This window comes from Microcaecilia unicolor, chromosome 5 (assembly GCF_901765095.1).
Source record: "Microcaecilia unicolor chromosome 5, aMicUni1.1, whole genome shotgun sequence".
NCBI lineage: Eukaryota > Metazoa > Chordata > Amphibia > Gymnophiona > Siphonopidae > Microcaecilia > Microcaecilia unicolor.
The window spans coordinates 222,714,373-222,775,320 of record NC_044035.1 but is presented as its reverse complement, the minus strand read 5'-3'; the positions used below and the strand labels follow the sequence as shown (position 1 = coordinate 222,775,320).

At 43.8% G+C, this 60,948-nt stretch overlaps 1 protein-coding gene across 1 annotated transcript; it reads left to right on the top strand.

The window, feature by feature from the left end:
- Positions 1 to 879: 879 nt before the first annotated feature.
- Positions 880 to 49,443, top strand: LOC115470553 (putative gastrointestinal growth factor xP4). Its single transcript, XM_030203811.1, has 6 exons — positions 880 to 999; positions 17,654 to 17,794; positions 23,079 to 23,225; positions 35,790 to 35,939; positions 47,434 to 47,580; positions 49,098 to 49,443. Exons 1-6 carry the CDS (start codon positions 915 to 917, stop codon positions 49,115 to 49,117), a joined length of 690 nt encoding a protein of 229 aa, XP_030059671.1. The 5' UTR covers positions 880 to 914; the 3' UTR covers positions 49,118 to 49,443.
- The last annotated feature ends 11,505 nt before the right edge of the window (positions 49,444 to 60,948 follow it).

The window sequence follows — 60,948 nt, the reverse complement described above, 5'->3', positions numbered from 1 at the left end:
ATCCTTTTTCTTTTAATCTTGTTCTTTTCCTCCCTCCTTGCACAATTCTGTTTCTTCCTAATCTGTTATTTCTTAATCAGTTATCTACCACTCTTGTACTTTCCCACTTTCTTGAGGCACTAATTTGCACCACTCTCCTATTATTATCTCTCTCCCACTGAGGGGAAGACTACTAACTGTAGAAATGATTTTTTTTTTAATTTCATAAACTATTTAACTCATTAAGGGGGTCTTGTACTAAGCTATGGTAGCTTTTTTAGGTTGCAGTAGAAATCAGCTGGCGGTAAATGCCAAGATGCCCATAGGAATATAATGGGCTTCTCGGCATTTACCGCCAGCTGATTTGTACCATGAGCTAAAAACGCTACCATGGCTTAGTAAAAGACCTCCTAAGAAAAACACCTATTATTTTGAAAGATTAATTTGTTTAACATAGTGATTTTATTTAACTTGCCTTGTTCATCGATACTCTTGCTAATTTGTTTGCCAAAACAAATCATTCTGTAAGACCTTTGTAAGCAAACTGGTGTTGGCCAACTTGTGCAGCATGCATTATATTATTTTAATACAGGATGAGGATCTTGAACTTGGCAGAATAATTGAAGGCTAAAGTTAATTTATTTGCTAGTAAGATTTAGGTAACACGTCACCCTTTCCACATAACAAACACTTATGTTCATGCTATCATATTTCTCCCTGCCCCACTGAGTGTCCAGATCAACCTCTGAGTCTTTACTTTGATTGCAATCTGGAATGTGTGTACAATACATGAGGCAAACATTGGAAAAAATCCCCATCCTTTGATAAATATTATCAAAACATTCAATAAACATGATGGAAGATATAAAGTGGGCCTCATGCGCTCAGTTCTCTAGCTGCAATACATCTTGCAGACAAGAGGCAAAGAACATTAGATGACACTCAAGATGTTCTGGATACTGGCAATAGCCATTATACAGGGGCTCATCCATTTCAATGTACGAGCCACAGCAGTAGAATGTAAGAACTTTTTCTTCTATCTTTGCAAAATATGTTCTAGAAGTATTGGTGCCTTATTTAAAAAAAATCAAATATTGTTTCTTTTTATCAAAATCTTGTCCATGCTCTCACAAATACTTTCCTGTGGCTATTATCAAGGTTTTAGCCAGTGATTTTTCTGTCAAAGTTTTTGTATGAATCTGTATGTGACCATTCAGTTTTATATCTCAGATTATATCGTAATGAATGATGAGGAAAATTCAAAGCAAGTTAAAAATTAGAATATCAAGGAAGAATACAGAGTTCTACAATTTGCATTGGTCTTGGAAAAAAAATAGAGCACGTTGTGATACTTTTATTGGACTAATATAAGCATTATCTAAAGATGTAATTTAATTGAATTAAAAAAACATAGTTCATTTCATTATTGATTTTGGAGGTAATTCTATAAGTAGGTTCATCCATTCAGATGCCCCGTTGCTGTGGGGTGAGAGCCTATTCTATAGTGGCATCTCAGCACCCAGATGCTGTTATAAAATATTAGTGTAACCCATTATCAGGGGTGGGGTGCCTAAACCTGAGATGAATGCAGTTATACCATTCATAGACCTCATATAACTGTGGGTGCCAAAATGTGGAAAAAGAGCACCAGGGCCAGCTCAAGAGACAGTGGCATGCTGACGCAACTTTTGTTTTGGCGCCTCCACTCCCCCTACACATTCTTAATTTGCTATCTCTCCCTCTACTCTGCCCCCTCCCCCAATCATGTGATCCAGTATCTTCCCCTCTGTCTCAAGTCCTCCCTCTAGGAGTTTGAAGATAAACCAGACTGGGATTTTGGCACCCTTTAAAACTGGTGCCCTGGGCCAGAGCCTCACCTGGTCCATAGGTTGAGCTGGCCCTGAGGCGCAAATAACTTACAGTATTTTATAAGGTGCATGAGATGTGGCAGCCTCGCCCTTGCTCTGCCCCCATGTATGCCCCTTGCATTTAGGTGCTGTGCCACATAGGCATGCCCTTATACAATAGCGTGTAGGGGAATATTGACATTTGCATGCATATGTGTACATATGCGCTTGTCAGTGTCATTATTCTGTACAGTTGTGCACATAGGAGTGAATTCTATATATGGTACAAAAAAGTGCTATTCTATAAGCCATGCTTAAAGCTAGGTGCTCTTTATAGAATAGCGCTTACACCCTGGAATCACGCTTAATTTTAGGCACAGCCATTTGCAACAACTGAAACATGGTGTAAATCTTTGCACCTAAATTAGGTGTGTATCCCCCTTTATTCTATAACTACCTATGGAAATTTTAGGAATGCCCCTTTTTCGCCCATGATTCTCCCATTTCTGCGCCCCCTTTTTGAACTCACAAGTAAAATTTAGGCACGGATCTTGTGCCTAAATTTATGTGCATATATTTTAATATTAAATCTAAATAGAGTCAATAATTGCTTGTTAACAAGCCAATTATTGGCACTAATTAGCTCATTATTCAATTAACTTTGCGTGTAAATTGGATGCACATGACAGCCTTTTACGGCCCGTTTCATTGTTGAGGAAACGGGCATGGTTCCACTAGTTTTATAGAATAACTTAAATTTCTGCACAATTTATAGAATACACTGAGCACCCATTGACGTGGCTAAATTTAGTCGCAGCCATTTATGCCACATTTTACTTGGTGTAAATGCTGATGACTAAATTATGCGTGGACCTGGTGTATTCTATAACAAAGCACATAGATTTTAGAAATGCCCATGACCCACCCATTCCATGCCCATGGACAAACCCCCTTTTCAACTATGCGACTTAGAATTTATGCACATCAAGTTTATAGAATACGCTTAGTCAGTTGTGTGCGTAAATTCTAATTATTGCCAATTAGTGTCAATAATTGATTAATTGGCACTTATCAGCGCCGATTGGCTTGTTAACTAATTAAATTGTGCACACAAATAAAGAATACGACTGTATTTGCATGTGCAACTTAAGCCACACTATATAAAATCCAGCTGTGGTAAAACTGGCCTCAGCACACAGAAAAGACCCATGTAAGGGCACACTAAGGCCATATTTTACCACAGCTTAGTAAAGGACCCCAAAGTGTCTCCCAAAATGTCTAATACAATGGCAAGAGCAATTATCATGGTGATAACCTTTTTAAAAAGAGATCAGTCACTTTTAGAAACTTCAAATAAATTAAAAACTGTATAAACCAGTGGTTCCCAAATCTGGTCTTAGAGGCACCCCATCCAGTCAGGTTTTCAGGATATCCACAATGAATATTCATGAGATAGATTTGTATGCAGAGGAGGCAGTGCATGCATATCTCTATCAGGAATATTCATTGTGAGTACCCTGAAAACATGACTGGCTGGGGTGCCTTCAGGGCCAGGTTTGGGAACCACTGGTATAAACCATCACCTGGAATATTTTGTCTTTTTAATAAAAACATATCAACATAATAAGTGTCATACTAGATCAAACCAATGGTCCATCAAGCCCAGGAGATTCAAAAGGGGAGATTTATTCCATGCTGTTCATGCCCAGAAAAGAGTGCCCTTTAAAAAACTTAGCTATGCATTTTCTTTTTAAACTAGCCATGTCCACATTTCCCGGGAATAAATTCCACAACTTTACTGTCTACTGACTTTTTAAAAAATCAGCCCGATGTGGAGATGTGGCTAAATAAAGCAGCAATTATTCAGGGAGGAAATAATCAAGCTGCTTTAAGGCATTAATCTGCGTTATTTGTCCCTTCATGTGTGTTAAAGGCAGTGCATTTTTTCTAGCGATAAAGGTGCTGATACCCAAATGCCAGGCCACCCTTCAGGGGTGGGGTGTGTAGGGGTATATATTCAGGAGGATAACTCCTAATATATATCCAGAGGTACTTAGCTGACAGAACACTACTAAATAGCAATTATTCTGGACTTGTGTCTAGGGGAAGCGTACCTCTTTGGCCCTATGGCTAGCTAGCTGTGTGGAAATAGGAACAATGCCACAGATGGAATATATATTATTTATTAGGTAAAGAAATATATATATATAAATAGTTCTGAAGCAAAATGCAAAGCAAAATACAAAATAACTTGCTATAAAAATAGATTATCACCAAAATATAGATAATGATATACGGTTATCCTAATGAACTAACTAAATGAGTGATTACACAACCAATCACAATACTGATATCCTAATGATTATTATGAGAACTTACACCACATGTCTTATGAAAAATACAGTTAGCAGCTAAATTCACAGACCATAAGTCATGACATAAAACCCATCTGTCTCAGACAAAAGCCAAGGACTAATTATCCCCTAACTATTAGGTAGTAAATCCTGTTATCTCACCCTGGAGTCTGTGGCAAACTTCCAATGGTAAAGATGCGGATTTCTCCTCTGAGACTCAAGCTGAAGCCTCAGTGAGTCTCTCAGTCTAGGAATAAAGTCCGAGATCTGTATTCTGGATGCAGATGCCACAGTCTTTAGGTAAGGCCGTATATTGTAGCTGAGCTAACCTTGTGAGTTTGTTACAAGGTATGCTTTTCACTGGTCTTGAGGAAATCAGTCTCTTGCTCTCTTTCTCAGAGCCTTCTATCTTTCTGCAAGTCTTGTCTTCCCTCTTCTTTTCACATTGGCATCCAAGGGTCAGATGATCCCTGTGAACCAATCACAGCAGGTGTAATAATGTCCAGCCAGCTTCATGGTCATGAAGAGAGGCCTTTGTTATAGCAAAGAAACTGTTATCAATGGAATGCAAACCTCCCTGTCGGATCCCATACTCCTGGAGCCATCTGTGTTGCTCTCCTCCATTCTTTCCAGGAGATAACTGGGCTAGTTTGCAACAAATAATATGTCGTTGGATGAAGTCATTATGGTATGCTCAGCAGTAATTTTCCTTTTGTAGCAAAGCTGGTTTCTGGAGGTTACAGATGCATGCAGGCCACAGGCAGAAGTATCCATATTGTTATAACAGAATGGTTTGACTTGTATAGGCCAAGACCAGCAAAGGTGAGATCGCAGGTAAATACTCCTACAGGTGATCACTGAGAGACCCACCCTACAATAGCTAGGCCCCTTGCAACCAATTTCAGAATCTATGACAAGGCAGAATTTGTATGTAAAGCATGAGCTCTTTCATTAAAATATGAGGCCCCGGGTCAATTTTAGCAGACAATGGAAAAGGTGCCGGTACTCAGTACCCCCAAGTACCCCTAAAAAAAAGCCCTGGTTAAAGGGCTCTAACGTTGGCTGTGGTGCCTTAAAAGCAGTGATAATTTGAGCATCCCATGTTACATAGTAATGAAATGCAAAAATGCAATTGGTTTATGGTTTGATGTATTTGATATACTGCTCTCTGTAGAAATATAGCAAAGCAGTTTACAATAACATGCATGTAAAGCAGCTGATTATTATGCAAGTACTATACTGTGGCTTACAGTGTGTGCTGGATACACCCTGCAAGTCATGGTATAGCCAGCAAAATAATTCCATCTAAAAGTTATTTTACTGCCTGGCAGCATCGGACTGCCAAGCTGTGGCCTGATGCTCCTGGGCTGCATGTAAAAAGAGCCAGCACATGTCTGGCTTAGTAGTGGCCAGAGGGTAACCCTTGACAAAAAGCCCCTTTCTATAGCTGGTCCCAATTTTATAACTGGCCACCTGCACATAAGTGACACTTGCATACGTAAATGTACAGAATACCAGAACGTTCGCAGACCGTTATTAAATGGACTTGGGGAAAATCCACTATTTCTGGGATAAGCAGTATAAAATGTTTTGTACATTTTTGGGATCTTGCCGGGTATTTGTGACCTGGATTGGCCACTGTTGGAAACAGAATGCTGGGCTTGATGGACCTTTGGTTTTTCCCAGTATGGCAATACTTATGTACTTACGTACTTATAAGTGTACACTTGAATGTACGAGTGGCAGCAATGCGACTAAGCACTGTTCTATAAAGGTGTGTATATGTGACATACCCCCTAATTCTATAAGTCACCAAATATTGTGTGCACAAATTTAGGCATGAGCCCAACTTGCACACACAATTTAATTGAACAAGCTAATTAGCACCAATAATTGGCTTTTTAACAAGATATTACTGGCACTAATTAAATTTAATTGGCAGTTATGCATGATCTGAAAAAAGGGGAACAGAAATGGGACGGTCATGGGCACAACGGAGGCGTTTCTAAAATGAATGCATGCTTTTATAGGATAACGGGGATATACGCCTAGTTTAAGCATGTACATTTGCAGCACATTTTAGTTGGTGCAAATGGCTGTGCGTAAAGTTAGGTGCGAGTCCCGGGCGTAAGTGATATTCTATAAAACATGTCTGACTTTAAGCACTGATCTTCTGGCACCATATATTTGTACCCCCAAATTAACCCCTCCGCAAACACACACACCCCACTAGAAAACCAGGAATTTCTTCAAAGGTAGGCCCAGAGGGGCCTTCAGGAGGGGGGAGGGGTTACTGGCATGGAGGGCTTGGGTAACATTTTATTTTGAGAGATTCTGGCAATGGTGGTGGTGGTGGGGGAGGGGGGAATTTGAGATTGTAGGATGAATCTGCTTTTGGGCATTCTGGCTACTATGTGAGGGCAAGGGGTCATTTGGGTTAGGGGCATCAGGAGATGTGGTCCAATGGCTGTCCTAAATTGCCTGGATAGCTTATCTGGATAGCAGACTGAATAGCACTGCTATTCAGGTAAGTCCAGAGACCACCCATACTGTGCCTGCACTCTGCCACAGTGCTATCAGGGCAATTCTATAACAAGAAGAGCTGCCATTAGACATTCAGGAGCCCAAGGTAGAAACTGTGGAGGGGGGCCCAAAGCAAGGCTTCAGCGTATGCCTCCTTCATCATGAGGCAGGCTCAGGAGCCCCTAGTAGTATGGGGGCTCAGGGCAATTGCCCTGTTTGCCACCCCCTAATGTTAACCCTGATAAGAAGTCACATACATTTACATACCAACTGTACATCTAAATGTACAGAATGCTAACATTTAGGCATAAATGTACATTTTAACATCAACATTTGCATATATTCCGCCATATACCTCTCGGTTCAATGCGGATTACATTAGAAAAGAAGCTGGACCTTTCAGGAGGTACAAAAATTAATCAATATAAAATAATGGCCTATATACTGATAAAAAGAATAAACTTACTAACCATTATCATCCAAAACAAATTTCCTAAATAAATAGGTTTTTATATGCTTACTAAAATGATTATAATTGCTTACAAAAAGCAGCAGATCCTGAACATGCTTACCCAAATGAGCTGCTTGAAACGAGAAAAGATTATCTAATAATTTAGTTCTTTTAAAATTCTTTAGGGGGTCTTTTACAAAGTGTCGGTAAGCCCAATGGGGGCTTACTGAGCGCTAAATTGGGAATACCGCCGGCAATGCACCGCCGGTGGTAGTTTCACTCCGAGGGTGCACCATTTCCAGGAGAAAAAGAAAACCCTCAGAAATGACTTGCGCAGTGGTAACCTGGCAGTAATCAGGCATCGCAGCGCACTGACCAGTTACCGCCGGGTTACTGCGGAAGCCCTTATCGCCACCTCAATAGGTGGCAGTAAGGGCTCCCCACCGCATGGCCATGCGAAAATAGTTCTTTTATCGCAAGGCCATGTTTGTCTGGGGGCTTTTTACCTGCTGCGGCAAAAAGGACCCCAATGTGTATGAAAAACAGCCCCCGCCATTAGCATAGGGCCCTTTTTCCTACAGTTTGGTAAAAGACCACCCAAAGACAGAAAAGTGAAGATACACTGTTCTTGTAGTTCTGGGCTTTTGTTGGAACACAAAATGATCCAACAAATAAGGAGGAACAAGGCCGTGCGATACCTTAAAAATGAGACAAAAAAATTTGAACAGCACCCTGGCATGTACTGGACACCAATTAAGCTTTATATATAACATAGATATACTATCAAAGTTTTTCAATGAATAGATCAAACGCAAAGCTACATTTTGAATCATATGCAACTTTTTCAACATTTGTTTAGGGACTCCCAAATAGATTACATTACAATAGACCAGTAGACTCAAGATTAAAGAATGCACCACAAGGCGAAAGCAATCCTGATCAAAATACATCCGTACGTATCATAAATTGTGAATCATTAGAAAAGAATTTTGAGTAAGCTTATTATCTAGCAGAACTCCATGTATGAAAAAAAGGAGGAAGAAGGCCAAATGACAGCCGGCATGGCATCAGAGCTAAAAGAAAATCCTTCAGAAAATGGAAGAAGGATCCAACTGAAAATAATAAGACTCAGCATAAGGAATGGCAAGCCAAATGCAAAGCACTGATAAGAAAGGTAAAGAGGGAGTTTGAAAAAAAGATTGCATTGGAGGCAAAAACACATACAAAAATTTTAAAGGTATATTAAAAGCAAACAGCCAGCAAAAGAATCAGTTGGACCGCTAGATGACCGAGGGTTAAAAGAGGCACTCAGGGAAGGCAAAGCCATAGCAGACAGATTAAGGACCTCTTTTACAAAGCCGTGCTACCAATACGTGTGACAAATGAGAGGAAGCCCACTGAATTCCTATACAGGCTCATTTTCAAAAGAGATAGACATCCAAAAAGTGACATAAGTCAGCATTTGGACTTTTATCACACAGAAATGTCCAAATCAGTATTATCGAAACCTCTTTTTGGACGTCTTTCTCTGAAGTCCGTCAGAAGCAGGGCCGTGCCGATGCGGTAAGCGGGGTAAGCGCCGCATGGGGGCGCCCACCTCTGGAGGGCGCCGCCGCGGTGCTTACTCTCGCCCCGCGCCGCTGAGGCCTTTAAATCTTTTACCTGGTCGCCGCAGCAGCGTCAGTGAAAGCGCTGCCGACTTCTCCCTTCCCTTGCACTCATTGGTTCCCTCAGTGTCCCGCCTTCTTCTGACGTCAGAAGAAGGCGGACACTGAGGGAACCAAGAGCGCGAAGGGAAGGTAGACGTCGGCAGCGCTCCGCTTTCACTGACGCTGCTGCGACCTCTTCGTTGCCGTCGCGTCGTCCCACCCTCCCACTTCACGCGATTCGCGAACCTCGCTGCCGCTTAGCACTGTTTAAAAAAAAAATTTACACGTCAGCAGGAACAGGCTGCTTCAGCCAATCCCAAGAGCCTTCCTTCAGCCCTCAGGGGCGGAACACGCTGAAGGAAGGCCCCTGGGATTGGCTGAAGCAGCCTGTTCCTGCTGACGTGTAATTTTTTTTTTTTAAGCAGTGCTAAGCGGTTCGCGAATCGCGTGAAGGGAGAAGACAATTTGCTGGAAATGGAGGGGAGGGGAGAGAGAGGAGGATTGCTGGCTATGGATGGAGGAGGGAAGGGCAGAGAGGGACAAGGATGGATATGGGGGCCCAGGGAGAGGACAATTTGCTGGAAATGGAGGGGAGGGGAGAGAGAGGAGGATTGCTGGCTATGGATGGAGGAGGGAAGGGCAGAGAGGGACAAGGATGGACATGGGGGCCCAGGGAGAGGACAATTTGCTGGAAATGGAGGGGAGGGGAGAGAGGAGGATTGCTGGCTATGGATGGAGGAGGGAAGGGCAGAGAGGGACAAGGATGGACATGGGGGCCCAGGGAGAGGACAAATTGCTGGAAATGGAGGGGAGGGGAGGAGGATTGCTGGCTATGGATGGAGGAGGAGGGAAGGGCAGAGAGGGACAAGGATGGACATGGGGGCCCAGGGAGAGGACAAATTGCTGGAAATGGAGGGGAGGGGAGGAGGATTGCTGGCTATGGATGGAGGAGGAGGGAAGGGCAGAGAGGGACAAGGATGGACATGGGGGCCCAGGGAGAGGACAATTTGCTAGAAATGGAGGGGAGGGGAGGAGGATTGCTGGCTATGGATGGAGGAGGAGGGAAGGGCAGAGAGGGACAAGGATGGACATGGGGGCCCAGGGAGAGGACAATTTGCTGGAAATGGAGGGGAGGGGAGAGAGAGGAGGATTGCTGGCTATGGATGGAGGAGGGAAGGGCAGAGAGGGACAAGGATGGACGTGAATGGGAGGACAGGACCCAGGGAGAGAGAAGAAATTGCTGGAAATGGATATAGAGCAAGAAATGAAGAAGAAAGGAGGAAAGTAAAGAAATAAATGGAAAGGAAGCCCTGGAAATGGAGTTAAGAGGACAGATAGCAGCAGACTCAGATACTGGCCAGCATGATCGGAAAAAGAAAGTCACCAGACAACAAAGGTAGAAAAAAATCATTTTATTTTCATTTTAGCGTTTGGAATATGTCTACTTTGAGAATTTACATCTGCTATCTTATTTTGCAATGTATAGCAATTTGTTTCTAAGAATATTGCTGACAATTCCTGTCAGTGTAGCAAGTGGTGAGTGATCATTTCACCGGGGGGGGGGGGGGCGTGATCATTTTCACCGGGGGGGGGGGGGCGCCAACTGATAGTCTGCAGGGGGGCGCCAGAGACCCTAGGCACGGCCCTGGTCAGAAGGATGTCCAAATCTCAAGGGAGCGTGCCAGGGGCGTGTTCAAGGTGGGACTTGGGCGTTCCTAAGACTTGGATGTCTTTCAGCCATAATGGAACAAAATGGGACATCCAAATTTTAGACCTTTTGAGCTAGACCTCTTTTTATAGCGAATAGCTGCAGTGGAAATTGAACCCACTTCCTCAGGATCAAAGTCTGCTGCACTAACCACTAGGCTACTCCTCTACTCCACACAAAAGGTGTCCCAGATTATCACCTCCCCTTACTCCCCCAGTGGTCACTATTCCCCTCCCACCCCAAAAATGTGATTCAAAATATTACTTGCCAGCCTCAGATGTTATACTCAGGTCAATTAGAATAGCATGCAGGTCCCTGGAGTAGTCTAGTAGTGATGCAGTGCACTGCAGACAGGTGGACCCAGGTTTCTACTTCCCCCTACTTGTAACACTTGTGGAGGAAACTGTGAGCCCTCTAAAACCCACCAGAAACCCACTGTACCCACATATTGGTGCTCCCTTCACCTGTAAGGGCTATGGTAGTGGCGTACAGTTAGGGATAGTGGGTTTTGGGGGGCTCAGCAGACAAGGTAAGGGAGCAATGGTGAATTGTGTACCTGGGAGCATTTTATAAAGTCCACTGCAGTGCCCCCAAGGAGGCCCTATTGCTTTCCTGGGATGTCACTTTTCCACTATTCTACCTGATGCCAAGTTTTCTATTTTTTTTATAACATCTGAGCCTTGTGTCTATTGTTTATCATTAGATTTGGGCTTTGAATTCAGATCTATAGATGAAAAGGAGGTCTCATTACAAATATCTAAATACCAGAGTGCTATTTTTCCATACTTCATAGCAAGAGTGTACATTCCCTAATTACCTGTCCCAATTACATTCCCTAATTACATGCACTGAAGAAGGTTTTACCTCCTCAGTGCATGTAAATGGTTTCATCATTGTGTGGATTCTCTGATGCCATGTGCGGCTTTCTTTCCAACCAAAGCTTTTACCACACTCAGGACATGTAAATGGTTTCACTACTGAGTGTATTCTCTGGTGCATTGTGAGGTTTACCTTGTGACCAAAGCTTTTACCAGACTCTATACATGTAAATGGTTTCTCTTCCGTGTGGATTTTCTGATGCACTTTGACATTTACATTACAACCAAAGCTTTTACCACACTTAGAACATGTAAATGGTTTTACTTTATTGTGTATTTTCTTGTGTATTTTGTACGTTTTGCATTTGGATGTATTTGTTTAAAAATGGACCAAAAAATAAAACATCCAAATCACAAAACATTTTTCCAAACAGCATTTTCAAAAGGAAAAGAGACTTTTTTTTTTTTGCAGCAAGTGACCTTTCCTGTTCTGATTTTGGCCGTTTTACAAAAAACGTCCAAATTCAGACTTAGATGTCATATCCAAAAATGCCCCTTGTGCATTTGACTTGCCCAGAGTCACAAGGAGAAGCAGTAGGAGTTGAACCCATGTTGTAAGGATCAAAGCCCGCTGCACTAACCATTAAGCCACTTCTCCTCGGTTTTGGACATCTTGCATTTGGATGTCTTTTGTTGGAAAATGGCCCAAAAAAAGGATGCCCAAATCACAGGACGTCCACAGTATTTTCAAACAAAATAGATAGACGTCCATCTTTTTCGAAAATGACCTTCTTTTCTGTTTGGAATTTGGACGTCAGGATTGCTTTTGCCTTGTGGTGCATTCTTTAATCTTGAGTCTACTAGCAGTAAGGTCTCATGTGGTAACCAGGTGGTAATGGTGTGCGCACGTCAAATGCTACTTGATGCACATAGCTACCATGTGCCAGAAAATAAAAAATATTTTTCGGGCGCACGTAGTGGATGCACACAAAAATTGAAATTACTGCATGGGCCACACGGTAACCGGGTAGTAACTCCAATTTGGCATGCATTGGCATGCGAAGGCGCCTATGCGGCTTAGTAAAAGGGCCCCTAAAAAACCTGGAGGATATATCTGAAGAAGTCCAAAAAGAGGACATGTCCTCTTAAAAGAGGACATGTGGAGGGGCATAATCGAATGGGGCCAGCCATCTATATGGGCGGCCATCTCTAAGGCCAGCCCCAGAAAGCGGCAGACCCAACCGTATTATCGAAACAAGATGGCCGGCCATATTTCATTTCGATAATACGGTCGGGGCCGGCCAAATCTCAACATTTGGGCCAGTGTTAGAAATGGCCGGCGTTAGAGATGGCCGCCACTGGTTTCCCGCCGATAATGAAAACTAATGGCGGCCATCTCAAACCCGGCCAAATCCAAGGCATTTGGTCATGGGAGGAGCCAGCATTTGTAGTGCACTGGCCCCCCTTACATGCCAGGACACCAACCGGGCACCCTAGGGGGCACTGCAGTGGACTTCATAAATTGCTCCCAGATCCATAGCTCCCTTACCTTGGGTGCTGAGCACCCCCAAACCCACTCCCCACAACTGTAGAACCTTATGGGTGAAGGGGGGCACCTACATGTGGGTACAGTGGGTTTCAGGTGGGTTTTGGAGGGCTCCCATTTATCACCACAAGTGTAACAGGTGGGGGGGGGGGTGGGCCTGGGTCCGCCTGCCTGAAGTCCTCTGCAGCACCCACTAAAACTGCTCCAGGGACCTGCATACTGCTGTCATGGAGCTGGGTATGACATTTGAGGCTGGCATAGAAGCTGGCACAAAAATGTTCAATTTTGTTTTTGATGGGAGGGGTTGGTCACCACTGGAGGAGTAAGGGGAGGTGATCCCCGATTCCCTCCGGTGGTCATCTGGTCAGTTGGGGCACTTTTTTGAGGCTTGGTCCTAAAAATAAATGGACCAAGTGAAGCCGGCCAAGTGCTTGTTAGAGCTGGCCTTCTTTTTTCCATTATCGGCCAAAGCCGGCCATCTTGTAACCCCGCCCCCGTCACACCTTCCGTACCTTGCCGAAACGCCCCCTTTAACTTTGGCTGGCCCTGCAATGGAAAGCAGTTGAAGCCGGCCAAATTGGCTTTCGATTATACCGATTTGGCCGGGTTTAGGAGATGGCCGGCCATCTCCCGATTTGTGTTGGAAGATGGCCGGCCTTCTCGGTCGAAAATAAGCAGGATGGTAACCCTATTAATGTAGTATACTGTATTGATGATAAGTTTCTAATGAAGTGAGGATTAAAAAGGGCATGTGCTGGTATCTAAAACTATGGCATTTTTTTTAATCAGCCGCTTGACTCGCAGCCAGAACCGGAAAACTAGAAGTACGTTTAAAACTTTTTCTGGACAGTAAAGCCATCATTTAAACTTAAGATATCGAAGTACAATTTGGTTTTAATTTATCCTTCACGGAGTTAGTGCTCGTTGTTTAAACACCCATAGACCCTGAAGAAGCTTTTGCGAAACGGATCCTGTAGGCATGGATGATGCAGTATCTCCGAGTCAGTAAACAGTGAAGCAGAAATCTGCCATTAAGTAGCATTTCATGGCACTTGAAACTGTACTTCCCGCTGTTGTACACTAGATTACTGAAGTTGCATTCATTTTCTGGATGGCTGATTAAGTTTTAAACTCTCTTTTCAGACTGTGGCCTTTCAAGCTATATTTTCAATCATAAGCAAAATAAGTCACAGAGTGAGAATGTCTGTCTACAATGAAATGCCACTGTTGGAGGAATACAATGCATTATAGCAGATACAAGAAAGTTCTGTTTTAAAAGTTGCAAGGCATGAATATCGCTAAGAAGATGTTAAAAGTAGTAAAACATTAATACTGTAATGAAGATGAGGTTGTTGAATACAAAGGAAGCTTTATTGAGACTTTTTTGGGATCTTGCCAGGTATTTGTGACCTGGATTGGCCACTGTTGAAAACAGGATGCTGGGCTTGATAGACCTTTGGTCTGTCCCAATGTGGCAATACTTATGTACTTATGATGCTCCTTTTCCTCCACCTGAATCTAATCCCTATTTTTATATGCCATTTTTCATTTTTTTTCATTTTTGTTTTTGTTTACCATACTGTAGCAGTTACTACATGTGTCCCTTGCCTCTCTCCCCTTTACTTTTATTCCCTCATACCCTAGTGAGGATGGTTCATGAATTGTAACCCAGTTGTTCCTCTAACTGCTCCCACTTGGTACACCACTGAATCATTCCCCCAATCCCCACTTGTTCCTTCTCCCTAAACTTGGTCCCCGAGTCCCTATACATCTCTTCCTCACTCCCATCCCATCCCATCCCAAATCCTCATTTGCTTCAGCTCCCCAAATCTATTCCCGCTCATGTACTTACTCCCAATCGCTGTTTGCTTGCCAACCAATCCTTCAGTTCTTGACTTCCCAATCTCTCATCTCCAGCCTGGCTTCTTTTTCTCCAGTGAATCCTGATTCTTCTCTCCCCACCAGGGGCTGATCACTCCCTTCAGTCCACCAGTTCGTTTTAATGTTCTTCATAATTTCCATTCAGTGCGCAAATGTCTGGATACTTATTTTGTTGTATGCTACAGTTATCTTATGGCTCAATTAAGGTAACATTATCTACGCTGGAATTAATGCCAGCCTTATTAATTATTTGTAATCAGTTTGGAACACAGCCAACTGTATTCTTTCACCAAAAAATTGGCTTCCGATTCCATTTAGAATTCAATTCAAGTTTTTGTCTCTGACCTATAAGAAGCTCTTCTTACAGGCTCCTACTTACCTTTCCTTTCTTATCATTCTTTACAACCTAGTGCACACACACTGTTCTGCTTATGAATTATGCCTCACAATACCCTCAGGCCCAGATGTACTAAACCTAATGAGCCAGCAAAGTGGTTTTTAAACTAGTTCTAGCCAGTTTAGTGAGCAAGTAGTAAAACAAGACATGCACAAAAGGGTTCTCCGAGCCATTGTCCTGTCATGTTAGCAGATAATGAAAACAGAATGCAAAGCTATTATAATGAGCTAATTACTATTATAATGTGCATGCAAGGTGATGCACAGCCATATTCTGACCCCATGCACAAAAGCAGTCCCTACCTTCGCCATGGAAAATCTAACGGGAGGTCTGCAGCTCTTGTTAATGGGCTGCTGTGAGCTGTAGACCATCTACTGCTGGTGCAAGGAAGCTGATCTTCCGGGTTTTGCTCGAAAGAGCAGATTTATTTTTAGGCAAAAGATGTGGGGGAAAGAACAACACAACTGAGGAAATTTCAGCCAACTCTCTAGAGATTCCTGGCTGCTCCGGCCTCTTTCTCAGCTCTCTCTCCCCTCCTGTGTAAGAGAAGCTGTGTCAGCTGGAGCTGACATTCAGAACAAGCAAAAATGGATCTGCAGCTCAGAGCCAGCCACCCCCCCGGAGGTCCCTGCTCCAGCCATTCCTGCTGGTCTCGCTCAGCTAATCACAGTGTCAGCTAAATGCGCTGTAATTGGCAGACAGGCAGGCACTTCAAGGCAGGCAGGATCAAGGTAAACAAAAAAAGGCTGTAGACGGCTATTATACATGCAGCTTGCCTACATTTATAATAGCCGTCTGTGGCATGCGCAGAGCAGCCACACTTAACACTTGGCTGCTCTGAGCATGCTCAGCTGACTGATGGCTGGAAGGAAATTGCATGTAAATGAGTTAACAGCCAGCAGCTCATTTGCATGCGATTTCCTTCATGCAGGCCCGTTGTTTTCAAAATCGGTAACCAGCAACTGGGGATCAGTAAGGGAAGGACTTTTAGTGTAGAGTTAGTGCATCTGGGCCTCACTACATTATTCCACTGTTGATCTTTCCAAGTTATGAAAATATTGTGCAGATGCAAGATGTGCTGATTCTACACCTTCCATAACATCTATTAGGTTTAAGAAAAAATTTCAGTCTTGTTTTTCCTTTTTTGGAATCAAATCTTGGACTTATCTGCTCGCTAGAATAAGACATATTATTCAGCTTTTCCTATTTCAGAGATTGTTAAAAACATGGCTGGCTGAGAAATTTTTGTCTTAATTTTTTAAACCTATTTTTATAGTTTTCTGACGATAGGATTGTGTTTTAGAAAACTCTTTTATCTTTTGTAATTCCCAGGAATGCCTGGCTTCTTTTTATGTAATCTGCACTGAGCTAACAAAGGTGATTGTGGAATATAAATATTAGATTAGATTAGATAAATCTTGGTGTATAAGAATTTGTGCTACAAAATTTATCCCTTGAGCTGCATGGAAAATTTACAGCACAGCATTTGTGCATCCAGCACCCAATGTTGACCACGTAACTGTTTTTGGGCCCTGTTTACTAAGCTCAGTTATAGGCACGTTGACATTTTTGACGCGCGTTAACAATGTATGCACGATAACCTACAATATCCCTATAGGTGCCTATACAGTTAGCGTGTGCGCTAATTGTAGGTGCATTAAAAATGCTAGCTTGCCTTAGTAAACAGGGCCATTTATGTTTGAACAATTTTTTAATGGAACAAACAAATATGGTATCAATCAAAATATAAAACTGGTAGTTGTTCATTATTTAACAATATAATCCAACCCCCTTCCCCTTCTCTCTCCTCTCAAATGCATAAGTATTTTTAATATTGACCCAAAAAATCTGTTGATGAAATGGAGTCCTTTGATTCGTGCCTTTATTTTATTTATTTTTTTAATTACATTTGTATCCCATTTTTTCCCACCTATTAGTAGGCTCAAAGTGGCTTACATAGTTCCGGAGAGGTGGTTACAGACTCTGGTGTGAACAAATACAGTATGGGAGTACAGTTAACTAGATTTGGTGTGGTTCATCCCAAGCAAATTGCAAGGGTGGGATCATGTGCCAGGGGGTTGAGTACTGTCCGTTTCCCCAGTTTAATTGTGTTTCTTATTCAGTGTTTATGTCTGATCTGTGGGGTATGCTTTTCTGGAAAGGTTCTATAGTATGTTCCCTGGTTGAAGATTTTACAGATGTCTTATAGTGGTATAGAGTATACCTCTGCATCTGAAAGCTGTGTAAGAGAAAAATCTGTGGAAAAATGGAGGAGGTGTCACAGTTTTAACGTTAATCACTGAAAGGTAAAGTTTCAGAGGAAGAAAGTTGAAGAAAGTTGCCTTTTTGTCCAAAAATGACGAACTTTTCCTTTTATAGCAGGCAAAATTAACCAGTAACTTTGTAATGCAAGGGCTTTTTGCTTATTTCCAATTCATCTATTTTGTATCTGTGAGCTAATTGTAGATGTTGATTGTAACCTGTTTTTGCTCTGAAACAGATAAATGTGGAGTGGCACCACAAGCCAGAACAAACTGCGGCTTTCCTGACATCAGTGCACAGGAGTGCACCTCCAAAGGATGCTGCTATGACTCCAGCAATCCCAACAGCATCTGGTGCTTCAATGCTCTTCCGATTGAAAGTAAGACATCCGGTGTTGTTCAAAGTAATTAAGTAAAAGTAAAATTAAATGTATATTTTAATACTTAAGTAAAAGTAAAATGAAGAATACATTAAAAAATTTACTTAAGTGAAAGTAAAAAAGTTATTGCCTAATATAATAATTTTTGAGTCAAAAGTAAAAGGACTGCAACTACAATGAATGCAACTATTGTTAATGTTTTTATCCCGACAACTTTATAGCTCTACAGTTCAATCTACTTTGCTTTTAGTAAAACAAAAGTTTTGAAAATGACTGTCACTCTTGTGAGTGTGCTTGTGAGTCATTAATCCAGCAAAGTTAAAAAGGTTCAACAACTGCACTAGCAGGAAGTGGGTTGTTCAGTCTGATAAAACTTTCCTTCAAATCAGGCCCGGTTGCAATATTACTGATGTCTTCTCATTGGGTCTGCAGGGAATCTCTGAAACACTTGACTTCCATATAGCAAAGAGCACTTTATCATCATTATTGTTATCATCTGCATGAAAAGTAGTGCTGTCTAATTCATCATTTTTTTTGTTACATTTGTACCCCGTGCTTTCCCACTCATGGCAGGCTCAATGCAGCTTACATGGGGCAATGGAGGGTTAAGTGACTTGCCCAGAGTCACAAGGAGCTGCCTGTGCCAGGAATTGAACTCAGTTCCTTAGTTCCCCAGGACCAACGTCCACCACCCTAACCACTAGGCCACTCCTCCACTCATCATCATTTGCACCTTCATCTTTATCTTCATTCGGAAAGGCGAAATACTATAGTGCTAAACTTTACCCTTAGAGAAAAATTACACTAGCTTCCACTAAAGGATCAAGTTACATTCAAAATATGCACCTTAGTTCATAAAATTGTTTATGGAGATGCCCCATCTTACATGTCAGACCTTATAGATCTACCAGAGAGAAACAACAAAAGTTCATCACGTACTTTCTTAAACCTCCATTATCCCAATTGCCGAGGACTTAAATACAAATCAATACATACATCTAGCTTTTCATACATCTGTACACAACAATGGAATGAATTACCAACCACTGTAAGAAAAACACGCGACTTGATGACCTTCCGGAAACTGCTGAAGACTTACTTGTTCAAAAAAGCATACAAAATGGATCCCTCATAACGATCTGACTCCTAAACTACACCAGACACAATTTTATATTAGAACTCTTATTTTGCCTATTTTTTTACACCCTAATTACTGACAATTATACCTTGTCCTGATATCATTATATTATGTTGTTATCCACTTACCCACTTCTTAATCAACATAATTTTCGTATGAACCTTAATAGCAATAATTCTGAAATTCTTCTCGGTTAATATGATTGCCATAATATTCCTATGCACCTTATCTGTTATATATACTCTGATTCTCTATTCCATCAATGTGATTGTAGTTGTATTGTATTGTAAGCCACATTGAGCCAATAGGTGGGAAAATGTGGGATATAAATGCAGCAAAATAAATAAAATAAATTATCATTGCCATGATGTCCAATTACAATAAAAGCTTTCACAAAGTTGGAATGGCAAACTCTGTTTGAATAACTCTGGGGCCCTTTTACTAAGTCGCGGTAGGCTCTACGTATGTGCAGCGTGTGCCCAAATGAGACTACTGTCAGGCCAGCGCGCCATCTGGTGGTAATTTCAGATTTAGCATGCGCCCATAATTCCTGGATGAATGATTTATTTATTTTCTCCCACACACGCCGTTTCCAGTGGTAATAGGCAGTTGGCGCGCACCGACCGGTCACCACTTTTGTAGTGCATGAGCCCTTACTATGTCTAGTAGTGCTATAGAAATGATAAGTAGTAGTAGATCAATGGGTGGAGTTAATGGCTCTGGCCAGTTTTAGATGCGCGTTGGTTTCAGTTTTACCACATGCCCTTTTCCCATCACATTAAAAAAAAACCTTTTTTTTGCACATGCGGTAAAAACTAGCCCAGCAGATGCCTAATACATGCACCTACACTGCCACAGGCCACTTTTTACTGCGGCTTAGTAAAAGGGCCCCTCTGAGAATTGATGCAAGAATGTCAGATGTGTGAGAACTCTTCAGTCTTAAGGCCAAAAAAGCAGACTTCCTCCCTAAAGACTCATCAATCCAGAGGACAGTTACCCCAATGTAAAATTTCCCACAGGATGACGAGCAGTCTGTTGTGGTAGAGACATATATAAGTTCACCAAGAATTGCTACCAGATTTAGCTCCATCTCCACATTTAAAGTGACCCTACTCATCACTGTTCTGTTTGGCTGGAGGCCAGTAACCAGTTCAGAAAACATGATAATTTCACTGTTCTTATAGGTTATATTCACTGTATAGCATAATTTAAGATGAGATGATCCACTGTTTGCGTGACAAGGTTTGCAATAGCAAAATGCTGTTCCTGGTTTTGCTGTGTCATTTGGTTTATTGAGGAATCGTCATATATATCTCCCTTCTGCTCTTACTTTTTGCTTTTAACTGCAAGCATCAGATGCAACTGAGGAAAAGTAGTGTAAGTTGGTGAAATTATTACTTCAGTAAAAGTAACAAATGTTTCCTATACTTCTTTACAGGTATAAGTGACAAAACATTTAAGTACAGTAACTAGTTAAATTTCCTTAGTTACTATACAACACTGAAAACATTTCATCCTGATACATTCTGTAGACACAAGAACACTTCTAATAAATCTTAATTTCAGTAGGGACTATACAGTATCATAATTCCATACAGGTCCAGCAACTAACTGCTTTTTAAGGACCCTAAGAGGGGCATAATCGAACAGCGCTGGCCAAATAGATGGCCGGCCATCTATTTGGCTGGCGCTGCAAAGAGCAGTCCCGAACCGTATTATCGAAAAAGATGGCCGGCCATCTTTCGTTTCAATAATACGGTTGGGGCCTGCCAAATGTCAGAAATCGCCAGGTTTGAGATGGCCGGCATCAGTTTTCGCCGATAATGGAAACCGAGGCCGGCCATCTCAAACCCGGCCAAATCCAAGGCATTTGGTCGTGGGAGGGGCCAGCATTTGTAGTGCACTGGTACCCCTCACTTGCCAGGACACCAACTGGGCACCCTAGGGGGCACGGCAGTGGACTTCAAAAATTGCTTCCAGATGCATACCTCCCTTACCTTGGGTGCTAAGCCCCCCAAATCCCCCCCAAACCCACTCCCCACAATTGTACACCATTACCATAGCTCTTAGGGGTGAAGGGTGTACCTACATGTGGGTACAGTGTGTTTTGGGGGGTTTTGGAAGACTTAACATTTACCACCACAAGTGTAACAGGTAGGGGGGGATGGGCCTGGGTCCACCTGCCTGAAGTGCACTGCACCCACTAAATACTGGCTGGCAAAAAAATATTAAAAAATTTTTTGGGGGGTGGGAGGGGGTTGGTGACCAATGGGGGAGTAAGGGAAGGTCATCCCCGATGCCCTCCGGTGGTCATTTGGTCAGTTGGGGCACCTTTTTGAAGTTTGGTCGTGGAAAAAAAAGGGACCAAGTGAAGCCGGCGAAATGCTTGTCAAGGCCAGCTTTTTCTTTTCCATTATCAGGCCAAGCCAGCCATCTCAAAGCACGCCCCCGTCCCGCCTTCGCTACCCTACCAAAACGCCCCCTTGAAGTTTGGCCGGCTCCACAACAGAAAGCAGTTGGCGCCGGCCAAAATCGGCTTTCGATTATACTGATTTGGCCGGCTTTAGGAGATCGCCGGCCATCTCCCGATTTGTGTCTGAAGATGGCCAGCGATCTCCTTCAAAAATAAGCTGGATAAGCAGTATGAGCAGTTGCTTCTGGCTCCAGATTTTGCATCCCTATTCCTGGGAACTGCCATTTATTTCTGCAGCTGTGCCCCTTCAGGCAGGCCATAGGGAACCAGAGGAGAAGGGCTGGAAAAAGGAGCAGAGCAACTGTTTTCTGTTGTGCAGTTTGTGTACAAACTTCATCCTTCTTTTCCCCAAAGGATGGAAGTGGGTGAGGCTGGAGTAAATGTTCCAGGCAGCATCTGAGGAAAAACTAGATATTTAGAGCAATTGTGTTCTTGCCTGATGTATTTGCTCTAGCCTCACCCTCTCCTTTTGGTCATAGGAAGCCAAACATAATACATATTGGACTAGATTCTATACATCATGCCTAAAAAATTGTCACTAAAATGAAATATGCCTAAGCATATTCTATAAAGTATGCCTAATTTAGGCATACTTTATAGAATAAGTCTAAATTTCCATGCAGTTTATAGAATACGTCAAGCACCCATCCTCATGATTAAATTTAGTTGCGGGCAGTTACGCTAAGTAAAATTTGGTGTAAATCCTGATGCCTAAATTAGGCACAGACTGGGTGTATCCTATAACAAAGCGCATAGATTTTAGAAATGCCCATGACCTGCCCATTTCACATATATCACATTATAGAATACACTTAGACAGTTCTGTGCGTAAATTCTAATTAATGCCAATTAGTGTCAAGAATTATGGAATTATCACAAGTGAGGGAAAAGGAAGCAGTGGAGTGGAAGAATGCAAGTTGAGGAAGGCAGGGTGAGACTGAAGTCAAGGTAAACACTGTAGGCAAGGGACAGAGATTAATTGACTTGGGTCTCCCAATCAAAAAGGCATTTTGCTATCTTTGCTTCATTCCAACACTGTCACAGGTCAGGCAGAGAACAGGATGGATGAAGAGGAGAAGGGATGTTTGTGTAGAATGCGGGTCCTGGGCAGGGGATCCACAGGAGATTCCCTAAACTCCAGTGCCTGGGCTCCTGCACCTTCTGCTAAGAAAACCTATGGTACCAAAGACCTATATCCAGCCTTGAAAGGTGGGAGAAGTGCTACTCTCCCATGGATTTTCATGGAACTTTGAGAATTGAGAGAGAAGAAAATTGGAAACTTACTTGGCTAAAAAATAGGGAGTTGCCCTTCTGAAGAAAGAAAGTTCGGAAGTCCATAGTCCTCCATTGGTAAAAACATTAATTGAGGATCAAAAATTGATTAGCATGCCTAGGTTACCCTGTCTGAAATGTCTTCCTCAGTCTGGCTAAAATTATATGCAGGTGTACTTTTAGCTGAACTCTGTAGAGGCATCTCCAGTCACTGTATCAGCCTGTTCCTCTCCCATTCTATCTATGTTGGCGAGAAACAGGCTGGTACAATGCACATAATAGTAATGAGTTGCTGCACTGCAGAAATGTGGGAATGTTTGATAACTGTACTCCAACAAGCTTTACCCTTTTCAAAAAACAATTCCAGAGGTAAAGGTTAATATATAAATCATTTCCAACAGATACATTATGTCAAGCCCAAGAACCGAAAGCAAGAGTGAACTGTGGCTACCCAGGCATCAGTGCAACAGAATGCAAAGATAAAGGCTGCTGTTTTGATTCCAGTATCCCTGAGGTCATCTGGTGCTTCCAACCTACCCTTCAAGCAGGTAGCTTGTCTGTCTGAATGACACTGTCTACCAGGATCTCTGGTTTGAGTCCCCTTGCCACCACTTAGATATCATCGTCTAGTCACTCACCCTCCATGCATTGAAATCTGTATTACAAGCACTTTGGGAAACTTTTTTTGTAAGTGGGCATAAATTACTTCTTTGTTCAAACACAAACCTTTTATCTTCCCATTAGAGAAATCAGGACTGCATCACCATGCATGCATTTGGGTAACAACAGAAATGGATTAGCCTTCTTAGGTTGAATGGCTGAAGTGGCAATCCTATAGATCAGGCAAAAAACTCAAAACATAGGCTCAATCTCTGCAGATTAAAAGTTTCTGTGCTGTTTTTGTATAGGCATTCAAAACAAAATTATGCACACAAATAATTTTAATTATTTTAAGTTTACTGTTTTTTGTTAAAGTAATCAAGCTTACAGTTCCTTTTCAGTGTGAACATCGGTAGAAGCATGTGGGGGGGGGGGGGGGGGGGGGGGGAGGGATAATTTTATAACAGTATGTGAGAAGTCCAAAAAAGTGCCTATCTTAAAAAGGCAAAATTGGTAGCAATGGGGGCAAGTCTACAACAGGGCACCTCCATTTAGGGTCCTGAGAATGCACAATAGGAGCCTATTTATTTATTTATTAGGATTTATTAACCACCTTTTTGAAGGAATTCACTCAAGGTAGTGTACAGTAAGGATAAATCAAACACGAGTAGTAGGCAATAAGAGCAGAAAATATATTCGAACAACAATACAAAGTATGGCATGGTATACTACTTGCAATGACAACACAGTATGTACTAGAACATTATAATTGGTAGTGAGAGGTAAGGTAAAGTTGTAACATATAGAGGAGTAAGAAAGGAGTAAGAAAATAGGAAGAATTAGAAAGTAAGGTGATTGATTTGAAGAAAGTTGCACGTGAGGTCAGAGAGATGGTTAAATATATCAGCTAGAGTAGGAGTGGATAAACATGTTCCGCTGCAGTATGTGCAGCCCGAGTCAATCCTTGTGTGTGAGAGTGAGACTAACAAGTTAGTTACTTCTTCCATTAAAGGCTTGGTTGAAGAGCCTATAAAGCAGTAAGGCAGATGGTCCACAGGATCCAGACCGTGAACAGGTGAACAAACCAAAATACAGACCGAGATGTTCCAAAATTAATTTATTGATTAAGCAACAGAACAGGAGGGGTGTACACCCACCCGACTTGGCCAGATTTTTCCCTTACTGGGCTGCCTCAGGGGCTAATAATACCACATTGGTGTGAAACAACTGCAGACACCAAATACAGTTGGTGTATTCAGTTTGTATATGTCTGAGTACTTATTGATAGTGCTGGACAACCGTAACATAACCTGTTTGATGATCTTTATTGCTATATTATCAGCTTTTGACACCCTTGATCATTCTATTTTGTGGAAGCATCTTCAGGATTTGAGCATTGATTCAGCAGTGGCATGTTGATTCACTTCATATCTGATCAGATGCTTACAACAGGTGAGGGTGGAAGGATGGATGTCTGATTGGGCTGGGTTGAGTGTAAGAGGACTGTAGTCAGCTGACAAAAGTATATATGGGTATGGAGTAGATATCAAACTGTTCTTGGAAGGAACCTGGAAAGCTGAAAGTGGACAAAGCCATGGGACTTGATGGGATCCATTCCAGGAAACTGAAGAAGCTCAGAGAAGTTCTGGTGGGTCCTCTTAAAATATTTGTTTAACAAATCCTTGGAGACAGGAGAGGTTCTAGGGGATTTGAGAAGAACAGATGCGGTCCCTCTACAAAAGTGGCAACAGAGAACTCTTTCGTGGTTGGAAAAGTAATGGAGGCTCTTCTGGGTCTGACACATGCTTGGCTCTACAGTAGGCACAATTTTACAGGACACTTTATCTTTTTCTATCCTATTGTTTTTATGGCGTTCCTTTCCTACTGTTATATTTTATATTAAACCTAATACATTTGGAAACTTGGATAGTGAACTTCCAGGAATCCAGTGGGTTACAAGATCTGATACACAATTGGTTTTCCCAAAGGAAAATCATGCCAAATGAATCTGACAAATTTATTTGACCGGGTGACCAGAGAAATGGATCAAGGGCATGTACTAGATGTTGTCTAATTGGATTTCAGCACAGCCTTTGACACAGTTCCTTATAGGAGGTTCATGAATAGACTCAGTGGGCTCAAGTTAGGACCCAGAGGGGTGAACTGCATTAGAAACTGGTTGACTGACAGATGACAGAGGGAGGTGGTAAATGGAATTCACTCTGAAGAAAGAAAGGTGAACAGTGGAGTGCCTCAAGGATCAGTACTGGTGCCAATTCTATTCAATATATTTGTGAGTGACATTGTGAAGGGTTAGAAGGAAAAGTTTGCCTTTTTGTGGATGACACAAAGATTGCCAAAGCATGGACACCCTGGATAGAGTGGACAACATGAGAAGTGATCTACAAAAATTAGAAGAATGGTGTAATGTTTGGCACTTAAAATTTAATCCTAAAAGTTATACAAAGAAACCAGTGTTCATACAATGCTTAAACGGTGCAAGTGTCAAATATTTGTTTTCTTTTTTAATTGCTAACAGTGCTCAGTAGGAGGGGTCGTGTTCACAGGACTCACATGCAGTTTACTACTGCTGACACCCTTAACACAGCACTGCACTCCTTCCTCCCTACCACTTCACCATACTATACAGAGACTTCTCCTTTTGTAGGTGACAAAAAATGAACTTGGATTCAGGTTGTACTTAGCTTGTTCCAGAGTGCAGGGGTCACTGCTGTATCAGGCGTTCTGTGAGGATCCCCATCTGTGCTCGTGACTAAAATTATGTCAGTAGTTTGCGCTACTCCCTAAAGTTGGGATTAAAATCCAGCTTCCAAGATGTTATTTATTGTTGGTTCCCAACATGCTGGCATGTTTCGCTATAGTAGCGTCCTCAGGGGAACATTATCTGCGATGAGACTTCTCAGCTCCCACCACCCGTCAAGAAGACACCGGGACATGCGCCTTAAAATTTAATGCAAAGAAGTGCAGAGTGATGCACTTGGGGAGTAGAAATCCAAAGGATCTGTATATGCTAGGGGGTGAAAGGTTGATATCCACAGACTGCCATTATAGAATTGATGCTTAGCAACCAAATGTTTGGCACCTAACTTTAGGCTACCTTTTTTGTATTTATTCTATAGCAACCTAGTAGATGACAGCAAATAAAGACCTGCATGGTCCATCCAGTCTGCCCAACAGTGACATTCATTATCAATTCATGATTAAACCGACAATCCAACAATATTACTAACATTTTACTTGCTACACAGACACACAACATCCACACTCATCTTTCCCCCTTCATGAATCTTGGTTAATCATTTCTCCCCACCACGCCTTCCCTCCTGCCTTGCTTCCCCTGCTTTTGTTCAAAGTGTCTTTCCTCCTGCCCTCTCTGTAGCCCTCTCTCCTGTCCTCTTGGTCCCTTCCCAATTTACTTTTCAACTGCTATCTCCTTTGTTGTTTCCTTCTCTGATGTTTTGCTGCCTGCTGTTTCCTCATGGCACTTTCCTGAGTGCCTCTTCTCCTCCTTTGTATCCACCCACCTTTAACCCCTGCCTTAGTGCATTCTCTCCTTCTCTTTCTTCCACTGCAGCCCCCTCCTTGGCCTTCTCCCTTCTGCTGTCTCCTTGTGGCCACTTTTTAATGTCCTCTGATAGCCCCCTTTTTGGGTGCCTTCCTTCCTTGTCCAGCTTATTGTCCCTTCCTGAATATTTCCCTTCAGCACTTCCTACCTCCTGCAGTCTTCCCAGCCCCTTCTTGCTGTCCCCTCAACCTGCTTTTCCAATGGCTCCTTTCTGAGTTCGTGTCTTCTCACTCCTCTGGCCTTACCCTTACTTTCTGCCTCTTACCTTCACCTCATGGCTTCTTCCTGCTCTTCTCCTCTTCATGGCCTTTTCCCAAGTTCTTTCCCTTCTGTGCTGCTTCTTCCCCCTTACTATCTGTTCCCTGTTGTCACTTCTGCCCTCTTTCCCCCCTCAAAATAACTATGCTATTCAGTGCCGCTTTTTTTCCTTCATTTTTGGACCAGCAGTGCATCCAGATCACATTCAACAGTGCCCAGAAATTCTTTTCAAGGTTATCACCTTGCCTGATCTCTCACAGAGGCTACCTGTGCATAAAATTAATTCCTTAGTTTGTATTTCACTTTGGGATTTATTATTGGAATTTTAAGTTAATAATCATAAGGAACAATAGACTAAGCTAAACTAAGCTAATTAACGCTGTGCTCCTCTTTCAAGGACACCATCCATCTCCTCCCCTTCAACCAATTCTTTTAAGAAAATGGATTTGGTCATCCACTCTGTTAAATAACATTGAGAAACATCTAAATCAGTACTGATCTCCATAGATAACAGCACTTCCAAACAGTTTGCCACTGAGTCCAGCTCTAAAGGAACATCTGTTCCTTGCAGTTCTTGACCCTTGCTAAAATCAAACTCTTCTGATCACTGATCAACTTTTGCATTGCTTTGACCACTCTCAGGGTTTTCATGGTTCCCAAGAGGAGAATGCAGTTTTTGTTGCCCTTGTCTTTACCAGTATTCTTTTAGCATTATGCCCCACTGAAGCAACCAATGGAAGGGGACTTCTAACTAGATCTTTAATAAGATTTAGCACAGACCACTGCTTTCAGACTGGATCTTCACCTGAAACTTGGCACAGAATGGTGCCTTCAGACAAGATGCTCTCGTGAGAGTTGACAAAGAATGGGACCTTCAGAAAGAATCTTCACCTGGGACATGGCCCATGCTGGGGCCCTTAGATAGTATTTTAACACAGAACTTAGCACATGCCATGGCCTTCAGACAGGTTCTTCATCTGGGATCTGGCACAGTCAACTTTCTTTAGGTAGCTCAAACAGATGCAAATTCTGTGGCCTAATCTATACTACCTTGCTGCAATCCACTTTGCATTCTCAAGTGTTCTTCTCTCTGGTTATTATTGTCATTGGAAGTTGAGAAAAGTGGTGTGGTTTTTTCCTATGACTACATCAAGGAAATGGCTCTATTAAGGTTTTGATTGAAAAAAAGTAATTCAAAATGAAATTTCTCTCTGGACACTAGTGACATCATTTGCAGCTTGCTGAACAATTTCTCCAATATTATCTCTTCTCTTAGCTGTCAGTTGGCCTGGTGGTATTCTGTCAACTTAAGATGAATAAGTGACATTTCTCTTCTCTTTGACTGATATGTGTGTATCACTTTCCTGTTCTACTGCTGCTGTTAGAGTATATCTGGAGTCTGTTTTTCCAACTGTGTGGGCTCTTGGGAAGTGATGGGTTCTTGGGGTGCACTTGCAGGGCCCACTTTGGGCTCCTTGGTGGATGTGTCATTGTCTTGAATGGGTAGTCCTGACCTAAAGTGCAGTTCAGATGCTTGGAATCATTTGTAAGGATCCACTGCAGGTTCTTTGACCTATTTCTCTGCTACTTCCTCTTCTCTCTGAACCAATAAAAGCTCCTCTCCTCCTTCCCTATCTGACCCCCTACCCTTACTCTGTCCACTTCTCCTAGACTCTTTTTCCTTGCCTACTATCTGTGATACCAGAGCTGCTGGGGGCCCAATTTTTGAGAGGGAAATTTTAGTATATGCCCTCAGTCCCACCCCACTCTGCCGTGGCCCAACCCATTCTACCTGACTTCACCCTAACAAACCTTAATCTCACAGCCATTCCAGAAAATACCAGTGACAGCATGGATGGATAAGAGGAAGTGTTTCAATGCACTTTATTATACCCCTATCCACCATCTATTCCCCCCTGGAGCATAGCGATGGGGCCTCAGTCCCCCCACTTTGGACTTAAGCTCCCACAACAATTAAAGCAGAGATTCCCAAGCCCCACCAGCCAAAGAGGTCCACTTCCCAAGCCCCCCATTGAGCTGTTTGAGTACTGCAGAAGTCAGCAGTATGCTTCAGCCACCAGTGCTGGCACTCCCACAAATGCTCAGCTCAGGAACTTGAAAATGGAAAAGAATATGATACTTTTTATTGGACTAGCCTAACAAAATAGAACAGTATACAGCTGTTATGGTATCTTCTCCTGACCTGAAAAGGAAGAGTTGTTCTCTGAAACCTAGTCAAAAATGTATTAAAATTAGTCCAATATAAAGGTATTACCTTATTTTCCATTTTGTGTTTTATTTGTATTTATTAACCCCATTACTTTGTCCTAAATTAAAAATAAAATTCTTTTTTCAAACTTTATTGTCTGGCAATTTTCTTTTTCTAATTCTGTTGGTCCCAGTCTCTGGTTTCTGCTTTCCTTTTGCCGCCTCTTAACTCTCTTGTCAGAGTTTCCTGTCCATTTGTCATTTTTGTCTCTCGTCTTTTTTCTTTAGTTTTCTTCAATTTATTTTTCTGCCTCTCTGTCCAGATTTAATTAATTCTTACTATTCAGTCTTTAATTTTCCTCTTTGTACTTCATTCACCTACAGCTTTTCATGTTTCCCTCACCTTAGTTCTCCTCTATGCCCCTTCCTCTTCTCCAGTCTTTCACTAACTCTATCCTCTCCCCCCTTTCCATCTAGCATCTTCCCTCTTTCACTCCACATCCTTCCATCCACAATATACCTTCTCTCCCAATCCTTTCATCCATTGTCTCCCTCTTTCTCTCTGTCCTTCCTCCATATAGTGCTGCCCTCTCTCCCCATCTTTCCATCCATCATCTCTTCTTTTTCTCTCAACATCCTTCCACCGATTTTGTAGACTTCTATCATATCCCCTCCCCCTCAGCTGTTTCTTTTCCAAGCTGAAGAGTCCTAACCTCTTAAGCCTTTCTTTATATCAGAGGAGTTCCATCCCTTTAATCATATTGGTAGCCCTTCTTTGAACCATTTCTAATTCTGCTATATCTGTTTTAAGATACAGTGACCAGAATTGCACACAATACTCAAGGTGTGGTCACACTATGGAGCGACAGAGAGACATTATAATGTTCTTTGTCGTATTTTCTATACCTTTTCTAAAAAATCCTAGCATTTGCTTTTTTGGCTGCCACCTCACACTGGGTAAAAGATTTCATTGTATTGTCCAAGATGGCATCTAGATCTTTTTCTTGGGTACTGACTCCTAGGGTGAAACCTAGCACCAGGTAACTATGATTTGAATAATTCTTCCCAATGTGCATCACTTTGCACTTGTCCACATTAAATCTCATCTGCCTTTTGGATGCCCAGTCTTCCAACTTCCTAAGGTCTTCCTGCTATTTTTCTCAATCTTCATACGTAAAAGGGTGTTAAAAATAATTTGTTTAAACAAAAAGTAACTGTGGGATCACCATGGAAGTTGTTGTTGTTGTTGTTTTTTTAAAATAAAATGTGAAAGTAAATGTAGTACAGAGACTGCGGAATGTTGTGGATGTCACATAAGCTGGTTGAGTCTCCCTGCGTTGGCCTAGCATCCACAGGGTAAACATTCTGTTAGTAGCTGTGTGTGGACAGTTGGGAGGGAAGCAACTTACTGACTGGATGTGTACACTTTGAAGTCTTCTATCAGGTCTAAACATATCTTTAAACTTGATGATATTGGTATCAGAGGTTGACAGAAGATACCAAGGCATGAGCTAGAGTGAGAATGAGATTTAGTTTAGCTGTTCCACACTGGTAAGTGCATGAGATGTGCGGCCAGAACTTAGATAGGGGATATACTGAAGGTACTTCAATCTCAGAGTGTTTGCGAAGAAATATTTTTGAAAAAGCAGACTAGCTAAAATAGTTGAAGCAGAGTTGGAGCATTATTTATTTGTTACATTTGTACCCCACATTTTCCCACCTATTTGCAGGCTCAATGTGGCTTACATAGTATCGTAAAGGCAGTCGCCAAGTCCGGTACAGAACAAATACAAGGTTCTATTGTGGTCAAATAAGGTCGGTGTGTTTCAGGCACCATGAGGGTCGAAGGGAGGGAAGGTTGTATATTGTCCAGTACAATCATTGGTTTTGCTGTGTTGCCGGGTGTGGGGATTTACATTGGATTGGTAGGATAAGCCTTTTTGAACAATTTGGTTTTTAGTGATTTCCTGAAGTTTAGGTGGTCATGGATTGTTTTGACAGCTTTTGGGAGTGCGTTCCATATTTGTGCGCTTATATAGGAGAAGCTAGATGCATAGGTTGTTTTGTATTTGAGTCCTTTGCAATTTGGGTAATGGGGATTTAGGTATGTTCATGATGATCCGGTTCTGTTTCTGGTTGGTAGGTCTATAAGGTCTGTCATGTATCCTGGGACAACGCCATAGATGATTTTGTGGACCATGGTGCAGATTTTGAAGATGATACGTTCTTTGATTGGGAGCCAGTGCAGCTTTTCACGGAGGGGTTTGGCACTTTCGAATAGTGTTTTACCAAATATCAGCCTGGCTGCTGTGTTTTGGGCGGTCTGGAGTTTCTTTGTGAGTTATTCTTTACATCCCGCATAGACTCCGTTACAGAGGGGGCCTGTCCATTTTCTACCCCAGCTTATAAGTTGAGGGTTGGGGCAGCTCCTGTGCACTGCTGTTGTTTAAAGCCTGGTTCCAGAACATTGAAGGTGATGGTTATGCCATATTAAAGGGACATCACAGTTATTTTATTTAGCAGAGGAATTACTGCATCCCTGCAGAGTTTTTAATAAATTGACTAGTAATTGGTGAAGCCATTGTATGAGGAGAATAGCTAGTCTGTGAGTTTGAAAGTATGAATGACCAAATTTGGAAGGGAATTGGAAGGGTTAATTATGGAACCCAATTACCATTTCCTTTCCTTAAGCTAGACAGGGACTTTATAGAGCAGGGAAAAGAGTTTAACACCGCTAAAGCCAAGTATATGACTAAGCTGTAATTAACTGAGATATAGGAATAGTTCTTCAAGTTAGGAAGTAGGTGCAGCGGGAGTAGTGGCACATCACAGCTGGAGACAAAGGAAAACCAACACGAGATCCAGAGGAAGGAGAGCTAGCCAACACAAGAGAGCATCGAGCTGGCAAGCCAAGTATAAACCAGAGACTCTGTTTGTGGGGAGGGACAAAAAAATTGGGTACAAAACTGATAATAGAACACACTTAGATAACTTAAACTTACCTGGGTGGGTTGGATCCTGCTCTGTCTGGGTATTCCTGAAGTTCTTTGCCTGAAAAGAGAAGATACAATTTAAGGAAAGAATCATGTCTATATAATTAGTGAGAAAGTAAGGGAGGCATGATAAACAGCGAATCAAAACTTATCCGATAGCTGAGATTCCAGTAGTAGCTCATAAGGATTGTCTGTGGAAGGAGATACAAAGAATGTTAGTGATCTGAGCCTGAATACACAGCAAAACAGAGAAACACCTCTACCCCAGCCGTGACAAAAACAGTAAAAATAAGCAAAGGTGCAATCCCTTCTTCCACCACTAGGAGCTCACACATCCATTTTAACAACTTAGAAGTTTTGTGTTGTCTGCAAATTTAATCACCTCACTTGTTGTTCCCATTTCTAGATCATTAATAAATATGTTAAATAGCAACAGTTCCACTACAGATCCCTGCGGCACTCCACCCTCCTCCCAGTGGCGTACCTAGGGTAGTTGACACCCGGGGCCGGTCATTTTTTAACACCCCCCTCCAAAATCTAGTACTAGGCATACCGAGAATACAAAACACTCAGGACCTATACAGAAATTCTACCATACCATAAGCAGTCATTTCCACGAGTCACACAAGGAAAAAGAAAGCATCTTAAACACTACAGTGAGCACTAGAACATCAATTCACCTATTGTAAAACAAAACCAGACAGAATAGTACAGATCGTCAATCCTGCACAGTCACTGAAAGTCATGTCTTTTTCACAAACACAGACACACCCTAATCCACTATAGAACAAGTAATCATAAACTTTCTATTTAGACAAAAATTAAACTGAACCCCCAAGATGCCAGACTCTGCATACAATGCAACACCACAGAAACAGAAAATGTCCCCTAATACTGTGCAAAATATAAAGACAGCAGATATAAATTTGAAAAAAACTAACAAATACCAATCACCACTTTACAAATTAACAAACAAAACTAAAACAAATATAGAAAATAAAATAATACCATTTTATTGGACTAATACATTTAGCTTTCAGAGGCCAAAACCTTCTTCCTCAGGTCAATACATTATAGTGCTATTACAGTGTGCTATCCTGACATGAGGAAGGGGGTTTTGCTCTCCGAAAGTTAGTCAAAATTTATAAAAATTAGTCCAATAAAAGATTATCTTATTTACATGTTCTATTATAAATATTTATTAACACAGCTACAATACTACTTTATCCTAAAGCAAAAAAAAAAAGTAAATATATATATTTTATTTACAGTTTGTTGTCTCTGGCTACTGCTTTCCTCATCTTCTTTTCACTGTCTTCCTTCCATCCAGCATCTGTCTTCGTTCTTTCTCTGCCATCCAGTGTCTGCCCTCTCTGCTGTCCCCTCCATCCAATGTCTGCCCTCTCTCCCTGCCCCTTCCATGCACATCTGCCCTCTATCTCTGCCCCTTCCATCCACCATCTGCCCGTCTGCCCTCTCTCTCTCCTCCTTCCATTCACTGTCTGCCCTTTCTATCCCTTCCATCCACTGTCTGCCCTTTCTCTCTGCCCCTTCAATCCACCATTTGCCATCCCTCTCCCCCCCATCCATCCATCCATCCATCCATCCATCCATCCATCCATCCATCCATCCATCCAAGATGTGTCCCCTCTCTCTCTGCCCCTTTTCTCAGCCCCCAGTTCCAGCCCCCCTTATCCCACCTGCCCCTAGTTTTAGCCCCAGCCCACATCTCCCACCTGCCCCCCCCTTTTCAGCCCCCAGTTTCAGCTCCACTCCCATCTGAGAAGCCCCCTCCCCACCCCCTTCTCCCACCTGAAACCCCCCTCTCCACCCCCCTTCTCCCATCTGAAACCCTCCTTCTCCCATCTGAGCCCCCAACCTGATCACCAGTTTTTTCCAGAGAGGACAGCCCTCGTCTCCTGCCACCACCCTGCCTTTAAAGAAAAAGCTGTGAAGTGGCGTGGCAGGCAGTGCCTCTCGTTTGCCCTGCTTGTAAACAAGTAAATCTCCATTCTCCTCCTCGTCGTCGGGCCTTCACTCACTGGGTCCTGCCCTCGCGGAAATAGGAAGTTACCTCAGAGGAGGGCGGGACCCAGTGAGTGAAGGCCCGACGATGACGAGGAGAATGGAGATTTACTTCGTTTACAAGCAGGGCATACGCGAGGCGCTGCCTGCCACGCCGCTTCACAGCTTTTTCTTTAAAGGCAGGTGGCAGGAGACGAGGGCTGACTGCAGCGCCAGCGGAGCACCCCCCCACCCACTGACACACGGGGCGGACCGCCCCCACCGCCCCGCCCTTGGTACGCCACTGCCTCCTCCACTGAGAGAATTGGCCATTTAACCCTACCCTCTGTTTTCTATCCATCAGCCAATTCCTAATCCACAATAGAACATTGCCTCCTATCCTAGACGTTTTTAATTTTCTTGCATCACTGTTGCCACCTCAAATACTTCTATTTAGAGACACCACTGTTTGTGAAGTGTTTGGTAGCCAAAGCTTTTAAATTCACAAGAACAGTTTCTCCAATGGCCTTTTCCTTATTTTCTAACTCATGTTGCTGGCTCCTCAGCCCAGCTTCAGTTTAGGGATATCTTCAGGACTGAAAGAAGCTTTCCCTTCCACCACAGGAATAGATGTTTATCATTAGTCTCCTCCCGCCTGCTTGGCTCCCATGATTGGCTGTTAGCAGTGAATTAATGATAGTTAATCACTCGTTAAGCAGATTAGTTGTGTGTGAATCTTGGCAGTGTGCCTAAAATCGGATGCCTAAATTTGGGAACCATTTACAGAATCCAGGGGAATGTGTGTATGCCCATTTACACCAGATTCTGAGCAAGTATAATGTAAGCAGCAACGTTAGCTATGATTTTGCAGCTTCTGTAGGCAGTTTTATAAAGACACATAAGTGTCTATACATCTTGAATGGATAACATCTATCCATTTAAATACTGACAATATTTAGGGGAAAAAAGGACTTCTGTGTTCAGCACCCAACCATTGACCACTTAAGTCCGTTTGAATGTCAGGACGTGTATGTCCAAATTCTTAGTGCACACAAATATAGCCAATGACACGAAGGGATGGTTTTGGAGTTCTTCCTGTGACATATTTTCAATTTAGCTGGTCAAAGCAGATTTAAAACACTAAAGGTTAAATTCAGACAGACAACTTTGGTTATGTGTACCTAAAAATCTAGCAAAAAGTAATCAGGCAATCCCACTGCTTGCTCTGGGATTAGTAGCATGGAATGGTGCTACTAATTGGGTTTCTGCCAGGTACTTGTGACCTGGATTGGCCACTGCTGGAAGCAGGATACTGGGCTAAATGGACCATTGATCTGACCCAGTATGGCTATTCTTATGTTCACCAAATTGTTCTCCCAACAAGTGGTTTATTACAAATTGGACAGTGTTACCAGCACAAATACACTGAACGGTGTTATAAATGTATACCTTATTTTCAACAGTTACAAGGGAATGTTCAGTGGTGGATCCCAAATCCAGAATCAATTGTGGGCATCCGGGTGTCACTCCAGAGCAATGCAAAAGCAGTGGGTGCTGTTTTGATTCAAGTATCCCAGAAGTGCGCTGGTGCTTCAAACCTAAGATCACAACAGGTAATGTGAAAGCATGATGAATGTGTCATTTTGAAAGCACTTTCACACACAGATGAACTTATAGTGTATTGGTGGAGAACAACAGTCTTCACGAGCAACCTTTTCAATGTTATATATGTATGGGATTGATTTATTCTCTGTTTTTATATGGCATCTTCCAGGCACAATATGAGTTTGTAAAAAGAATGCTTCATAAGAACTGAGAATATAGAAAAAGATACAGGGAGAAAGGAATGGTTTACAATTCTGGATATGTTAGCCTGAAAAAATGGAAGGGAATGAATGTCATTGAGTGAAAAGGTATTAGAAAGCAGCTAGCCTTGAATCTAGAGAAGGCCTATTTAGTATGGGGATGCAAAGAAGAGCAGGATACTGGGATCACATAAAATGTAGAGTATAGTAACAGTGATGAATTAATAAAAGTGATTGACTGTACAGCGCTGCGTAAGTCTGGTAGCGCTTTAGAAATGTTGAGTAGTAGTAGTAGTATTAATGAAAGATAGGGAGGCATCAATCCATGAATGCTTCTGTAGGTGAGAACCAGGAGTCTCACTAAGGAAAAGAATTTGACAGGAAGTCAGTAAAGTCAGTAAAGAGACACAAGAAGGAGAAAATCCATGCATAAAAGAAAGACAGCATAACACAGGAGACGTGTATCACATGTTAAAAAAAGAGCAGTTTTTATACCATATCACTTCTAAAATGCTACTAAGCATACAGTGTTGTGTGTTTGTGTGTGTGTATATATATATATAGAGATATATATAGATATTGTAAACAAGGCTCCTACTGGCTAAGTCCGTGAAGCCTCCTCACCACCAGCACCGAGCTCTCTGTTTTCCTCTTTATGTGTTTCTTCTTCTTTCTTGGGCCTGTTTTTGGGATTGGCACCCCAACCCCCTTTTCTTCAACAGCTCCTCGGCTGTTTTAAACCCAGTCCAATTACAGCCAGGGTTCTCTCAGCACAGCTCAATAAAGTCAGGCTGTTTCTAACACAGTCCAATTACAGCCAGGCTTCTCTCAGCACAGTTCCATGGAGCTAGGCTGTTTCAAACACAGTCCAAGTACAGCCAGGCTTCTCTCAGCCCAGCTCAATAAAGTCAGGCTGTTTCTAACACAGGCCAATTACAGCCAGGCTTCTCTCAGCACAGCTCAATAAAGTCAGGCTGTTTCTAACACAGTCCAATTACAGCCAGGCTTCTCTCAGCACAGTTCAATGGAGCTAGGCTGTTTCAAACACAGTCCAAGTACAGCCAGTCTTCTCTCAGCCCAGTTCAATAAAGTCAGGCTGTTTCTAACACAGTCCAACTACAGCCAGGCTTCTCTCAGCACAGTTCAATGGAGCTAGGCTGTTTCAAACCCAGTCCAAGTACAGCCAGGCTTCTCTCAGCACAGCTCAATAAAGTCAGGCTGTTTCTAACACAGTCCAATTACAGCCAGCTTCTCTCAGCACAGTTCAATGGAGCTAGGCTGTTTCAACACCGTCCAAGTACAGCCAGGCTTCTCTCAGCACAGTTCAATAGAGCTAGGCTTTGCGCGGGCTCAAGCCTTGGGTCCCACCCTCTAGGTCAGTCTCTATTCTCCTGACCTCCTCCCGCTTTGACCCAGGCCTCTCCCCTATACCTCCAGTGCTGGCTGAGCCATAGCCAAGAGCTCCATGGGTTCGTCTAAGACCAGCTCAGCCTCCTCTTGCTCCATCGCCTCCGGTTCATTCTCCCCCCCCTCTCCTCAGTAGCCCAGTCCATTTCTCCTCCTCCCACCCCTTTTCCAGCTGATTACACCTTTTCTTCATTAACTCTGCTAGGCTGCTTTTCCTTCTCCTGCCACCGGTTCCACCACCTCCTCCACCAGGTGGGAGAATCAGCTTTTCCTTTTCCCTGGTGGCCCTCTTCTGGAGCTCCTTGGTTCTGCACCCTACTTCTCCTCCCCTGGAGCTCTCCTGTGGCCTTCTGGGAGTTGTAGTTTCCCATCTTTATGTCCCTTTTGGGCAAAACCTGAGCATCCCTAGGGTCTTCCCTCCTACCCTCCGGCTCTCTTTTCTCCGGTGGGTAGCTGGGGTCCCTCTTCCTTTCGGCATATTCCTTACATATCTTCCTTTCGGCATATTCCTTACATACCCCCTCCCTTAAGCTTTTACTCCCCAATTCTTCCCCCTTTTCTTCCTTATCCTCGCCTACCCGGGATAGGGCATCCACATTTCCCAAACATCTCCCCGGCCGATGCTCCACTGTGTATTGGAAGGGTTGTAGTGCTAAATACCACCGCATTAGCCTTCCATTGTTATTTTTCATTAAATTTAGCCACTTCAGTGGGGCATGGTCCGTTACTAGCTTAAATTGCCTCCCTTCGAGATAGACCGTACACTCTTGTATTGCCCACCTAATAGCTAAACACTCCTTCTCTATGGTGGAGTAATGGTTCTCATGAGGTAGGAGTTTATGGCTTAGATACAGCACGGGATGTTCTGCCCCTTCATGTTCCTGAGACAGCACTGCCCCTAGCCCCTCCCCGACGCATCCATTTTGTAGGATAAAGGGTTTTTCGAAATCCACGGCCTTCAACACCGGTTCATGGCACAGGCCTGCTGCATCTGCTCTAACGCTCGCAACTCCGCCTCCCCCCACCTCAGCTGGTCCGGGCTCTTACTCCTCAACATGTCCGTTAAGGGAGTAGCCATTACAGGAAAAGTGCGGGATGAATCTCCTGTAATACCCCACCATACCCAGGACCTACGCAATTGTTTTTTCCGATTGGGTCGGGGAAAGTCTTGGATGCTTTTAAACTTTATTCAGTAAGGGTCGCACCTCCCCCGGCCTACATTATACCCCAAATACTTCACCCTATACTGGGCAAAGTAACATTTCTTCGGGTTAAGGGTAAGTCCAGCCTCCCTAACGATTGCAGCACTGCCCCTACCTGTTTCAAATGATTGTTCCAGTCCTCACTGTGTACTACCACATCATCCATATAGGCCGCGGCATATGTCTGATGTGGTCTGAGGACTTGGTCCAGCAATCGTTGGCAGCTCGCCGCCACCGAATTTAGGCCAAAGGGCAGCCTTTTGAATTGGTACAAGCCTATAGGGGTACTAAAAGCTGTCTTTGCTTGGGCTCCAGGGGAAAGGGGAATCTGCCAGTACCCTTTTGTTAAATCTAAAGTGGTAAGATACTGGGCTGACCCCAACCTGTCTACCAACTCTTCAATATAAGGCATAGGATAGGCATCAGCTTGAGAGATAGTATTAAGCTGACGGAAATCAATACAAAATCTCCACTCCCCTTCAGGTTTTGGTACTAACACCACCGGGCTGGACCAGGGACTATGGGATTCCTCAATTACCCCAAAGTCCAACATTTCCTGCACTTGTTTAATGACTTCCCTCCTTTTCATTGGTGAGAGTCTATAGGGCCTTTGCCTTACTATCTTACCCGTTCAGTTACAATGTCATGCTCTACTAGGTGGGTACTCCCCGGGCATGCTGTCAAAACATCTTTAAAGCGCTCTAAGAGCCTTCCTATCTCTTTTTGCTGCCCCTGGGGTAACCGGGGGTTAACTCCGGGCTCGCAGGGTTTGAAAATCTCTCTTATTTGAGGCCCTAACTCCTCTCCTTCCTTTTCGTCCCCCCGCGTTTGAAACCCTACCCTCGCTACCCAAGGTTTCATAAGATTAACGTGAAACGTCTGGACCCGACCCCTCTCATTCGCCACCTCATACGTGAGGGGACCGAGTCTCCTCTTCACCACCCAGGGTCCTTTCCATCTAGAGGCGAACCTATGGGGATCTTCCGAGATTAAGATGAGGACCCTATCCCCGGCAGGCAAACTCCCTGTCCCGAGTCCCTCCCATCGTAATATCCCTTTTGTTGTTCTTGGCTCTGTTCTAGACGGTCCTGGGCATACTCCTTCATCCTACCCAATCTGCCCCTTAGATCCTGCAAATATTCACCCACGGACTGCTCGCTGGTTTCCGGAGGTACCCAGTGTTCCTGTACGATATCTAATATACCCCTGGGTCTTCTGCCAAACATTAACTCATACGGTGAAACTCCTAAGGAGTCTTGCACCTTCTCCCGGTATGCATAGAGCACAAAGGGTAAAAGTTGGTCCCACCCGGTCCTATCCTCCCCCAAGGCTTTTTTTAGCATCCCCTTTAAGGTCCTGTTAAAGCGTTCCACCATCCCATTGGTTTGGGGATGGTAAGCTGCCGTACGTACATGTTTTATCCCAAAGGCCTCCCATACTTGTCTTAAGGTATGGGACATAAAGTTGGAACCCCGGTCTGTCAAAACTTCTTGGGGAAAACCTACCTCACAAAAAATTTTTATGAGTTCCCAGGCAATAACCTTGGCCGAAATGTTCCTTAAGGGCAGGGCCCATGGATACCTGGTGGCCATGTCCATAACTACTAACACATAGAGATACCCTCTCTGTGACCTTGTTACTGGCCCCACAATATCCATGGCTATTCTCCTCACCGGTTGTTCTACCCGTGGCAACGGCTTTAATGGGGCTTTAGGAGGGAATCTGTCTGATACCTTCTGACATCTGGGGCAGGACTTGCAGTATTTTTCCACCTCCCCATATATGCCCGGCCAATAAAACCTCGCCAATATTTGGGTCAGGGTGGCCTGGGAGCCCTTATGTCCGCTCAGAGGATGGTCGTGGGCCAGCCTTACCACCAGCGGACGAAAAGCTCGGGGTACCACCAGCTGTTTCCCTCCGCCCGAGTGCTCCCAATTTGGCACCCTTCTATATAGGATGTTCCCTTCTATCAGGAACCCCGGAGCTACCTGGCCTTCTCCCTGGCGCGCCCTTTCCCAGGCATACTCTAAGGTAGGGTCCGTGGCCTGCTCCCTATGAAATTGGGGAAACTGCTCCCTCAATTCTTCCGGGGCCACCGGCAGGTAACTCTCCCTCTGTGCCCGCTGAAGAGCCTCCCTTCTACCCTTCTGCTCCTTTTTTTTTCACGGCTTTCCTTTTTTTTTTCCCGGCCCGGTTCGCCCAATACCTCCCCCTGAAAGGAAAACCCCCCCCCTATTCCCTCTGTCTCTTCGTCTACCCTCGCGGTGAGCCTGGGCCCTGGTAGTGACCAACACTTTTCTCTCCCCATACACTCTATAAATGGTGGCCAATCCCTCCCTAAAATCATCTCATGCGGCAATCTGGGTTAGAACGGCCATGGCCAGCTCTAGCTCTCCGGTGGGCCCCTGTAAGTTGACCCGATGGAGTGCATAATGGGTTCCTGGCCCCATGAATACATTGGATAGACACCCCTCCATCATAGGTCTCCCTGCCCGGGGCCCTCCTCTTTCTTATCTGTTGCCAGAAGCTCCAGGAGATCAATGGATTGGTCGGCCCCAGAGTCTAACATGGCGGTGATGGGTACTCCCTCCACCTTAACTTGAGTTAGGTACCTGGGCCTAACTCCTTTTTTCTACCTGAGAGATCCACCCCTCCCGCCACTGGCCAATCCTTTTTGAAATGGCCTACCTTACCACACTTAAAACACCCCTTGCTCCCAAAAGGAATAGCCTTTCTACTCGGGCCTGGCGTCTAACTCGGTCTTTTTACTCCCTGCGGGGGTCTCCGGCTTAATTAGGGAAACTTTCGGGCCCCCCTTTTTCTAACGCCCCGAGTCCTGCCTCCCTCCCGCTCTGGTCCCCCCCACTGCTGGGCTTCCAGGTAACATTCCAACCCCGATGTCACCCCCTCTACCGTCTTACATCCCCTCTTTATTAATTCGGCCCTAATTTCGTCGGGCAGACCCTGGAGGAATTGCTCCACTACTAATTCTTGCAGTACCTCGTGCAGGTTGTGTCGCTCGGGCTCCAACCATTTTTTTCACTAAATCCATTAGCTTATTTGCTACCGCTTTAGGGGGGGTCCCCTTTTCCCATTTGGTGGCTCTAACTTACGTCTGTAAGCTTGTGTACTGAGTCCATATCTGTCCTTGATAGCTTCTTTCAACCTTCCATAGTTGGCAGCCTCTTCCGGAGACAAATCCCTAAAGGCTGCCAAAGCCTCCCCGGATAGAGAAGGCACCAATCTCATGGCCCACTGCTCTTGTGGCCACCCAGCCGCCCCAGCCACCCTCTCAAATGCTGTCAAAAAATCGTCCACATTATCCTGCTCGGACAACTTCCCCCAGTTAAGTGAATTCATGGAGACATGTCCCTACGCACGCTTCCTCCGGGCCCGTGTCCATTTGCTCCGGTTTCCCCCTCACGGGGAACATTAGCGCCTCTCTGGAAAAAGTCTTGTAGCATGTTGAGTACTGGTTGCTGCTGATCCCGGGCCGCCATCAGAGAGTCCTCGACTATCTTGGCCGTCAGCTCCTGCTGTTTTTGGAACTGGAGAGTCATCCACCCGAAGATCTCTTGGGTCCATCACGGCACTGGCACTGCACCTGGGGGAGGGACAAAACAACAGAGAACCAACTCCAAGTGCGATTACCTCACCTTAAGTTGGACTCTTTCTCTGATCCCTCTAAACACCTCCCCCCCCCTCCCCCAGTAGGCCCGCTTACCGGAACCCAAGAGGGGTCTGCGCCTTTCTCAGCGTTGGCCCTACTCGTGGGGCTTCTCGTTCCAGTCGGGTCACGGCCTCCTCTAGCGACAGGTCCTGCAGCAAGATCCCACCACTGCCACCACTTGTAAACAAGGCTCCTACTGGCTAAGTCCGTGAAGCCTCCTCACCACCAGCACCGAGCTCTCTGTTTTCCTCTTTATGTGTTTCTTCTTCTTTCTTGGGCCTGTTTTTGGGATTGGCACCCCAACCCCCTTTTCTTCAACAGCTCCTCGGCTGTTTTAAACCCAGTCCAATTACAGCCAGGGTTCTCTCAGCACAGCTCAATAAAGTCAGGCTGTTTCTAACACAGTCCAATTACAGCCAGGCTTCTCTCAGCACAGTTCCATGGAGCTAGGCTGTTTCAAACACAGTCCAAGTACAGCCAGGCTTCTCTCAGCCCAGCTCAATAAAGTCAGGCTGTTTCTAACACAGGCCAATTACAGCCAGGGTTCTCTCAGCACAGCTCAATAAAGTCAGGCTGTTTCTAACACAGTCCAATTACAGCCAGGCTTCTCTCAGCACAGTTCCATGGAGCTAGGCTGTTTCAAACACAGTCCAAGTACAGCCAGGCTTCTCTCAGCCCAGCTCAATAAAGTCAGGCTGTTTCTAACACAGTCCAACTACAGCCAGGCTTCTCTCAGCACAGTTCAATGGAGCTAGGCTGTTTCAAACACAGTCCAAGTACAGCCAGGCTTCTCTCAGCACAGCTCAATAAAGTCAGGCTGTTTCTAACACAGTCCAATTACAGCCAGGCTTCTCTCAGCACAGTTCAATGGAGCTAGGCTGTTTCAAACACAGTCCAAGTACAGCCAGTCTTCTCTCAGCCCAGTTCAATAAAGTCAGGCTGTTTCTAACACAGTCCAACTACAGCCAGGCTTCTCTCAGCACAGTTCAATGGAGCTAGGCTGTTTCAAACCCAGTCCAAGTACAGCCAGGCTTCTCTCAGCACAGCTCAATAAAGTCAGGCTGTTTCTAACACAGTCCAATTACAGCCAGGCTTCTCTCAGCACAGTTCAATGGAGCTAGGCTGTTTCAAACACAGTCCAAGTACAGCCAGGCTTCTCTCAGCACAGTTCAATAGAGCTAGGCTTTGCGCGGGCTCAAAGCCTTGGGTCCCACCCTCTAGGTCAGTCTCTATTCTCCTGACCTCCTCCCGCTTGACCCAGGCCTCTCCCCTATACTCCAGTGCTGGCTGAGCCATAGCCAAGAGCTCCATGGGTTCGTCTAAGACCAGCTCAGCCTCCTCTGCTCCATCGCCTCCGGTTCATCTCCCCCCCCTCCCCCCCTCTCCTTCAGTAGGCCCCAGTCCATTTTCTCTCCCCCCACCCCTTTTCCAGCTGATACACTTTTCTTCATTAACTCTGCTAGGCTGCTTTTCCTTTCTGCCACCGGTTCCACCACCTCCTCCACCAGGTGGGAGAATCAGCTTTCCTTTTCCCTGGCGGCCCTCTTCTGGAGCTCTTTGGTTTCTGCACCCTACTTCTCTCCCCGGAGCTCTCCTGTGGCCCTTCTGGGAGTTGTAGTTTCCCATCTTTATGTCCCTTTTGGGCAAAACCTGAGCATCCCTAGGGTCTTCCCTCCTACCCTCCGGCTCTCTTTTCTCCGGTGGGTAGCTGGGGTCCCTCTTCCTTTCGGCATATTCCTTACATATCTTCCTTTCGGCATATTCCTTACAATATATATATATAAAGTCCCTTCTCCATAGAACTTAAAATTTAGTCAAGATGAAAATACATGACAAACAATAGATTCTAGGAGAATGTATTACAAAGAAGCGGTCAAACAACCTCAAAAAGCAAGTTTTTCATCTGGATTTGAAAATAACTAGGGAGCATGATGCACTAACTCAGGAGGTCAACTAACTCAGGAAGGTTGAAAGAGTGGAAACAGGTGTTAGCAATGAAGAGAAGGGCACAACTAAGAGTGACTTGACAGATAACTGAGTTCACAAGGAAGAGTGTAGAGAGAGAGAAAAGAAAACAAATAATGAGGGGATGCAGAGTTTAAACTGTCTGATATGTAAAGGGTCATGGATTTGATACACCACCTTTCTGTGATAAGACCAAAGCAGTTTATACATATATACAGAAGTTATTGGGAAGCAAATATAATTACTTGAGGAGAGGGATTACATAGTCACATGCGTGTCACTATGGGGGTTGTACAAGGTAGCAAGTGACACCCCCCAAATTTGCCTTGCCACCCCATCCAGAACCAGCATCCTTCATAGGATATAGAGGTACCCAATTTGGCATATCCCCTCTCTCTCTCAGCATTCCCTTACCCACCCTTGATGTGCCATCTCCCCCTCTCTTTGAAATCCCCACCCTCCCAATCCGGCATCTTCTCCTCTTGCCTCACTCTACCTACAGCACCCCCACCCACCTCCCCAGGCTATCTTACAGCTTGTTTTTCCCTCTAGTGGTCACTGACATGTTAGGTACACTGGGGCCGATATTCAAACTGCAGGAGACAGCTCGGCTAACTCCTATCTGGCAACCGGCATGGGTTATTTGGGCGCTATGAACGCAGCCAGTATTCATCAGGTCTATCTGGCTGCTAAACGTAGCCAATCTGCTGAGGAATATTGGTGCTAACTGGCTATGTCGTGCAATATAGCCAGTGACCGGGCTAGCTGCTAAGTGCTAATATTCAGCTGGAATAGGCAGCTATCTCGATTTGAAACATTAGTACTTAGCTGGCTTAAGGTTATTTAACCAGCCAGGAGCTGTTCATAAAATTATCTACGGAGATGCCCCATCCTACATGCTAGACCTTGTAGACCTCCCTCCCAGAAATGCTAAAAAATCTGCCCCCACATTTCTTAATCTACACTTCCCCAGCTGCAAAGGAGTAAAATACAAACTAACACATGCGACCAGCTTTTCCTACATGAGCACGCAGCTGTGGAATGCACTACCAACTAGCTTGAAAACAATTAACGAAATAACTAACTTTCGCAAATCTCTGAAAACATACCTCTTCAACAAAGCCTACCCCGAGAATCCATAGTGTAATTATAACACTTCACCACTCCAACCTTCCCTGAAACTCTTCTTTATATAACTGCTTGATGAGTTCTCTTTGCTATCCTTGATCTTTTGGAACACCAACTGTATCTGTTTACCCTGGAATTGCGATGCCATAACAGGTCTTTGTAAGCCACATTGAGCCTGCAAATAGGTGGGAAAACGTGGGATACAAGTGCAATAAATAAATAAATTAAATTAAATAGCACTGAATATTGGACGGATTGATATCAGGTTATGCTAATATTCTGTATTGGAACTTAGGCGCTATGGTTCCTTTATAGAATAGGCTCCTCCCATCCAGCCTTGGGGCACCAAGTTATAGAATTGATCCCATTAAAGTTTGTGAATGTGTTCCTCAGACACATTGCCCATAAATCTCACCTTTCGGGCAGTCCACCCTTGGCATCACTAGTTTGAACCAGAGGAAATGAAGGGTGAAAAATGACTTGCCCAGCTTCCCTGGTTCTTAGTACACTGCTCTAACAATTAGGCCACTCCACTCAAAGTCTGTGCTTACACAGTTACCCTGCTCACTCACAGCCTAGTGCTGCTGCAACGCCTAATTTTAGATCCTGCAGGTTTCTGAACTCAACTTCTGGAAAGGTGAAGTGTGGGACAAAGGCCATGAATTAGGGCAGGGAAAGAGTGAATGTGACAGGGGGTGATAAAAGTAGTAAATAGGACTCTGTGGTAGGGGCCACAAATGTATGTTTGCCTAGGGCCAAATATACTGTTAATCTGTCCCTGTGCGCAACTTGTGTTGAATCTCAGCACCCTGGTTTCTAGATGATCAAATATACAGATCTGGATGACCATGGATGAAAGCAAAATTTATTGCATGGTCATCTAATTTCACCTGCACCATCACACTCTATATCTATGTACATAGTAACATAGTAACATAGTAGATGACGGCAGAAAAAGACCTGCATGGTCCATCCAGTCTGCCCAACAAGATAAACTCATATGAGTATACCTTACCTTGATTTGTACCTGCCTTTTTCAGGGCACAGACCGTACAAGTCTGCCCAGCAGTATTTCCCGCCTCCCAACCACCAGTCCCGCCTCCCATCACCGGCTCTGGCACAGACCGTATAAGTCTGCCCTCCACTATCCTTGTCTCCCAACCACCAACCTCTCTTCCCCCACCTGCTCTGCCACCCAATTTTGGCTAAGCTTCTGAGGATCCATTCCTACTGCACAGGATTCCTTTATGCATATCCCATGCATGTACAAGTAATGCCTTGTACATTGTTGCTGATTCACAGTAAAAACGTTTTATTGAGCTGACTACATGGAGCTAAGCTGTGCTAGACATGAGAAAGAGTAGGTAAGACAAATACTTGTCTGGAGTTGTTCTGCTATAGTGGAACCTACCTGAAGGCAGTGGCGTAGCCACAGGTGGGCTTGGGTGGGCCGGGGCCCACCCATTTATGGCTCAGGCCCACCCAACAGTAGCACATGTTTGGTGGTAACTGGTGGGAATCTCAAGCTCTGCCAGCTGAAGATTTGCCCCTGATGGTAACGAAAACGCTACTTTCCATAACACCGGCACCTGCGCATGCTCAGTTTTCAGTGCATTCCTGCTGCCAAGGTGGAAAGAAGCGTTTTCCCACCAGCTGAGATATTTTTTTTTGTTTTGGGGGGGGGGGAGAACACTTGTGCCCACCCAATTCTTGCCTAGGCCCGCCCAAAATCTGTTGTCTGGCTACGCCCCTGCTTGAAGACAGGGGTACAGACTGACTAGGTGACCTTTTGAAATCTTTCTAGCCCTATGCTTCTATCAGTGTTTGGAAAAATAGAAATGATCTCCAGTTCTTTACATCTACAGTAATAGAGAGAAGGCAAGACAGATGTGGATCATGCACTGACACGCTTTTTCCTACTTTTTACCAGAGTTGGTCCAATGTGGATTGCAACCTAAGGCAAGAATTAACTGTGGCTATCCTGGCATCAGTCAGCAGCAGTGCACAAATAAAGGGTGCTGCTTTGATTCCAGCATCCCTGAGGTCATCTGGTGCTTCTATCCTGAAATACAAGAAGGTAATGTACATAATGCAAATCCAACTTTAGGTCTTCCTTTCACAGAGAAAATGATTAGGGCACAGGAACCATTGGCATCAAGTTGGAAATACCAATGTTACTGCAAGTTGTGTTAGCCCTTCATGATTCAGTGATAGGTAACAGAGGTAGTGGTAATGGAGTGAACTCCATGGATAATGGGGTATCACATAGTCAAACACAGACTAAGCTTATCTTACTGGGTTAGCCTTGCAGGATTCTTTCCTCTTGATACATATGCTTTGACTGCCTTGGCAAGTCAGGGCAGACCCAGAAGCTATGTGGGCATGACCAATATTCAGTGCTGGTGCTTGCATACCTAACCAGACAAACAGAACCAAAGGAAAAGCAGCCCATACTTGCTTAGTTAGAATATGAGGTGCTGGCACCCACATAACATCTGGGTCTGCCAAAGACCTGATATTCAATACCAGTGCCCAGACATGATCTGGCATTGAATATCCAGGTATAATTCAGCCCAGGGCTGGCAGTGGCTTTAAAACCGTTGACTACCGCAGGCTGAATAATGCCAGGATAATCTTTAATCCTCCCTCATATTAACAGAAGTTTTCTGTTAATATTGGACTTCCTCCTACAGCAGCATTAACAGCCAACTCCTACCACCCACATAGGCTATTTAGGTAATCACTGTGCTCATGAAACAGCAGCCTCAGAAGATGCAAATCTCTCCTCCGTTGTTCAGATAAATTACTCTCACGATTATCCGGCTCTCCAGCCTTCTGCTTGTAACAATTATTAAATCTCCAAATGGAAGTCCAGTGCTTCAATATTATGGTTGCAGTACCAATTCTTGGCAGCGCTCAAACAACCTTTCCTTTCAAACAGGTAGTCCCAAATGAATTCAGCTCTACAAGTGGCAACCTTGTTTCATACTTGCTTTTCCTTAAGGCTTTCTCATTTAGTGGATTACACATACTCCCATAAGCAAATCTTAAGTTTCTTGTACTTCTGACTCTCCAGGAACTATTGCCTCTGATGTCTCCACTTCTATTAATTCCTTTCTTTCTGCTGCTCTTGAAAGTCCACCTCCATCTGCAACAGCTCCCCTGCTTGCGATATCTTGTCCATGTAGCTATGTCAGGCTGAGTGGAAGCCCTGTCCTCTCTTCTTTCAAACCTTCCTCCCACAGGACCCTTCTACCATAATTCTCTACAGGGACCCTCCTTGTCCTTATAAATGTAAGGAAATGTAGCTCTATTAGCTGTTATCTTGGCTTTTGTTATGTGTGTTATAGACTGCTGCATCTTTTGATTTATAGAAGGTTCCCCCTTTCCTTTGCAAAGTGTAACTGTGCATTTTTGCACTGAATTTTAGTTGTCATACATTTGATCAATCATTCTTAGATAATTTCTAGTCTTATCTACTTTTTCAGGGGAATATGATTAGGAAACTAGAATTGGAACAAAACAGCAAGCCTTTATGATTGCAAGAAGTTCAACTATTATAATAGTTTCATTTTAATGTATTTTTGCTTTTAGTGTCGTCTTCCTACAACTAAAAGTCTGGTGGACAGTGTTCTGATAAGAAATTTCTCCTGCTAATTCTAATACCTTTGGAGAACCAGGAGTGGAAACTGCATGTGCCAAGTCTTCATGGTTTCCTAGGAACATCTCAGTCAAGAAATAAGGAATCATACTGTGTACCCCTTGTGCTATAATCCTGCTTATTCTTGGTCTTTTTTCCCCCTGCTGCTCATTCTTCAAGAAAGGAGCTTGGCATGCCTGAAGAGCTCTACGATGCTTTACCTCCAGGCATCAATCAGAAACACAATCCACAACTACATCAATATTAATTCGAAGGAGAATAAAAAGTTAAACCAGCCTTTGCTCCAGTCCTTGTTCTTTTGTGACTAAGAGGTTTCTGATCCAATACATTTATTTCACCTAATTCTTTTATGTGGAGAGCAATAGGTTTCAAACTGACTGTATTGGAACAAAGTCCAAGTGTACATTTCAGCTGCAAGCATTGTTGGAGTATGGGCAGGATAAGGACCACTTCCCACTTATCTACTCCAATTAAAGCAGTTTACATATTATATGCAGATGCTTATTTTGGAGGGTTAAAGGGGTCTATTCTATCCTCATCCTTCTCAATCTATCCGCTGCTTTTGACACTGTTGATCACAGCCTACTCCTTGATACACTGTCTTCACTTGGATTCCAGGGCTCTGTTCTTTCCTGGTTCTCCTCCTACCTCTCACTTCGCACCTTTAGTGTACACTCTGGTGGATCCTCTTCCACTTCTATCCCACTACCAATCGGAGTACCTCAGGGTTCTGTTCTCGGTCCTCTCCTGTTCTCCATCTACACTTCCTCCCTTGCCTCTCTGATATCATCCCATGGTTTTCACTACCATCTCTATGCTGACGACTCCCAGATCTACCTCTCTACCTTCGAAATCTCAAGCAGCATCCAGACCGATGTTTCAGCCTGCCTGTCTGACATCACTACCTGGATGTCTCAACATCATCTGAAACTTAACATGGCCAAAACCGAGCTTAAACCCACCTCTCCTCTCCTCTCCCCCATTTCTCTATTTCTGTGGATGGCACTCTCATTCTCCCTGTGTCATCAGCTCGTAACCTTGGGGTCATCTTCGACTCCTCTCTCTCCTTCTCTGCTCACATTCAGCAGATTGCCAAAACCTGTCGCTTCTTTCTCTATAACATCAGCAAAATCTGTCCCTTCATCTCTGAGCACTCTACCAGAACCCTCATGCACACTCTTATCACTTCTCGCCTAGACTATTGCAACCTGCTTCTCACCGGCCTCCCACTTAGCCATCTCTCTCCTCTTCAATCAGTCCAAAACTCTGCTGCACGACTCATTTTCCGCCAAAGTCGCTATGCTCACATTAGCCCTCTCCTGAAATCACTTAATTGGCTCCCTATCCGTTCCCGAATTCAATTCAAACTTCTCTTACTGACCTATAAGTGAATTCACTCTGCTGCTCTCCAGTTCCTCTCCACTCTTGTCCCTCCCTACACCCCTTCTCAAGCACTCCATTCTGTTGACAAATTGCTCTTATCTGTCCCCTTCTCCTCTACTGCTAATTCCAGGCTCCGTTCCTTCTATCTCACTGTTCCACACGCCTGGAATAGACTTCCCGAGCATGTACATCTAGCCCCGTCTTTGGCCGTTTTTAAGTCCAAGCTAAAAGCTCACTTCTTTGACGCTGCTTTTGAGCCCTAACTACTGCTCACTTGCCTGTACCTTTATCCCCTCCTCTTTAATTCCCCTTGCCTCTTACTTGTTCTGTCTGTTACCTGTCTTATTTAGATTGTAAGCTCTTTGAGAAGGGACTGTCTTTGTGTGTATAGTGTACAGCGCTGCGTATGCCTTGTAGCGCTGTAGAAGTGATAAGTAGTAGTAGTAGTCTTTTACTAAGGCGCGCGCTAAAATTGTAGGCGTGCTAAACATTAGAGATGCCAATGAATTCCTATGGGCGTTTCTAATGTTTAGCGCGCTCACAATTTTAGCGTGCGCTAAAAACGTGAGCGCACCTTAGTAAAAGACGCCATAAGTGACCTGCCCAGTGTCACAATGAGTTGCAGTAGGAATCAAACCCAGTTAACCAAGACCAAAGCCCGCTGCACTAACCACTAGGCTATTCTTCTATTCTGGTAGAGGAGTAGCCTAGTGGTTAGTGAAAATCCAGGGCCATGCCAGGAAATACTGGCTGCCAGGTCTTATGTGGGCCTCGACTGAATATCAGCCAGGATTCGCATAAGAAGAAGCAGGTACCCTCACCACCTCTGAATCCTCCCTCCCTTCCACCCCCCATCCTTCCCACCCCCATAGACGCCTCCAGGCCTACCTTGGATATTCCTGGTGGTCTAGAGGGTCCTGTGCACAGGAGCAATGCCTACTCACTCCTGTTTGTCATGGCTCTGATCTCAAAATGGCTGCTACGACTTCTAGCAAGTACCAAGAGACTGCCACTACAGGTCACAGTGGCCAGTATGAGGCTGGAGCCACAACAGACAGGAGCAAGTGGGCATTGCATTTACCTGTAAGAGTGGGCATCACTACTGTCTTTTTGCTGTCCTAACTTTAGCTACTTATTTAACTGGTTAGCTCTTTGAATATTACTGCTAGCCAGTTAAATACCAGCTCCAACTAAGCTCCACTGAAGCTCTGCCTATGGTCCACCCCAGCACTAACTGGACAGTGCAGGGGCAGTTAACGCTGATAATCAGTGGCACTATCTGGTTAAATGTCACTGAATGGTTAAATCAAAACAGCAGTAAAATGATTACACTGTGTTTCAAAAACACATGGGGAGGGGGGTAGAGGAACCTGCATGGAAGGGCTATTATAACCCTTGCAACCTTACACATCAGTGGCGTAGCCAAGGGTGGGCCCAGGCCCATCCATTTTGGGCTCAGGCCCACCCAGTAGCAGCACACCTATGATGGCAAGGATCCCCAAGCCTCACCAGACGAAAACTCTCAACAATTGTTCCTCCTGCATACCTTGTAAATAGCAGATCTTCGCCTGCAGTGAGTAGCAACTGATACATACTGCTCAAACCAGCCCCATGCGGAAACAGGAAGTTGCATCAGAGGGAAGGATGTGGGGTCAACTTAAGCAGTGTGTATTAGTTGCTGCTCGCTGCCGGTGAAAAGCTGCTATTTAAAAGGTATGCAGGAGATGGGGGGATGTTTGAGAGACCATCCAGCTTATAATCGAACGAGAATAACGCCCAAGTTCCGACCTAAATCGGGAGATGGGCGTTTATCTCACAAAAACGAATAACGCGGTATAATCAAAAGCCGAATTTGGGTCGCTTTCAACTGCACTCCGTCGCGGATGCGGACAAAGTGGACGGGGGCGTGTCGAAGGCGTGTCGAAGGCGGAACTGGGGCGTGGTTATCGGGCGAACAGAGATGGGCGCCCTTCGCCGATAATGGAACAGTTTTGAGCTAGAATTTAGGACACTTTTCCTGGACCCTGTTTTTTTACGAATAAGGCCCCCAAAAGTGCCCTAAATTACCAGATGACCCCCAGAGGGAGTCGGGGATGACCTCCCCTGACTCCCACAGTGGTCACTAACCCCCTCCCACCACAACAAATGATGTTTCACAACTTTTTACTTTCACCCTCAAATGTCATACCCTCCTCCCAAGCAGCAGTATGCAGGTCCCTGGAGCAGTTGTTAGGGGGTGCAGTGGACGTCAGGCAGGTGGACCCAGGCCCATCCCCCCCCCTACCTGTTACAATTGTGCTGCTTAATGCTATTAGTCGTCCAACCCCCCCAAACCCACTGTACCCACATGTAGGTGCCCCCCTTCACCTCTTAGGGCTATAGTAATGATGTAGACTTGTGGGCAGTGGGTTTTGAGGGGGATTTGGGGGGCTGAACACCCAAGGGAAGGGTGCTATGCACCTGGGAGCTCTTTTACCTTTTATTTGGTTTTTGTAAAAGTGCCCCCTAGGGTGCCCGGTTGGTGTCCTGCCATGTGAGGGGGACCAGTGCACTATGAATCCTGGCCCCTCCCACGAACAAATGCCTTGGATTTATTCGTTTTTGAGCTGGGCGATTTCATTTTCCATTATCGCTGAAAAGCAAAAACGCCCAGCTCACACCTTGACGAATAAAACATGGGCGTCTTTTTCTTTTAAAAAATACGATCCGCCCCGCCCCTTCACGGACCCGTTCTCGGAGATAAACGCCCATGGAGATAGGCGTTTCTGTTCCATTATGCCCCTCCATATGGCATGCAGGTGAGTGAGGGAGAGACCAAATCACTTGTGGGACAAGGCGGAGTTCTTCTGCCCACCCATCTTGGGCCCAGGCCCACCCAAAATTGGGCGTCTGGCTACACCCTTGTTACACATCTTGCTAGGCAGACTGGATGGGCCATTTTGGTCATCTACCATCCTTTACTATGGATTCTGTTACTATTTAAATATCTTTTTCTCATAGGCTCAAGTCAGAGCATAACTCATGTAAGCAGGCCCTAAAATTTATCATGTAAGAAACTTACTTTCTGTTCTGCCCTCTCACTGGGTGATTAGCATGCAGCATATACCATCACTAAAGGAAGACTCAGAACTCTTGAACCAAAATGTTCTTTAAAGCAGTAATCAGACAAGGGAAAATAATTTACAATTCAGATGTCCTGGACAAGAGTTTTTGCCTTGCAAACTGGAAGTCTGTTCTCCATCAGCTCTCTCATTCAAAAGAAGCTGGGAGTAATTCAACAACATGCTAAGAGTGATGATGTTTATACTTTTACACTGGTAAAATCTTGACAGCATCACAGAACACTTTCCATCTCAGCAGCAACATAGTACGTGTATAATGAAACTGTAAACCGCTTAGGTCTAAGCAGTATATAAATACTGAAATAAATGAATGAAACCTAGTTTTTAGGATTCCAAAAATGTGTAAAGCTGCTTTTTAATAGAGTGATGAACACCGGAAGACAGTGTTTGGGACATCAATTTGGAGAAAAATAAAAGATCAAAACCTTTGTATGTAATCTTCTGTATATATGTCTACACAGAATGCTAGCAGCATGAGTGTACATGTCAGAAAGTACAATGGACTCCTGTCTTTTGCACTGACAGCTGATATGGACATTTACTGACATAGACTGTGAAAACATGCTGAGATAATGAGTGGATGGAGTGGAAAGTATCTTAGAGCACAGTGAATAACACTACGGAGAATGAATGTGGTGACCCTGATGGGAGATGTGCACAGTGAATGATAAAGGCTCAGGAGACAGTGAATGTGTATGTTTGGGGAGGTAATATAGGAATCAATTTATGAGGGGGACACAGGATTAGGAGGCTGTCATGAGAAAGAGGAAAGTCACAGCTAAAAGTAACAGTGAATGATGCAACAGGTACCAGTGAGTGGGGGTTGCAAATGGACAGTGAGGGACTTCAGAAAGGGGTCCTTTTACTAAGGTGTGCTGAAAAATGGCCTGCGGTAGTGTAGATGCATGTTTTGGGCTCGCGTAGAATCATTTTTAGAGCCGCTGTAAAAAATGCTTTTTACAAATTTTTGCCGAAAATGGATGTGCGGCAAAATGAAAATTGCCGCGCATCCATTTTGGGTCTGAGACCTAACCGCCAGCTATTGACCTAGGTAAAGTCTCATGCGGTAACTGGGTGGTAATGACCTATGCGTGTCAAATGCCACTTGGCACGCACCAGAAAATTAAAAATATTTTTCAGATGAGCGCAGTGGACGCGTGCCAAATATGAAATGACTACAAGGGCCATGCGGTAGCCGGGTGGTAACTCGGAATTGGTGCACATTGGGCGCATGTAGGTGCTTATGCGGCTTAGTAAAAGGGCCCCTATGTGTGAGGTATATAGGGGACTATGAGGGGATGTACAGCGTAAGTAAGGCACCACAGGTGACAGTGAGTGAGAAATACATAGTACAGATAGGGGCCCTTTTACAAAGCGGTGGTAAACTGCTTACCGCACACTAATCTGGAACTACCACCAGTGGTAGTTCCAGCCCCAGTACGTGCCATTTGACTCACTACTGAAAATAGCTGGCTTTTTTCTAGCACGGCACTAACCCAGTGGTAATCAGGCAGCGCCACTTGCTACCCAGTTACTGCCAGGTTACAACAGGAGCCCTTACTGCCACCTTAATGGGTGATGGTAAGTGCTCCCCCTCATATGGCCACATGGTAAGAACAATCTTACCACGTGGCCATGGCTATTTTCAGGCATTTTTACCTGCTGCAGTAAAACGGGCAGCAGTGCGTGGCAAAAACGGCCCCCACCACTAGCTCAGGGCCCTTTTTACCACAGCTTAGTAAAAGGACTCCATAATTAGTGGAATAGAGCCAAACAAGACCTTATAGTAAAGCAAAATTAAACTGTGCTGTCTTCATCCAGATTAGTTGATGAAAACAGACAAAAAAATCTTAGGGAGTACATACATACCCAGCAGCGGTCAGTGTTTTTGTAGGCTACTACAGGTATTATGTCAGGTAGTCAAGATCATACCTAAACCTGCACTACCCAAATTGCAAAGGACTGAAATACAAAACAACCTACACATCCGGCTTCTCCTACGTGAGCGCACAACTATGGAATGGCCTCCCAAAAGCTGTGAAAACAATGCATGACCACCTGAACTTCAGGAAATCACTAAAAACCAACCTCTTCAAAAAGGCCTACCCCAATGCTCTTACGTAAACCTCTTCACCCAGAAACACAGCATGCCTAAAGATCATACTGGACAACACACAATCTTCATCCCTTCTGACCCTCCACATATACCTCATTTGATCACTATACAACCTTGTATTTGCTATAACCGACTGGGCAAATGCCTTGATGGTACTATATAAGCCACATTGAGCCTGCAAATAGGTGGGAAAATGTGGGATACAGATGCAATAAATAAATAAATTTTGCTGTGGTATTTGATGGTGTGGAGGAGTGGCCTAGTGGTTAGCGCACCAGTTTTGCAATCCAGAGGTGGCCTGTTCAAATCCCACTGCTGCTCCTTGTGATCTTGGGCAAGTCACTTAACCCTCCATTGCCTCAGGTACAAACTTAGATTGTGAGCCCTGCTGGGATAGAGAAATATCCAGTGTACCTGAATGTAACTCACCTTGAGCTACTATTGAAAAAGATGTGAGCAAAATCTAAATAAATAAATGTCAAACTATGTCCAGGCATTGGCACTGACTGAGTTTGTGCAGTCAGCTATCCCTTATTCAGTTAAGTACAATATTCAGCACTTAACTGCCTAAGTGAAATTGGGCAAAGATAGGACTATGTTTTATACCTGCCTAGTTAAATAATTTTGAATAGCAAGCCCTAAATATTTAGTATTAGCAAAAAAAATTTAGGGGCTCTTTTACTAAGCCATGTAAGCGTCTATGTGCACCAATTTGGAGTTACCACCCAGCTACCGCATGGCTCTTGCAATAATTTCATTTTTGGTGCGTGTCCAATACGTATGTCCAAAATAGAATTTTTATTTTCTGGAGCGCATCCACTACATGCACCAAGTGGCATTTGACGCTCATAGGTCATTACCGCATGGTTAACGCACGAGACCTTACCGTTGAGTTAATGGCTGGTGGTAAGATCTCAGACCCAAAACGGACACGTGCCAATTTTTATTTTGCCACATGTCCAGTTTCGGCAAAAATTTTTAAAAGGCATTTTTTGCAGATGCGCTGACAAATGGATCTGCATACGCCCAAAACATGCGCCTACACTACCTCAGGCAATTTTTCAGGGCACCTTAGTAAAAGGACCCCTTTAGTGTCACATTAGTCACAAAAATCATTCAAAAGACACAACTCAATCCTGAACTGTATATTGCAAAAGTTTTAAAAACTTGAAAGAAATGTTTTCTAAGTCTCAATATGAAAAATTAGCATTTTTGAGAACAATTAAAAATATCACACCATCCGGTTAGCAATTAAGGAGTTCACCTTCAGAGATTCTCTGTAGCATCTAGAAACGGGTTGCTGTTTGGGACAAGCAACTACTGGGAGGCTCTACACGTGGTGGATGTTTCAATTCAATCCACCCCAAAATATTATGTAGGAAAAGGAAGTGATGCTGAGTCTAAATTAATAATCATACTTCTCCCTGGTTCTGGGTTTACTTTGTTCTGCTGGCAATAAGAAAACTATGATGACAGTTCCATGCAAATAGCAATTTATTGACCTAGCAAAAGCAGCAGCTAAGGCATTAAAGCAGATAATATGTTCTCAGTGGCAGTTCTGTTACAGTCTTATCCTTTCACAACTAAAAAAATTTTGTCTGATATAAACCAAGTAAAAGATGCCCACAGATCAGATTAACTGAATGAAAATGTGAAAACCACAAAAAATACTGTGAATCAATGTAGTAGCACAGCCGTTCCTTAAGCAAGGAGGAAAAGGACCTCATACAACTCTGGCCGAAAATGGCATGTGAAACCGGACCACAAAATCAGCTGATCAATGTGCACACAGTTAAAAAAAGTAATCATTGGTCAAAAAACCTCCAAAGTATAAATGTCTGACCAACAGAGACAAAAACAAAACAAAACAAAAATCCTATTCTTAACCAATCCAACCACTAGAAGAATTATAACAACCTTACCATCTTTGGTAACAGGCACCACCAAGTCTTTTCCAGGAAGCAGCAGCTGGTCCTCAGTGAGGCCTCCTAGACTCCTGGAAGGTGAGCAGCTTGTGTGAACCCTGGAATAGGGCCATAGAAACAAAGCGTAGATAATCAGGAAAATAAAATGTCCATTGAAATCTGTAAGACTCAGGTGTGCTACCAAAGATGGCAGCTCGAAGACACATGTCCTGTAATGTCTTGGGCCAAAAGACTGTTGTAAAAGCTTTGCTGAAGTGCAAAAACAGCAACGCAAAATGTAAGGCAATACAAAACGCACAATCCTCATCTCATGCAAGCAGTTGGTAAGTTTCAGTTACACTGTTCTACAGCCAAAATGCTTCAGAGATAAATGTAGTGAAACTGTGTTATGGGTCACTAAGAACAAAAATGATGCTTAAAATTGTTGATTGGCTCTAGTTTTCAAGATATACTGCTGGGTTGGGTTCTCCTATATAAGTACGCAAATATGGAACGAAATACCTAAATCAATAAAAACAACACACGACATAAATAATTTCCGTAAATTATTGAAAACTAACCTATTCAACAAAGCATACTACAATAATCCATCCTAAATACCAGTCAGTCAAAATTTTACACTGAACCTTCACTAAACATAATTCTGTACTTCCCCAATGACTATATTAATCAACAAGATTGAAGTTTAACATTCCTGGTTGTCCAAATTAATCTATCACGATTGAAGTTAATCCAACACCTGTTATTTTCTGATTACGAAAATGCACTTTCTATAACTGTATACCTAATCCTCTCTGTCTCTTTCACCTTAAATATGTATTTCTCTTCCGGAATTCGTGATCACCATTATTGAAAATGTAAGCCACATTGAGCCTGCAAATGGGTGGGAAAATGTGGGATACAAATGCTACAAATAAATAAATAAGACCTTTGACTTGTGAATAGGAGAGGATAAGTGAGTTATAAAGGGAAGGGATCTCAGTTTAAAGGACTCAAATACTTCTTTCGAGGCTCATGGAGGCTCATCTTCCTCAGGACTTCACTAAGCCTACCCCTGCAATTTACCTGTCCACATGTGACCTCTCCTCCCCTCCCCTCCAGCCTGGGAATTCCTTGTCTACTGTTATACTTGGTGTTCCATGAACCTCTGCCCTTTGAGGGAAAGTAATCTTGGGGACAGATTCATGGGCTGCGGCATGGGCATTCTCCTGAACAGGATAATATTTAGAAAAAATTAGAGAAAATATTTCTTCATTCAATGAATAATCATGCTTTGAAATTTATTGCCAGAGAATATGGTAAAAAGCAGTTAGTGTAACATGGTATAAAAAAAGGTTTGGACAAGATCCTGGAAGAAATTGCCCTTATACGGAAGGCTGGCCCCTAGCAATAGTACCTTGACACCACTGCTAGAGGTCAGCACCACCAGTTTGAACCCAGTGCCAAACAGGGTTTGGGAGTGACTGCTCCTGCCCCATCTCACTAGATTACCAGGGATCACTTCTGGGTGAGTCCTGGAATTTCCTAGGAATCTGGGACCTGAATATTAGTCAGAACTTGCATATGGGATGGTAACTGGTACCCAGTCATGCCTGGATATTCAATGATGGTGCCTGGATATGGCCTAGCACTGAATATCCGGGTCTAATTTAGCCAGTGGTAGTCAGTGCTTAAAGAAACACTGCCAGTTGAATATTGACTGGTTATTTTATAGGCCCACCCAAACTCCCCTTGCCATTGGTACATTGTTCAGTTTTAGAAGTATATGTCTTGGCTTGGTAAAATCAGGGTTCTGATGTTTATGCAATATAAATGTCTATGTACTGATCTATACACATCTAAAACATGAATTGTGCTTCTGAAATAAATGAGGAAATACACCAAAGGAGAGAAGGAACGTAAGGGCCTTGTACTCTAAGAAGAGCCTTTATTGAGCTAAGCTCGATTGAGATGCACAAGTGGATGGATTGGGATCAGACTTGACCACAGCTGTGTTTCAGGAACAATGCCTGCGTCAGGAATCAAATGATCCTAGAAATTATGAATTTCAGACTCTGGAATGGTGGCAGGCAGTGTGTGATTCGCTGCCTGCAACTTCATGAACACCAGCAGAGTAGATTGTTGCTTGCAACGTTCAATACATCTCAGTAGAACTTTGCTCAATAAGGGCTCTTCTAAGAGTACAAGGCACTTGTGTTCCTTGTCTCCTTTGGTGTATTCCCTCATTGTTTGAAGTATGCTCTTTAACTAAAGCCATTTACGCATTTGCTATGATTAAATATTTCTTTAGCAACCATTTTTATTTTTTGTGACCTCCTTTTTGTCTCTGTAAATATGGTAACCCTATTCAAGATGGGCACACAGTACTCTATTGATTACCACCATCACTTTTTGTTTTTAAGTATTTAAAGGACTACACGGCACTTTTTCAGGAAAGCTAATAATGAAGTTCCTTTTCTTCCTTGAGGACATGCTTTTTTTTTCTTTTTTTACATTTATATTCTCGTTAAGTAGTTTTTAACACTAATTTTACAAAAAATAACCTTTCACCTTGAAGAAGGACATATACCCCTGAATTCTATAAAAGCTAAAAATGTGTGTGCAAATTTGAGCGCACACCCAATTTGCATTTAATTGAATAATGAGACAATTAGCATTGATAATTAAATGCTAACAATCCAGTAATGGCCTGACCATTAGGCCACCTGAGGTGGGGGCCTCAGGCGACACTCTTCAGGGACGGCATCTCTCCACTCTTCGGGAAGCGGGCACCCCCGTTCACGGGCATTTAACTGTTTCATCATGTTCCAAACCCGGCAGTGGCAGCGATTCCCATATGTTGCCCTGCTGCCAGAACCCGCCTCTTCCCTTTACTGCGGCCACTTCTCTGATGTAACTTCCTGTTTTGTCAGAGGCTCAGGCAGCTGCATTAAAGGGAAGAGGCGGGTGCCAGTGGCAGGGCAGCGTATGGGAATTGCTGCCAATGCAAGGTTAGGAATGTAACAAAACAGATAAAGCCACAAAGGGGGGGGGGGGTGGCATGTTAGCCTCCGCCTCAGGTAGCATCATGCTTGGGCCGGCACTGTAACAATTGTTATCAGTGCTATTGGCATTAACATTATTTGACTAAATTTACGCAGCCGGATCTGCACCAAAAAAGGGGGCATGGCAATGGAAGGGTCAGGGCGTATCAGGGGCATTCCCACAATTAGCACACTGTTATAAAGGGGATTTCAGG

Bases quoted from the DNA above. Each gene is read 5' to 3' on its own strand.
- LOC115470553 (XM_030203811.1), top strand. From the start codon at position 915: ATGACACTCAAGATGTTCTGGATACTGGCAATAGCCATTATACAGGGG. The intron at 1,000-17,653 runs GTAAGAACTTTT...GCTCTGAAACAG, and splicing joins ACGAGCCACAGCAGTAGAAT to ATAAATGTGGAGTGGCACCA. The intron at 17,795-23,078 runs GTAAGACATCCG...CATTTCCAACAG, and splicing joins CAATGCTCTTCCGATTGAAA to ATACATTATGTCAAGCCCAA.